At 50.3% G+C, this 61,874-nt stretch overlaps 10 protein-coding genes across 17 annotated transcripts in view; 5 read left to right on the top strand and 5 right to left on the bottom strand.

Annotated features, from left to right (window-relative positions):
* Positions 1-3,739: 3,739 nt before the first annotated feature.
* On the top strand, positions 3,740-5,435 carry LOC115249796 (apolipoprotein L6-like). The gene has a single exon (XM_029835938.1). The coding sequence runs from the start codon at positions 4,472-4,474 to the stop codon at positions 5,390-5,392; it is 921 nt and encodes a 306-aa protein (XP_029691798.1). The 5' UTR covers positions 3,740-4,471; the 3' UTR covers positions 5,393-5,435.
* Positions 5,436-8,274: 2,839 nt separating this feature from the next.
* On the top strand, positions 8,275-12,999 carry LOC115249794 (uncharacterized). Of its 2 annotated transcripts, none has more exons than XM_029835930.1 (4): positions 8,275-8,948; positions 9,837-10,436; positions 10,592-10,702; positions 10,827-12,999. In XM_029835930.1, the coding sequence occupies exons 1-4, from the start codon at positions 8,935-8,937 to the stop codon at positions 11,791-11,793; spliced, it is 1,692 nt and encodes a 563-aa protein (XP_029691790.1). In that variant the 5' UTR covers positions 8,275-8,934; the 3' UTR covers positions 11,794-12,999. The 2 variants fall into 2 exon arrangements, with proteins under 2 accessions (XP_029691790.1, XP_029691789.1); XM_029835929.1 differs by having other exon boundaries at positions 10,583-10,702; positions 10,827-12,998.
* Positions 13,000-13,635: 636 nt separating this feature from the next.
* Positions 13,636-17,611, bottom strand: LOC105419102 (eukaryotic translation initiation factor 3 subunit D-like). 2 transcript variants are annotated; one of them, XM_029835937.1, is made up of 6 exons: positions 17,376-17,611; positions 14,620-14,749; positions 14,328-14,470; positions 14,067-14,259; positions 13,893-13,989; positions 13,636-13,814 (listed from the first exon to the last, which is right to left on the bottom strand). In XM_029835937.1, exons 1-6 carry the CDS (start codon positions 17,594-17,596, stop codon positions 13,801-13,803), a joined length of 798 nt encoding a protein of 265 aa, XP_029691797.1. In that variant the 5' UTR covers positions 17,597-17,611; the 3' UTR covers positions 13,636-13,800. The 2 variants fall into 2 exon arrangements, with proteins under 2 accessions (XP_029691797.1, XP_029691796.1); XM_029835936.1 differs by lacking the exon at positions 17,376-17,611 and adding an exon at positions 14,897-15,192.
* Positions 17,612-19,165: 1,554 nt separating this feature from the next.
* Positions 19,166-22,149, top strand: LOC105419635 (uncharacterized). The gene is made up of 4 exons (XM_029835933.1): positions 19,166-19,237; positions 20,118-20,618; positions 20,767-20,886; positions 21,011-22,149. The coding sequence occupies exons 1-4, from the start codon at positions 19,224-19,226 to the stop codon at positions 21,975-21,977; spliced, it is 1,602 nt and encodes a 533-aa protein (XP_029691793.1). The 5' UTR covers positions 19,166-19,223; the 3' UTR covers positions 21,978-22,149.
* A 1,122-nt stretch (positions 22,150-23,271) lies between these two features.
* LOC101080116 (eukaryotic translation initiation factor 3 subunit D) lies at positions 23,272-27,522 on the bottom strand. The gene is made up of 16 exons (XM_011604336.2): positions 27,369-27,522; positions 26,489-26,614; positions 26,370-26,415; positions 26,131-26,267; positions 25,956-26,041; positions 25,633-25,705; positions 25,313-25,434; positions 25,107-25,239; positions 24,890-25,037; positions 24,678-24,808; positions 24,496-24,581; positions 24,285-24,414; positions 23,993-24,135; positions 23,703-23,895; positions 23,529-23,625; positions 23,272-23,450 (listed from the first exon to the last, which is right to left on the bottom strand). The coding sequence occupies exons 2-16, from the start codon at positions 26,609-26,611 to the stop codon at positions 23,437-23,439; spliced, it is 1,662 nt and encodes a 553-aa protein (XP_011602638.1). The 5' UTR covers positions 26,612-26,614; positions 27,369-27,522; the 3' UTR covers positions 23,272-23,436.
* A 2,020-nt stretch (positions 27,523-29,542) lies between these two features.
* On the bottom strand, positions 29,543-34,139 carry LOC101064468 (somatostatin receptor type 5-like). Of its 4 annotated transcripts, none has more exons than XR_003888429.1 (3): positions 34,000-34,139; positions 29,809-31,985; positions 29,543-29,726 (listed from the first exon to the last, which is right to left on the bottom strand). XR_003888429.1 is itself a non-coding variant. In XM_029835934.1 (2 exons), the coding sequence occupies exon 2, from the start codon at positions 31,919-31,921 to the stop codon at positions 30,521-30,523; it is 1,401 nt and encodes a 466-aa protein (XP_029691794.1). In that variant the 5' UTR covers positions 31,922-31,985; positions 34,000-34,139; the 3' UTR covers positions 29,543-30,520. The 4 variants fall into 4 exon arrangements, 2 of the variants coding, with proteins under 2 accessions (XP_029691794.1, XP_029691795.1); XR_003888428.1 differs by having other exon boundaries at positions 29,543-29,983; positions 30,049-31,985; XM_029835934.1 differs by having other exon boundaries at positions 29,543-31,985.
* Positions 34,140-35,979: 1,840 nt separating this feature from the next.
* LOC101064240 (cytohesin-4-like) lies at positions 35,980-40,461 on the top strand. 2 transcript variants are annotated; one of them, XM_029836253.1, is made up of 13 exons: positions 35,980-36,131; positions 36,505-36,563; positions 36,682-36,743; positions 37,123-37,189; positions 37,920-38,038; positions 38,117-38,197; positions 38,284-38,396; positions 38,465-38,613; positions 38,689-38,800; positions 38,885-38,961; positions 39,026-39,097; positions 39,226-39,346; positions 39,638-40,461. In XM_029836253.1, exons 1-12 carry the CDS (start codon positions 36,092-36,094, stop codon positions 39,298-39,300), a joined length of 1,026 nt encoding a protein of 341 aa, XP_029692113.1. In that variant the 5' UTR covers positions 35,980-36,091; the 3' UTR covers positions 39,301-39,346; positions 39,638-40,461. The 2 variants fall into 2 exon arrangements, with proteins under 2 accessions (XP_029692113.1, XP_003965052.1); XM_003965003.3 differs by having other exon boundaries at positions 35,981-36,131; positions 39,198-39,346; positions 39,638-40,332.
* On the bottom strand, positions 39,402-46,306 carry fam83fa (family with sequence similarity 83 member Fa). Its single transcript, XM_003965002.3, has 5 exons — positions 45,585-46,306; positions 42,319-42,486; positions 41,791-41,912; positions 40,809-41,599; positions 39,402-40,477 (listed from the first exon to the last, which is right to left on the bottom strand). Exons 1-5 carry the CDS (start codon positions 46,056-46,058, stop codon positions 40,428-40,430), a joined length of 1,605 nt encoding a protein of 534 aa, XP_003965051.2. The 5' UTR covers positions 46,059-46,306; the 3' UTR covers positions 39,402-40,427.
* Positions 46,307-47,940: 1,634 nt separating this feature from the next.
* On the bottom strand, positions 47,941-52,946 carry grap2a (GRB2 related adaptor protein 2a). 2 transcript variants are annotated; one of them, XM_029836254.1, is made up of 8 exons: positions 52,806-52,946; positions 51,922-52,041; positions 51,755-51,846; positions 51,226-51,345; positions 50,883-51,072; positions 50,683-50,778; positions 50,458-50,574; positions 47,941-48,385 (listed from the first exon to the last, which is right to left on the bottom strand). In XM_029836254.1, the coding sequence occupies exons 2-8, from the start codon at positions 51,997-51,999 to the stop codon at positions 48,212-48,214; spliced, it is 867 nt and encodes a 288-aa protein (XP_029692114.1). In that variant the 5' UTR covers positions 52,000-52,041; positions 52,806-52,946; the 3' UTR covers positions 47,941-48,211. The 2 variants fall into 2 exon arrangements, with proteins under 2 accessions (XP_029692114.1, XP_029692115.1); XM_029836255.1 differs by having other exon boundaries at positions 50,683-50,775.
* A 1,610-nt stretch (positions 52,947-54,556) lies between these two features.
* LOC101063573 (ras-associating and dilute domain-containing protein-like) overlaps positions 54,557-61,874 on the top strand; it is a 9,580-nt gene continuing 2,262 nt past the window's right edge. The window contains 12 exon segments of the mRNA XM_011604334.2: positions 54,557-54,909; positions 54,976-55,092; positions 55,094-55,122; positions 55,464-55,787; positions 56,098-56,333; positions 57,316-57,644; positions 58,556-59,233; positions 59,302-59,339; positions 59,406-59,575; positions 59,692-59,804; positions 60,857-61,076; positions 61,191-61,363. Of these exon segments, the coding sequence (XP_011602636.2) occupies positions 54,994-55,092; positions 55,094-55,122; positions 55,464-55,787; positions 56,098-56,333; positions 57,316-57,644; positions 58,556-59,233; positions 59,302-59,339; positions 59,406-59,575; positions 59,692-59,804; positions 60,857-61,076; positions 61,191-61,363 (2,409 nt within the window). The 5' untranslated portion in view covers positions 54,557-54,909; positions 54,976-54,993.

The raw sequence follows: 61,874 nt of genomic DNA, 5'->3' as shown, positions 1-61,874 counted from the left end.
CCAAGCCAGAGCCATCACAGCCCTCACAGCTCAACTGCAACAGCTGACCTCCACCCTTTCCTCTCCAGAGGCCACAGTCTCTGCACCAGCACCTCCACCTCCTGCTCCAGTTCCAGCTCTGCTGAGGATGATATCAGAACCCCGGCTGGGGGCCCCAGAGCGCTACAATGGGGATCCCAAGCTCTGTCGTCCCATCCTGACTTCCTGTTCTCTGCTCTTCAGTCTGCAGCCACACACATTTGCCACTGAGGGAGCTAAGGTGGCATACGTCATCAGCAACCTGACAGGAAGAGCTCTCCTCTGGGGAATTGCAGAGTGGGAGAGGCAGACTCCTGCCTGTGCTTCATTCCAGGCCTTCTCGGAGGAGCTGCGCAAGGTCTTCGGGCTGGGAGCTGCGGGTCCAGATGGCACTTCGGAGCTCCTCTCCATACGGCAGGGGAATCAGTCCGTGGCAGATTACTCCATCGACTTCCGGACCAAGGCTCGTCAGAGTGACTGGAACCTGGCTGCACTCCGGGATGCCTTTCTGCATGGTTTAGCAGATTATATCAAGGACGAACTGGTTTCTTATCCTCTACCTGCCACACTGGACGAACTCATCGAGCTCAGCACTCGACTGGATCTCCGTCTCAGGGCCCGGAGAAGAGAGAGGAGACAGAACCCCGCACTTTCCACGGCAGCTCACCGCCTGAATTTCCCCTCCGCTTCTGCCCTGCCCTCACCTGCAACACCTGTCCCTGCTGAGCCAGAACCGATGCAACTGGGTTGCACCAGACTCACACCAGAGGAGCGTCAGCGTCGCCAGATGGGGAACCTCTGTATGTACTGCGGGCAATATGGACATTTTATCTCTCTCTGTCCGCTAAAAGGCAGAGCTCCCCAGTGAAAGAGGAAGTCCTGGTGAGTCATGTGGGAGTGAAATCTTCCTCTCAGATTAAATGCCCCCTCTTTCTAGCCAAGCTTCTTCTCGCCGATGACTCTCACACCCTGGCCACCTTCATTGACTCCGGTTCCGATGGCAATATTATGGACGAGGGCTTGGCTATGCAACTCGGGCTAGAGAGGATTCCCCTCAACCCACCGATTCCTGCCAGGGCCCTGGATGGTCATCTTCTGGGAACGGTTGCCCACCAGACTGCCCCTGTTCACATGCTGATTTCTGGTAACCATCATGAGACCATCCAGTTTCATCTCCTGCCCTCATCCAACATTACTCTGATCCTGGGCTTTCCATGGCTCCGCAAACACAACCCGCATGTCGATTGGACCACAGCCACTATCCCCAGCTGGAGCGGTTTCTGCCACCAGGTCTGCCTTCGGGATGCATCAATGCCGTGCCAGACTACGCTCCCCATCCTGGACCTGACCAGAGTCCCTGCTGAGTACCACGACCTCAGGGAGGTGTTCAGTAAGGCCAAAGCTACCTCGCTGCCCCCCCACCGCCCTTACGACTGTATTGACTTGAAGCCTGGCACGTCACCTCCCAAGGGGCGCCTCTACTCTTTGTCTGGTCCAGAGCGGGAGGCCATGGAGAACTATATTAATGACTCTCTGGCTGCTGGAATCATACGCCCGTCCTCATCCCCTGCAGGGGCAGGATTCTTTTTTGTGGACAAGAAAGACAAGACCCTGCGCCCTTGCATCGATTACCGGGGTCTCAACGACATCACTATCAAGAACCGGTACCCCCTACCACTAATTTCCTCTGCCTATGAGCTACTTCAAGGGGCCAAGATCTTCAACAAGCTTGAACTCCGTAATGCCTACCACCTCATATGCATCAGGGAGGGGGACGAGTGGAAGACTGCTTTCAACACCCCCACTGGACATTATGAATATTTGGTGATGCCATTCGGTCTCACGCTGTCTTCCAAGCCTTGGTGAATGATGTCCGCCGGGACCTGATCAATAAATATGTGTTTGTCTACTTAGGCAACATTCTTATCTTCTCCACCTGCCTTGAGGATCACATTCACCATGTCAGGACGGTGTTGCAGCGCCTCCTGGAGAATTCGCTGTATGTCAAGGTTGAGAAATGCGAGTTCCACACCCAGTCGGTGGCCTTTCTTGGCTACATTGTGGCCGAGGGATGCTTGGAGATGGATCCTGCTAAGGTGGAGGCGGTAAAGTCCTGGCCAGTTCCCGTAAGACCCGTAAGCAACTGCAGCGTTTCCTGGGTTTTGCAAACTTTTATCGACGCTTCATCCGGAACTATAGCTCCATTGCTGATCCCCTCACCATGTTGACCTCCCTCAAGAGTCCCTTCCGCTGGTCCCACGCTGCAGACTCTGCTTTCCAGACCCTGAAGAACCGTTTTAGCTCAGCACCCATCCTCCAGGTCCCGGACATTGAACGACAGTTCATTGTGGAGGTGGATGCTTCCGATGTTGGAGTGGGTGCAGTTCTGTCTCAGCGAGCAGCAGGTGACCAGAAACTCCATCCATGTGCCTTCTTCTCTCGGCATCTTTCACCAGCCGAGAGAAATTATGACATTGGCAATCGGGAGCTTCTGGCTGTCAAGCTGGCCCTAGAGGAGTGGCAACACTGGCTTGAAGGGAATAAGCAGCCCTTCTTAGTTTGGACAGATCACAAGAACCTGGAGTACATCTGAACTGCTAAGAGACTCAACTCCCGACAGGCACGATGGGCCCTCTTCTTCACCAGGTTTGAGTTCTCCCTCTCCTACAGACCCGTCTCTCGCAATGTCAAACCAGACGCATTGTCACGCCAGTTTCAGAGGGAGGGGGATGAATCCATCTCTGCAGACACCATTCTACCGTCTCCTTGGGTTGTCGCATCCCTGACGTGGGAGATCGAGGAGAGGGTGAGAACCTCTACAGAGGGGGAGGCTGGTCCCAGTGCTTGCCCCCCAGATCGCCTGTATGTGCCTGCAGCCCTAAGGTCAGAAGTGCTCCAGTGGGCTCATGCCTCTAAGTTTTCCTGTCATCCGGGGATCCAGAGAACCTGTGACGTCCTCCAGCAACGCTGCTGGTGGTCCACGTTAGAGGAGGACACCCGGGAATATGTCAATGCCTGCCCTACCGGCAACCAGAACAAGTGTTCACGTCAGGCCCCGTCCGGTCTTCTACAGCCACTCCCTGTGCCGCATCGTCCCTGGTCACACATTCCTATAGACTTTGTCACTGGTCTGCCACCATCTGAGGGGAGGACGGCCATACTTACACTTGTGGATCGCTTCTCTAAGATGGCTCACTTCGTCCCCCTAACCAAGCTCCCATCAGCTAAGGAGACTGCCCAACTACTTCTCGAACATGTCTTTTGTCTCCATGGGAATCCTGTGGATGTGGTCTCAGACAGGGGACCCCAGTTCTCTTCCGTGTTCTGGCAGGAGTTCTGCAGATTGCTGGGAGCCACGCCAAGTCTGTCATCAGGGTTCCATCCTCAATCCAATGGCCAGACTGAAAGAGTGAACCAACAGATGGAAACAGCCCTTCGGTGTACTGTGTCCCAGAACCCATCTTCCTGGTCCCAGCAGCTGTTGTGGGTGGAATATGCTCACAACACTTTGACAAGCTCTGCCACAGGCCTGTCTCCTTTCCAGTGCGCCTATGGGTATCAGCCACCCCTCTTCCCAGCCCTGAAGAAGGAGGCCTCTTGCCCTTCAGTTCAGCCTTCCTCCATCGCTGTCATCAGACCTGGGCCCGAGCTAGAGCCTCCCTCCTGAAGACTGCTGGCCGCTACTCCTCTGCTGCCAACTGTCGTCGTTCCCAAGCTCCAGAATATCAGGTGGGCCAGAAGGTCTGGCTCTCCACCCGTGACCTTCCACTGCGGGTGGAGTCCAACAAGCTGGCTCCCAAGTTCATCGGACCGTTCCCCATCGAAAGAGTCATCAATCCTGTGGCAGTCAGGCTCAAGCTTCCCCGGTCCATGAGGGTTCACCCAACCTTCGATGTGTCCAAGGTCAAGCCTGTCCGAGAGAGCCCTCTGGTGCCTGCTGCTCCTCCACCGCCTCGTCCTCGCTTCATCGATGGGGGACTCACCTATGCTGTGCGCCGCATCATCCGCTCCCGTGTTTGTGGCAGAGGCCTTCAGTATCTTGTTGACTGGGACGGTTATGGCCCAGAAGAAAGATCTTGGGTTCCTGCTCGTCACATTTTGGACCGACAGCTCCTCCGTGACTTTCATCGGCAGCATCCAGACCAGCCCTCTCACAGCATGGTCAGGGGCTTTCCTCGTCGGGGGCTTTCCTCGTCGGGGGCACTCCTGCTGCTCCAGCTCAAGAGCCAGAGGAGAATTCCCGGTCGCAGACGGGAGATCTGCAGGTGACCTTGTCCTCCTCTCAGGAATTTTAACCCGCCTTCCAGTTTCCCCCTGAAACCAACTTAGAAGCACAGAAAAAGACACTGATTCAAAGTGAAAGCACAGTTCGCATTCACAGCTGTGCACGTTCACCCCGGCTGACTTTACTTTTCTCTTCGTCAGGTTGAACTAGAACTTGAGAATTGCGTTCATGTTTCAGGACGATCTGTCGTCGACCTTCCTCCAGGAGTTTGATGAGCGGAGAGACAGGATGTTGGAGTTTCTAGATAAACTGGATGAGAGCACTGGTCAGATGGATAGGATGCACAAGAGGTCGAGGATCTCCAGCATAGCAGGCAGCTCAGTGGGGGCAGTTGGTGGTGTGATGACCATTGTGGGCTTGGCTTTGAGTCCTGTAACTGCAGGAGTGTCTCTGGGTCTGACCATAGCTGGGATCAGCCTCAGAGTCACCAGTGGAGTCAACGGCCTCATCACCACCCTCACCGAGGTGGGTGTAAAGAGTAGGGAAAAAAATAAAGCCAGCAAAACGTTTGAGGACTTCATGAAGGATGCAGGAGATCTTTACGAGTGTCTGGAAAAAGTCGGCACGAAGGAAACGACTGAAGAAGAACTTTCTGTAGCGATAGCCAAGGTGGCCGTAGGGCTGGATTCACTTGAACTTGTTGATACAGTTTCTACTTTTAGAATGTTCAATTATGAAGAGTTGATCACAGGTGTTGGTCGGTTAATGCAGGGAGCTAAAGGAGCCAGTAAAATGGCCTTCGATATCCCAGATATCGGCCAGGCAGCGGCCCAAGGAGCTGCAGGATTCGCCAGGGCAGCCAGAGCCGTCTTCATTGCACTCAACGCTCTGTTCCTCGGCATCGATATCATCTTCATCGTCAAAGACGGCCTCAGTTTAGCCAAAGGCAGCAAGTCCGAGCTGGTGAAGTTCTTTACAGCGAAAGCTGCACTGTGGCGCTCACAGATGAGGTCATGGGAGAAGATCTACGACAGCCAGAAAGAAGGTCAGGAGAGGATGAAGATACACTTGGCCGCCCTGGACAACCCATTTTATCCTGGCCGCCGTTCTGAGGAGGAGTCCAGATCCCTTTTAGATCCCAACCACTGAGGAGATCCAAGAACCCAAGCAGGTTTTTAGCATCAATCATCACCATCCAGATATCTTAAATCTTTTCTCTGTTAATTTGAGGTTCTGCAAGAGGAGCTGAATAATCCTCCTCCTGCAGCAGAATTCAGATGAGCCTTTACCACATTTAGTCCCTGTTACCTGTTACCCCACACCCCAACAACAACATGTCCACACCTGACTGTTCCTTTCTGTGTTGAGACCCTTCCTGGAGCTTCTTGCACGTCCGTGAGTCCAGTCGGTTTTGCTGTTGTGAGGTGCCGTTGAACTCTTTAACTTTATCGTGATTGTGATTAATCTATATGAGAAAGGTTTTACTGTCTGTCTATCTTCCAAATAAATCGGAAATATTCCATCTTTTGTTTGATAGTTTGTCATTTAGAGACCCTTCTGTCCTAAGTACAGTCAGGGACACAATGAAGCCACCATGGAGCTGAGACCAATGTGAATAAACTGCTAGCTTACAGTCCTAAACTACCAGTTTCAACTACCACCAGAGCTGTGGAGAGTGAGAGAAGAGGGATGTAAACAGTAGAGATGGAGGGAGGAGAACAAAGAGTGACGCTCCATCAGTGGTGCGGGTGATGTGGACCCATTTTGGTTGGTTGAAGACCAGACGAACCACCACATTCTAGACCAACCAAATCAGCTTCACCACGTGTTCCTGGTAGAAGTCCCACGCAGTCGTCAGTGTGTGAGATCACCATGGTCGTAGCAGCAGCTGGGGTGCATGTGGGGTTAGGAATGGCCAGATTTGTCTGATGTTGAATGAGGCTACATGATCAGAAAAGGTCAGCTGATCATCAAGCCTGACTCCCAGATTCCAACATCCTTGGAAGGAGCAAGAGACAAGGTGTCATTCTTGATGTCAGTGTTCTGATGGATGGATCGGTTGACCAGGAAAACCAGGAGCTCACTTTTAGCAAGGTCAAAGGCTGGAGGTGGTTGAGATTTTCTCTGAGTCCGAACGGTGTTCCGGGGGTAACGACAAGTACAGCTAGGTGTCGTCTGCATAGCTGTGATATAAAAAATAAGTAAATCGTGATTTGCCCCAGCGAGTTTGCGTATTCGGCAAAGAGCAGCGGCCCCAGTACCGATCCTTGGGGGACCCCAGTAGAGAGTGTGGATGGAAAGATGCTGGTGGAGAAAAAAGAGTTGATCATGTGAGCGATCACCAGGGTGATGGAAGGTGTGAGCTATTATCTGCTACAATATAAATGATTTATAAAGATGAGTTGATTAGATACGTTATAGTAGACTGAACTTTCTGACCATCAACTACCATTACTTTAAACACTGGTGTGCCCAGTCCCAGAGACCAATACCATCTTCAAGTTTGTTGAAAACAGAGGTGGTCAGGCTGAACTCCAATATTGATGAGAAAGAATTCAGGAGAGAGGTAGACAACCTCAACAATCTCATTCTCAAGACAAAAAACAAAGGAGATTGTGGTGGACCACAGGAAGTCCAGAAGGTCAGCCCCAGCTCCTGTGAGCATCTGTGGAGAGAGTCCCTGTCTTCAAATTTCTGGTGGTAAACATCACTGAGGACTTCTCCTGTACCACACACCGTCCTTTAATTTGCAAAAGGATCCCACAAAAAATAATCTCTTTTACTAAAATGAGGCTCCGATTGAGCCGACATTGCTGACGGGAGTTGCCACAAAATTTCCACATATCTACGCCTGTTCACAATGTTACAGCTCATCCACCTCTCTGAACACCACCATCCTGGATCAAAGACGGACAAGAATCAAGCGAAGGACAGAGGAGGAATCTGCATTAAAGTGAATAAAGAAATGGACCGATTCAAGTTCTGTTGGCCAGTCAGAAGGTTCAGAGCAAATCCAACCTTTCAAATAGGAATTCAAGAAGGAATTTTTCCGGGGCTTCTAGTAGGGAATACGTTTAATTGGGAACAGCCGTGGGCCTGACGGTATTGATAAAACAACATGTGTACTTGATGTCGTTTGGGTGATGGGTGGAGAGGCGGCCTAGGATGTGGTCGATATATTGTGAAATGTAGTAGGCAGAACTTTTGCTAACCAAGATCGATCAATCAATCAATCAATCAATCAATCAATCAATCAATCAATCAATCTTTATATAGCGTCTGCTACAATCAGAATTGTCTCTAGACCCTCTCCAGAATCCCAGGGCCTGACCCCCAACAAGCAACAGTGGCAGGAAAAACTCCCCTTTAACAGGAAGAAACCTTCAGCAGGACCAAGCTCATGTAGGCGGACCCTCCTGCTGATGGGGGGTAGAGAGAGAGGAGAAGGGGGAGGACAGGTAGAGGAGAGAATAGGTAGAACATAGAAATACATTATATTAATTAAAATACTTCAGTCTGGGGAAGTAGGCGCCTGCATTAGAGACGGCCTGCTTGTTGCTTGTCTTAGGTCCTGCTCTTTGTAGTTAATCCCAAATGCAATGACGACAATCTTTGTGTTGGGATTTGGGAGGGATTACACAACAACCTTCAAAAATGACAGGCCTTGGCTCAGGGATAGCTGTCCAGCTGTATCTACTGTGTACTGGCATATGGTTGTTATTGAACTCCCTTACGACTTGTCTTCTGTCCTCGAAGAACCAATCTTGTATCTTTCAGCTGGCTCTAGTTGAATGGTAATTGGTTCTGTTGAGAGTCATGGTGGGGAGTGTTTCTCCTGGAGAGAGGGGAGAACAGTGGAGGGCAGAGGGCTATGGTTTGGGGAAAGAGGGACTGGTAAGGGGAGGAAAGGCATCTTTTGTGGTTAGGGATGAGCTGGGGGCTGGAGAGGAAAGGGCTATGGAAAGCAGGGAGGGACACTAATCTCCTGGCCCTATTATGGTGCTTCAGTAAATGTGGATGAAGGAGGGGGTGAAAATACAGTGTTAGAAGGATTTGGTGGGTCTGCTGCACCCAGGGGCCACCAGTGAAGCAGTGCAGGCCCTACAGGTGTAGTGGGAGGTTCAGAGAGGTGTTTTTCAGTCAGAGTCAGCTTTAGAAGGAGGAGTTTAAACATTACATCACAACTGAAAACAAAAACTAATGACAAATATACTATACAGTATATTATACTAAAATAAAACGTTTCTCACCACAGAGATCTTATCCTGGTGCTACAGATCCAGATGTGGCTGATTAAATCTTTCTAATGAGGGTGACTTTAGTCTCTTACCTGCAGTCACTGGAGACACGTGCTGACCGAGGGTCACCAGAGGGGGCGCTAAAGAGCAAGCTTAAAAGATCCGGTTTGGAGATCCGTCAGTGGACAAAACGTCACTGATGGAGACTAAAAAGGAAGAAAAGGAAAAGACAAACGCCCAGCAGAAGCTCTCAAAGTCACGTGATGCAATAAAAGAGGAAAACATCTAAAGGTCAATTGCGTTGAAGCTGAGGCGTCACGCGAGAGAGTGCAAGGGAAAGTAACCAGTCCCTTGTAAACAGGCTGACAGGTAAACCTGATCGGTTTAGGATCGACCACTGATCCCATCTGATCGTCAGGTCTTCAGGGGATCTTCTGCCATCAGAGGAGGAACATGGAGTCCACCAGGTGAACTCTGCTCACACAGAACTCTCTGAAAGATTCTTTAAAAACGCAACCAAACCTCGCAGAAGCTTCCGTGAATCCACCAAAGCTGACTTTCATTTGCTCCGCGTTTCTTTTTTCGAATCAAAGAACTTGAAAAAGCTTTTGCGCACGTTGGCGAGCGATTTTATTCCGATTCAATCCCATTTGTTTTAACTGCATTTATACCAGAATACCTTTAAAAGGAAGCCGTTAAAGAGGGAGCAGTAACAAGACTAAAACCAGGAAGGCACGTATAACACCTGGATTGTTGTTGCAGCTTTATTATCGCAATGACAGATTGATGAAGTGTCATTAGATGAACGAGACAACAAACTTTTATAAAAGGCGTTCAAACCAAACAAGACGCGACTGTTCAGGACAATCGCACAACTTTTATTTTAGATATTTCCTTCGTGTTTGAGACATATGTTGCTATGTTGGCCCAAACGTTAGGACCCCATTTTAAGGCTGAGGTTAGAACAGGGTTCAGGCAGAGGTCAGGGGTCAGGGGTCGCAGATTAGATGTGATGGTTATGGTTCGGGTGGGGACCTGGCTAATGATTATGTCCATGAATGTCCTCACAAAGATAGAAGTACAAGTGTGTGTTGCTGCTGGTCTGCGGGTTTGACACTGAAATTAAACGAGTCTCAAACAGGAAGTTTTCAGGATCTGGTGCTGAACCGAGTCACTCAACATAAACGTTACTGAATGATCGTGTGATTTTAAAGCAGGCTGATCAAGAATTCACGTGTAATGTTTTAAATAAATTTGGATTAGAGATGAATGCACTGAGAAGGTTTGACTGTTTGCTGTGGAGAACCGACCTCAACTGCTGGGTCGCCTTCAGAAATGCTGCTTTTGTCTTCCAGAGAAGATCTTCAGGCCGTCTTGGGTCGCTACGCCACAGATACGCTGATACACATCAACACGGTGAAAAGCTTCTCTAACAGGATCTCCAGATGGATCCTGAGGAGGGAGATGGAGATAGAAATGATGTTGGACATCAAAGAAAGAGCTGGGAAGGTCAACCCCAGCTTCAGTCATGTCAGCCAATCAGAGAACAAAGGGAGAGCTCTGAAGGAGTACACGAGCAGCATCTTCACCCTGCAGGTGAACCTGGACAAGAAGTTTGCAGCGCTGGAGGAGGAGCTGGCAGAGGTGCTGAAGGCCACTCTCAACGGTCTGCAGGAACTTGATGAATTCCTGGATGGTTTGGAGAAGCTGGCCTTCACCTCCCTTCACGTCTTCAGGGAGAACAACAACATGCTGCACCTTCCCCCCGGGATCAGCCTGGATTTGGTTCAGGACATCATCACTGCCGCTCAGCAAACCTGCCCTCTCCGGTTGATGTTCATGCTGGACACAGACGACTTCTTTCTTCCTCAACTGCAAAACTTGGAAGTGCTGCTCATCCAGCTGAACAAATACGTGATCATCAGCCAGCTGATGTGTGACAAGATGGAAAAAAGGTAAAAAAAATAAATAAATAAAAATTTCAAAGTTGAAGCACCACAGTCTGAAACAGATCTCCTAACCCAGATGGAGAGATGGATCATATGCGGTGTGTCTCAGAGCATTAGCATGATGCTAACTTCATGGTGTTTCTGCATCACAACTCTTTCAGCGATTGGCGTCCACCAAGGAGCACAGAAACCAACGTAGAGCTGCCGGTGGATTTGTCTGAAGACCACATCCAGGAGATGCTGACTCACATCAAACAGCTACATTCTATCAGGTAAAACCTCAACAGGAAATCAGCTTAGAAGCACAGAAAAAGACACCGATTCAAAGTGAAAGCACAGTTCGCATTCACAGCTGTGCACGTTCACCCTGGCTGACTTTACTTTTCTCTTCGTCAGGTTGAACCAGAACTTGAGAATTGCGTTCATGTTTCAGGACGATCTGTCGTCGACCTTCCTCCAGGAGTTTGATGAGCGGAGAGACAGGATGTTGGAGTTTCTAGATAAACTGGATGAGAGCACTGGTCAGATGGATAATATGCACAAGGGGTCCAAGATCTCCAGCATAGCAGGCAGCTCAGTGGGGGCAGTTGGTGGTGTGATGACCATTGTGGGCTTGGCTTTGACTCCTGTAACTGCAGGAGTGTCTCTGGGTCTGACCATAGCTGGGATCAGCCTCGGAGTCACCAGTGGAGTCAACAGCATTGTCACCACCCTCACCGAGGTGGTTGTAAACAAGAGGGAAAAAAATAAAGCCAGCAAAACGTTTGAGGACTTTATGAAGGATGCAGGAGATCTTCACGATTGTCTGGAAAAAGTCGGCACGAAGGGAACGACTGAAGAAGAACTTTCTGTAGCGATAGCCAAGGTGGCCTGTCAGTTGGCTTCACTTGGGAGAACTGTGGATGCACTTGTTGATGCAGTTTCTGCATTTAGAATGTTCAAGTCTGAAGAGTTGATCGCACGTGCTTCTCAGGTCGTGTTACCAGGAGCTAAAGGAGCCAGTAAAGTGGCCTCAGATATCCCAGATATCGGCCAGGCAGCGGCCCGAGGACCACTGGCATTAACCAAGGTTGCCAGAGTCGGCTTCATTGCACTCAACACTCTGTTCGTCGGCATGGATGTTTTCATCATCGTCAAAGACGGCCTCAGTTTATCCAAAGGCAGCAAGTCCGAGCTGGTGAAGTTCTTTAGAGCCAGAGCTGCACTGTGGCGCTCACAGATGACATCATGGGAGAAGATCTACAAGAGCCAGAAAGAAGGTCAGGAGAGGATGAAGATACACCTGGCCACCCTGGACACCCCATTTTATCCTGGCCGCCGTTCTGAGGAGGAGTCCAGATCCCTTTTAGATCCCAACCACTGAGGAGACCCAAGACCCCAAGCAGGTTTTTAGCATCAATCATCAATCATCACCATCCAGATATCTTAAATCTTTTCTCTGTTAATTTGAGGTTCTGCAAGAGGAGCTGAATAATCCTCCTCCTGCAGCAGAATTCAGATGAGCCTTTATCACATTTAGTCCCTGTTACCTGTTACCGATGTCCACACCTGACTGTTCCTTTCTGTGTTGAGACCCTTCCTGGAGCTTCTTGCACGTCCGTGAGTCCAGTTGTTTTACTGTTGTGAGGTGCCGTTGAGCTCTTTGTAACTTTTCTTCAGATCTATGAATTGTGATTAATCTATATGAGAAAGGTTTTACTGTCTGTCTATCTTCCAAATAAATCTGACATATTCCATCTTTTGTTTGATAGTTTGTCATTTAGAGACCCTTCTGTCCTAAGTACAGTCAGGGACACAATGAAGCCACCATGGAGCTGAGACCAACGTGAATAAACTACCAGCTTACAGTCCTAAACTACCTGTTTCAACTACCACCAGAGCTGTGGAGAGTGAGAGAAGAGGGATGTAAACAGTAGAGATGGAGGGAGCAGAACAAACATTGAAGCTCCATCAGTGGTGGGGTGATGTGGACCCGCTTTGGTTGGTTGAAGACCAGACGAACCACCACATTCTAGACCAACCAAATCAGCTTCACCACGTGTTCCTGGTAGAAGTCCCACGCAGTCGTCAGCGTTTGAGATCACCATGGTCGTAGCAGCAGCTGGGGTGCATGTGGGGTTAGGAATGGCCAGATTTGTCTGATGTTGAATGAGGCTACATGATCAGAAAAGGTCAGCTGATCATCAAGCCTGACTCCAAGATTCCAACATCCTTGGAAGGAGCAAGAGACAAGGTGTCATTGTTGATGTCAGTGTTGTAATGGATGGATCGGTTGACCAGGAAAACCAGGAGCTCACTTTTAGCAAGGTCAAAGGCTGGAGGTGGTTGAGATTTTGTCTGAGACCGAAGGGTCTTCCGGGGGTAACGACAAGTACAGCTAGGTGTCGTCTGCATAGCTGTGATATAAAAAATAAATAAATCATGATTTGCCCCAGCGAGTTTGCGTATTCGGCAAAGAGCAGCGGCCCCAGTACCGATCCTTGGGGGACCCCAGTGAGCAGGTGAGGAGCCGTCGGCTGACCTGAAACATGCAATATGAGAACCAAAGACTGAGCAGATGTTGGGGCCTTTGGAGTGTCTCTGCCAGACAATTGGGCCGTTTCCATGGAGGGGCCACCCTTGGGTCAAGGAGGTCATCTCTGGACAGGAACTGATCTGCTTCAGAACCGCCCTCTTGATGTACTTTGACAGGAACGGGAGACCCAGTTTTCCACTTGGGTCGGACTGAGGTGTCACCCGAGCCTCTTTCAACGAGGATGTAAAGATGCTGGAGGACGAGGAAGAGCTGGTGGTGCGAGTGATCGCCGGGGTGATCCGTTCTGTCGGAGGGTGGTTGGGACGGGGACCAGTGGACACCTCACTCTCCGAGGAGCCGCCTCAGGCGTCGCCCAGCTCCACGACCTCCCGTCCTCTTACCTGATGTCTCGGTTATACGATGAATAAATTAATTTCACAATCTAAACGTCCTTTTCTTTGATTTTAAAGGTTCCCAGAACAGTTGAGCATCATCGCGATCGACCAGATACGACAGGATTCTCCTGAGCTGTTCGTGCTGGAAAATATTGGAATCTTGTGAATAAAAACTCATAAAAGTCAATAGGAAAAATACTAAATATTATATTTAAAGAAAAATGAATCATTTTAATGTTTGCAGTTGATTTTTAGATAAAAAAGTTGAAGTAAAAAAGAGTTGAAACTAAAAATCTCAGGTGGCCAATTCAGGTTTTATTCAAGGTGGAAAGGAATCATCTGGAGTTTGATGATGGTTCACGTTTGCAGAATTAAAATACACCTCAGATGAGTTTGAACTCGGTTTGATGCTGCAAAATCAGGTGACGATGATGATGAAGGCTGCTGGTCACCGAGTCCTTCAATTGTCCTCGTCTGAAATGAAAAACATTCCGCTTTTGTGACGCGTTCAAAATGTCATTTTTGTCCATTTAAAATGTTCAGCGTTCTCACCTTCCTCCTCCTCCTCCTCTTCGTCTTCATCCTCCTCCTCCTCTTCTTCATCAGAACTGAAGGTCCCATCGGGCAGGCTGTACACCCGGATCACTTGCTGCAGGACGCAGAATGAAGCCGTTAGCTCCCAGTGCGCCCCCTGCTGGCAGCTTCTCAGGTCGGGCAGGGCCTCACCTTGTTGGGGTCATTCAGGATCAGGTACTTGCCCTCGTCCAGCTTGCGGCAGATGTCGATGACACAGCGGAGGATCCCCCAGGCGTTCTCCATGCTCAGGTTGATCTGGCTGGCAAACTCGTTAGGTTTGAACTGCTGCGTGCCCAAGATGACGTGGCGGGCCGAGTCCTTCACGTGGTAGCGAGACACGTACCTGCGGAAGGTTCCATCTTGAGGCCTCTGTGTGTGTGTGTGTGTGCGTGTTGTGTGTGCTCCTCTCACCCCAGCTTCAGGTACTCTGATCCAGCCAGCATGGCGCAGCAGGTCCAGCGGGCCAGCTTGTAGCTGTTGTTCTTCAGCTCGGTGGCCAGGACGGCCCCCCTCTGAGAGTCCAGCTTCTGACGCCAGTCCACGCCGTTGCAGTACTGGCCGATAAACAAGAGGGACATTACTGCACCTCCCACCAGGTACTCGGGCACATCTGAGAAATGTGTCTCTGAAAGTTTGCTTGGAATTTGTTTAGCCCGCTGCCAACACACAAGGTTTCCATGGTAACCGGTGTAGAAGCCCTCACCCTGGAGTCCCACTCGTTCAGGGTCTTGACGTTGATGAAGGACACCTCTCCCTTGGCGCCAGTCATCACGGCATCGTGCTCGCAGCAAACAATCAGGTCGATGTCCTCGCCGAGCTTCCAGTGACGGTACCTGAGCACACGAGCAGAGCTTCAGCCGCTCTGACGCCGCAGACCAGACCAACTGGGCGTGGTCCAGATGTGATCCGGTCTCTGGAACCCCAACAGTGTTGCACCACAGCAGCGGTGTCAAGCTGAACAGACCTCAGGCTGCACTCACACACGATCAATCAGCTGTAGACTGATACCGGGTAGCAGCGGCGCCGCAGCAGGATCGGGACAAACAGCAGCTCGCAGATGGACTCGCTGATCTGACCTCATTGGCAGCTGAGGCTTGAAGTGGGTCCAGGATGGTGGTTTTAGATTCAGGGAGGAGGAATTCCATCCTGCAGCTGCTGCATCAACAAGTAGCTGCTGGGCTGAAAATGGCTGCTCTGCTGCTGCGATCATGCAGCTCTGCTCTGAGATGTGGACCTCCTCCCCTGTCCCTCCTCTGGACATGTCCACAGCACCTCAGCCTGGCCTCTCTGGCCTCACCTCCAAACATCTAACCCGTGCTGATCATTGCTGATCCTCTCCATGTTCCTCCCAAAGAGAAGCTCCAGCTTCTTCATCTCTCCTCCCTGGAACTTCAGCGTCTGCCTCCTCTCCAGGGCACACCTCCACCTCTAGCTCCTCCTCCCCCTCTAGCTCCTCCTCCCCCTCTAGCTCCTCCTCCACCTCTAGCCCCTCCTCCACCTCCACCTCTAGCTCCTCCTCCACCCCTAGCTCCTCCTCCTCCACCTCTAGCTCCTCCTCCACCTCTAGCTCCTCCCCCACCTGCTCTCTCTGCACACCTCCACCTCTAGCTCCTCCTCCACATCTAGCCCCTCCCCCACCCCCACCTCTAGCTCCTCCCCCACCCCCACCTCTAGCTCCTCCCCCACCTGCTCTCTCTGCACACCTCCACCTCTAGCTCCTCCTCCACATCTAGCTCCTCCCCCACCCCCACCTCTAGCTCCTCCTCCACCTCTAGCTCCTCCTCCATCTGCTCTCTCTGCACACCTCCACCTCTAGCTCCTCCACCACCTTTAGCTCCTCCTCCACCTCCACCTCTAGCTCCTCCTCCACCTCCACCCCTAGCTCCTCCTCCACCTCTAGCTCCTCCTCCACCTGCTCTCTCTGCACACCTCCACCTCTAGCTCCTCCTCCACATCTAGCTCCTCCCCCTCCTCCTCCAGCTCCTCCTCCACCTGCTCTCTCTGCACACCTCAGGATCATCTGCAAACATCAAAGTCCATGGAGAGTCCTGCCTGACCTCATCTGTCCAGAGCAACAAGACGAGGCTCAGCTGATGGCTGGTGCAGTCCTCCCTCCACCGGTCTCCTCCCTACTGTCCTACAGCTGTCCTCCATGTCCTGGTCCACTCCAGCATATGTCTCTGTCCTCTTTCTTGGTGTGACTCCGTCCTGCTGCTCCCAAATCATCAGTCTGGCTTCTGCTGCTCTTCACCTCAGCTTCATCATGTGGATCATCCACTTTATTCCTCTGTAGGTGCCACAACTCTGCAGGTCTCTTATTCTTCAAGAGCTTCTTCTCATTGGTTCCTCAGACATCTTCACAACCTATTCAGGTTGTTGGAAGTGTCTAATTGTCACTTCCAGACCCACAGGTAGCTCATCAGGACCACTATTGCTACTTCCATCTCTACAACATTTACATCTTCTGCTCTTTGCTCTCTCTTATTTTCCTCATTCTTCAGGTCCTCAGAGTTCTCCGTCGATCTTCCCGTCATGCACATCTCCATCTCAATCGTGATCATTCTTACCTGCGGCACCTTCTCACATCTCCAACTCTCCTTCTGAGACCTGTGATTCTTTCTCATCTCCTAATTGTCCATCCTAGCAGACAAGTCATCACGCACCCTTTGTTTGACCTTTGTCACCTTGCCCTTCTCCTTATGCTGTATCTCCTGAACTCCTGTCCTCTCTCTTCTGTCCTGGCCGTCTTCCACCCCTTTTCCCCGACTACGGTCCAACTTCCTTATTCCTCCACCAGGTCCCTTTGTCTCCTCCCACACTAAGTTCTTACCTACCGGTACTTGTCTACCTGATCCCCTGAGCTGAACCTGTCCAGCCTGGAGTATCTCATGACCACCTAGGACCTGTCTCTACTCCACCCTCCTCATCCTCTTCTCCATCTTTGTCCTCTCGATCTCCATCCCTTCGGTGAAGTCTGCCATCATCAGACCTTCTGGGTTCGTCTCCTGGACATCGTCTCCTGGACATCCTGTGGAGCTTCATCTCATCGCTCTCTCTGACTCGCTTTCACCTCTAGAAAATTCTTAGAGGAGCCAAATCCATCGGTTTTGGCTCACATGCATCAAGGCTGGAAAGTCATTATGATTATGGGCGGGGTTCCAGGAGTGGTTAGGCCACGCCCAGCAACGCCCTGCAACTCATTTACCGCTCTTGTATTTTATGCTGATTGATGTTGCCAGAGACTCCGTAAATCACCCGTGTTGCACCTGTTTCACTCTTATGTCACGCAGATCTGACACCTGCCCGTACATCTGTGTCCCACCTAAGTCACACCTGTGGCAGTGGTTCACATGTCCACATGACCCCGCCTCCAATATTAGTCAGTGGGACGTCCCAGCACAGGTGCAGTCAGGTGTGTATCCTGAGCCAGAAGAAGCAGGAGTGTGTGACACCTCTTACCTTCCAGGCAGCACGTCCTCCACAGGCCAGAGTGGGTCATCACCTCCTCGTTCTTCTTGCTGGTCTCGTTCTCGCTCATGGCCTTGGTCCTGCAGACCCCGCGGGAGTACAGCCAGTAGTCCGTGCCAACCGCGATGGTCATGAGGCTGAAGGCCGCGAAGGCGCCCACCGTGGTCAGCAGCATTTGGACACCACGGTCGAACAGACCCATGTTTCCACATTCCATGAAAGGGGAACCCCCTTTCCTCTTGATGTACAGGAAGTAAATATTTGAAAATTTACGGGACCAAACCAAACCGAAAAAATGGGATAAACTCAAGCAGGAGAGGGAGGAAGGAGGCGGAGGAGGTGGTAGGAGCCTTATGGTTGCGTTTGGGTGAGGAGCAAAACAAGAGAAAAAGTGGTTTTTAAGAGAGGGGACAGTAGGAGGAGGCAGGGACGCCCCCCCTCTGGTTTCTTTAAAATCACAATCAGCTTCAAAGAGCCTCAAACTGGAGAAAGATAAACGTCGGGCTGGTTTGAAGATGCGACAGCAGAACAAACAGGAGAAGCTGATTTCTTTCAAAGGTTACAGCTGAATGAAGCTCGGACGGAGCAGAGGCTGCTGGTGGGAGCTGGCACGACGGTTCAACATGTCCAGGTTTGTTTACAGCGCTCCAGCTCATCCGCTCCTCTCAATGTCACCATGCGGGAGCCAAAGCGGGACAAGAACCAAATGAGGAATCTGCGTAAAAGAGACGAAAGAAACGGATCGATTCAAGTTCTGTCGGCCAGTTTGGAGCAAATCAAATCGTTCGAGTAGGAACGCAAGAAGAGAACGAAAATCCAAATGAAACGCACGGGTTCTCCTTCTTCCTAAAATTCTGGTCCCCAGTTTCCATAAGGAGCCCTATAGCTCTGGGGGGCTTCTCTCCGAAAACAGGGGTCTGCGCACAGAGGAGGTCGGTCCGTCGGTGATCCGGGGAGAGCGGACAGCATCCGGCAAAACACGCCGACCATCACTCGACATGGAGCCGGCAGGAAGAGGGCGAAGAGCGCGTGCGTGTGCGTGTGCTGCCGCGGCCGGAGATGCTGCTGCTGCTGCTGCTGCCGTGGATGGACAGACGCGCCGGGGCCGAATCACACCCTGGCCGGACCCGCGCCTTCAGCCCGGGCGCCATGAAAGAGGAAGAAAAAGGGAATAAATTCTGATGAATGTTCTCCTCCTCCTCCTCCTCTTCCTCCTCCTCCTCTTCTCTCTGCTCAGATGCGGGCGCACGCAGGAAGCAGAATTAAATAAAGAGAGAAGAGGGATATTACACAACAACCAGGAGAGTCAGAGATCCGGAGCCGCTGCTGCGGTCACGATGTCAGCAGACAGGCCGGCCTCCATCTGTGTCCGCCCGCGGAGAAGAGCAGGAATGTCAGTCTGGAGAGGCTCCGCTCCTCTTCCTCTGGTGACGTTTTAAAAAGACGCACGCGTGTGTGTGCGTTAGTGCGTGTGTGTGAAAGCGCCATCCAGCCTGTCTGTGGAGTTTGTCGCCCCCTGCTGTTTAAACATCACATCACAACTGAAAACAAAAACTAATGACAAATATGAAAGTTTAACCTGGATTATTAAACTAAAATAAAACTTTTCTCACCACAGAGATCTTATCCTGGTGCTACAGATCCAGGTGTGGCTGATTAAATCTTTCTAATGGGGGTGACTTTAGTCTCTTACCTGCAGTCACTGGAGACACGTGCTGACCGAGGGTCGCCAGAGGGGGCGCTAAAGAGCAAGTTTAAAAGATCCGGTTTGGAGATCCGTCCAGTGATCCCATCTGATCGTCAGGTCTTCAGGGGATCTTCTGCCATCAGAGGAGGAACATGGAGTCCACCAGGTGAACTCTGCTCACACAGAACTCTCTGAAAGATTCTTTAAAAACGCAACCAAACCTCGCAGAAGCTTCCGTGAATCCACCAAAGCTGACTTTCATTTGCTCCGCGTTTCTTTTTTCGAATCAAAGAACTTGAAAAAGCTTTTGCGCACGTTGGGGAGCGATTTTATTCCGATTCAATCCCATTTGTTTTAACTGCATTTATACCAGAATACCTTTAAAAGGAAGCCGTTAAAGAGGGAGCAGTAACAAGACTAAAACCAGGAAGGCACGTATAACACCCGAATTGTTGTTGCAGCTTTATTATCGCAATGACAGATTGATGAAGTGTCATTAGATGAACGAGACAACAAACTTTTATAAAAGGCGTTCAAACCAAACAAGACGCGACTGTTCAGGACAATCGCACAACTTTTATTTAAGATATTTCCTTCGTGTTTGAGACATATGTTGCTACGTTGGCCCAAACGTTAGGACCCCATTTTAAGGCTGAGGTTAGAACAGGGTTCAGGTAGAGGTCAGGGGTCGCAGATTAGATGTGATGGTTATGGTTTGGGTGGGGACCTGGCTAATGATTATGTCCATGAATGTCCTCACAAAGATAGAAGTACAAGTGTGTGTTGCTGCTGGTCTGCGGGTTTGACACTGAAATTAAACGAGTCTCAAACAGGAAGTTTTCAGGATCTGGTGCTGAACGAGTCAGTCAACATAAACGTTACTGAATGATCGTGTGATTTTAAAGCAGGCTGATCAAGAATTCACCTGTAATGTTTTAAATAAATTTGGAGTAGAGATGAATGCACTGAGAAGGTTTGACTGTTTGCTGTGGAGAACCGACCTCAACTGCTGGGTCGCCTTCAGAAATGCTGCTTTTGTCTTCCAGAGAAGATCTTCAGGCCGTCTTGGGTCGCTACGCCACAAATACGCTGATACACATCAACACGGTGAAAAGCTTCTCTAACAGGATCTCCAGATGGATCCTGGGGAGGGGGGAGGAGATAGAAAAGATGCTGGACATCAAAGAAAGAGCCAAGAAGGAGAAGTTTGCAGCGCTGGAGGAGGAGCTGGCAAAGGTGCTGAAGGCCACTCTCAACGGCCTGATGGAACTTGATGATTTCCTGGATGGTTTGGAGAAGCTGGCCTTCACCTCCCTTCACGTCTTCAGGGAGAACAACAACATGCTGCACCTTCCCCCTGGGATCAGCCTGGATTTGGTTCAGGACATCATCACTGCCGCTCAGCAAACCTGCCCTCTCCGGTTGGTGTTCATGCTGGACACAGACGACTTCTTTGTTCCTCAACTGCAAAACTTGGAAGTGCTGCTCATCCAGCTGAACAAATACGTGGTCATCAGCCAGCTGATGTGTGACAAGATGGAAAAAAGGTAAAAAAAATAAATAAATAAAAATTTCAAAGTTGAAGCACCACAGAGTCTGAAACAGATCTCCTAACCGAGATGGAGAGATAGATCATATGCGGTGTGTCTCAGAGCATTAGCATGATGCTAACTTCATGGTGTTTCTGCGTCGCAGCTCTTTCAGTGATTGGCGTCCACCAAGCAGCACAGAAACCAACGTAGAGCTGCCGGTGGATTTGTCTGAAGACCACATCCAGGAGATGCTGACTCACATCAAACAGCTACATTCTATCAGGTAAAACCTCAACAGGAAATCAGCTTAGAAGCACAGAAAAAGACACCGATTCAAAGTGAAAGTACAGTTCGCATTCACAGCTGTGCACGTTCACCCTGGCTGACTTTACTTTTCTCTTCGTCAGGTTGAACCAGAACTTGAGAATTGCGTTCATGTTTCAGGACGATCTGTCGTCGACCTTCCTCCAGGAGTTTGATGAGCGGAGAGACAGGATGTTGGAGTTTCTAGATAAACTGGATGAGAGCACTGGTCAGATGGATAATATGCACAAGGGGTCCAGGATCTCCAGCATAGCAGGCAGCTCAGTGGGGGCAGCTGGTGGTGTGATGAGCATTGTGGGCTTGGCTTTGAGTCCTGTAACTGCAGGATTGTCTCTGGGTCTGACCATAGCTGGGATCAGCCTCGGAGTCACCAGTGGAGTCAACAGCCTCGTCACCACCCTCACCGAGGTGGGTGTAAACTGGAGGGAAAAAAATAAAGCCAGCAAAATGTTTGAGGACTTCATGAAGGATGTAGGAGTTCTTTACGATTGTCTGGACAAAGTCGGCACGAAGGGAACGACTCTAATAGAACTTTTTGTAACGATAGCCAAGGTGGCCTGTCAGTTGGCTTCACTTGTGAAAAGTGTGGATGCACTTGTTGATGCAGTTTCTGCATTTAGAATGTTCAAGTCTGAAGAGTTGATCGCAAGTGCTTCTCAGGTCGTGTTACCAGGAGCTAAAGGAGCCAGTAAAGTGGCCTCAGATATCCCAGATATCGGCCAGGCAGCGGCCCGAGGACCACTGGCATTAACCAAGGCTGCCAGAGTCGGCTTCATTGCACTCAACACTCTGTTCGTCGGCATGGATGTTTTCTTCATTGTCAAAGACGGCCTCAGTTTATCCAAAGGCAGCAAGTCCGAGCTGGTGAAGTTCTTTACAGCCAGAGCTGCACTGTGGCGCTCACAGATGACATCATGGGAGAAGATCTACAAGAGCCAGAAAGAAGGTCAGGAGAGGATGAAGATACACCTGGCCGCCCTGGACACCCCATTTTATCCTGGCCGCCGTTCTGAGGAGGAGTCCAGATCCCTTTTAGATCCCAACCACTGAGGAGACCCAAGACCCCAAGCAGGTTTTTAGCATCAATCATCAATCATCACCATCCAGATATCTTAAATCTTTTCTCTGTTAATTTGAGGTTCTGCAAGAGGAGCTGAATAATCCTCCTCCTGCAGCAGAATTCAGATGAGCCTTTATCAAAATTAGCCCCTGTTACCGATGTCCACACCTGACTGTTCCTTTCTGTGTTGAGACCCTTCCTGGAGCTTCTTGCACGTCCGTGAGTCCAGTCGTTTTGCTGTTGTGAGGAGCCGTTGAGCTCTTTGTAACTTTTCTTCAGATCTATGAATTGTGATTAATCTATATGAGAAAGGTTTTACTGTCTGTCTATCTTCCAAATAAATCTGAAATATTCCATCTTTTGTTTGATAGTTTGTCATTTAGAGACCCTTCTGTCCTCAGTACAGTCAGGGACACAATGAAGCCACCATGGAGCTGAGACCAACGTGAATAAACTACCAGCTTACAGTCCTAAACTACCTGTTTCAACTACCACCAGAGCTGTGGAGAGTGAGAGAAGAGGGATGTAAACAATAGAGATGGAGGGAGCAGAACAAACATTGAAGCCCCATCAGTGGTGGGGTGATGTGGACCCGCTTTGGTTGCTTGAAGACCAGACGAACCACCACATTCTAGACCAACCAAATCAGCTTCACCACGTGTTCCTGGTAGAAGTCCCACGCAGTCGTCAGCGTGTGAGATCACCAAGGAGGTCATCTCTGGACAGGAACTGATCTGCTTCAGAACCGCCCTCTTGATGTACTTTGACAGGAACGGGAGACCCAGTTTTCCACTTGGGTCGGACTGAGGTGTCACCCGAGCCCCTTTCAACGAGGATGTAAAGATGCTGGAGGACGAGGAAGAGCTGGTGGTGCGAGTGATCGCCGGGGTGATCCGTTCTGTCGGAGGGTGGTTGGGACGGGGACCAGTGGACACCTCACTCTCCGAGGAGCCGCCTCAGGCGTCGCCCAGCTCCACGACCTCCCGTCCTCTTACCTGATGTCTCGGTTATACGATGAATAAATTAATTTCACAATCTAAACGTCCTTTTCTTTGATTTTAAAGGTTCCCAGAACAGTTGAGCATCATCGCGATCGACCAGATACGACAGGATTCTCCTGAGCTGTTCGTGCTGGAAAATATAGGAATCTTGTGAATAAAAACTCATAAAAGTCAATAGGAAAAATACTAAATATTATATTTAAAGAAAAATGAATCATTTTAATGTTTGCAGTTGATTTTTAGATAAAAAAGTTGAAGTAAAAAAGAGTTGAAACTAAAAATCTCAGGTGGCCAATTCAGGTTTTATTCAAGGTGGAAAGGAATCATCTGGAGTTTGATGATGGTTCACGTTTGCAGAATTAAAATACACCTCAGATGAGTTTGAACTCGGTTTGATGCTGCAAAATCCGGTGACGATGATGATGAAGGCTGCTGGTCACCGAGTCCTTCAATTGTCCTCGTCTGAAATGAAAAACATTCCGCTTTTGTGACGCGTTCAAAATGTCATTTTTGTCCATTTAAAATGTTCAGCGTTCTCACCTTCCTCCTCCTCCTCCTCTTCGTCTTCATCCTCCTCCTCCTCTTCTTCATCAGAACTGAAGGTCCCATCGGGCAGGCTGTACACCCGGATCACTTGCTGCAGGACGCAGAATGAAGCCGTTAGCTCCCAGTGCGCCCCCTGCTGGCAGCTTCTCAGGTCGGGCAGGGCCTCACCTTGTTGGGGTCCTTCAGGATCAGGTACTTGCCCTCGTCCAGCTTGCGGCAGATGTCGATGACACAGCGGAGGATCCCCCAGGCGTTCTCCATGCTCAGGTTGATCTGGCTGGCAAACTCGTTAGGTTTGAACTGCTGCGTGCCCAAGATGACGTGGCGGGCCGAGTCCTTCACGTGGTAGCGAGACACGTACCTGCGGAAGGTTCCATCTTGAGGCCTCTGTGTATGTGTGTGTGTGTGTGCGCGTGTTGTGTGTGTGTGTGTGTGCGTGTTGTGTGTGTGCCTCTCACCCCAGCTTCAGGTACTCTGATCCAGCCAGCATGGCGCAGCAGGTCCAGCGGGCCAGCTTGTAGCTGTTGTTCTTCAGCTCGGTGGCCAGGACGGCCCCCCTCTGAGAGTCCAGCTTCTGACGCCAGTCCACGCCGTTGCAGTACTGGCCGATAAACAAGAGGGACATTACTGCACCTCCCACCAGGTACTCGGGCACATCTGAGAAATGTGTCTCTGAAAGTTTGCTTGTAATTTGTTTGGCCCGCTGCCAACACACAAGGTTTCCATGGTAACCGGTGTATAAGCCCTCACCCTGGAGTCCCACTCGTTCAGGGTCTTGACGTTGATGAAGGACACCTCTCCCTTGGCGCCAGTCATCACGGCATCGTGCTCGCAGCGAACAATCAGGTCGATGTCCTCGCCGAGCTTCCAGTGACGGTACCTGAGCACACGAGCAGAGCTTCAGCCGTTCTGACGCCGCCATCATCCCCCCCCCCCCCCCCCCCCGAGACCAGCGCCTCACCTGTAGGCGACAGACGCCACCTCGCTCTGGTCCATGTCCTCCTCTACAAAAGGGTTTGAGTTTGGAAACTTGTAGCGCTCTGAACCCTGAAAGACAAGATCGCCCGTCCAGGAGACAAACGTCAGTGTCTCCAATCCGGGTCAGGAATGTCCTCAGCAGCTAAATTCTGGCCGTGTTCTCACAATGCGCAGACACTGCTGGCTGAAGTTGTGGTTGATGTAGGTGGCCTCCATGGCCAGGTTTCGTGGAGAGTTGAAGGAGTTGCCCTCATCCTGCGGCGGCTCGTTGGCGGTCTCACTCACAGTCAGCAGGTCTGAGAGCAACAGTGGAAACGCCACGTGTGAAGGTGGAACCGGACTCATTTACACGGGAAGCTTCCAGAGTCTGGACTCACCAAAGTCAGAGTTGTCTCTCTTATCAAAGAACAACTTGTTGCCGACTCGTTGCACGATGATGTCCCAGGAGTTGACCGAGCGTGTGCAGCACATCAGCGTGGCCAGGATGGCGTCGGTGGCGAACACATTGCCCTGAGTCTTCGCCAGCTGAGGAGACGGAGAGTGTTGCCGTCACCATGGAGACAACCAGCTAACCGAGGAGAGCGCCCGACTAACCTTGCGGATGACGGGGTCGTCGGTGGTGGTGACGGTGTGGAAGATCCTTTTGATGCTCTTCAGCTGCTTCTCGTTGCGTGTGGTGATCCGGTCAAAAGCCTTGTCATAGTGCTCAAGAGCTCCGCAGCACTCACTGCAGGAAACAGGAAGTCAGTTCGTCACATCCTGTGAGACCCGTCAAAGCAGCGGCGGGTGGTTCGGCTTACATGTCCACGGGGTCGGCCACCTCCATATATCGCATCTTCATCAGCCTGGGGAAGTCCATCTCCTCCTTCACCTCCCACTCACTCCTCACCTCCACCGAGGAGTCTCTGGGCTTCAGCTGAGCCTGCAAGGAAAAGGGGCGGGGCCAGGTCACATGGTGCAACAGCAACAACCCCCTACAGGTCCAGCTCAGCAGTGCTGGTCAAACTGGGGTTTCAGATCCTTTCCCCAGAGCAGTCAGATGGACGTCTGAATTACCCAGCTGAGCTGTGATCAGACCTGGACAAACAGTTAATAAGCAGCTGGAGTCCAGAAAAACTACCTGCGATTTCTGGTCCCATTTCTGACGGACACCAAACTGCTTTTGGAACTTCTTCTGGAGACGCATCCTCTCCCTGAAACACACACACACACACAATTGAACAAGTTTTCCTCCCCAGTAACAGCACGACTCCATCGTGAAGCGTCGTGCCAGAGGGAGTGTGGGTGCCGCCAGACCACGGCAGGAAACTAAAGTTCTGTTACAAGAACTTCAGGGCTGCTGCATCTTGTCTGGACACATCTAATATTCACACAAAGCTGCAGTTTAATAACATGGATGGCTAAAGTCCAGAGCTTTGTCTCTGGGCTGGGAGAGAAGCTCACCTCTCCTTCTGCTTGGCACTCTTTGGAAGTGTCTGCATGTTGAACTGGGTCAGGTTCCGGCGGTCCTTGTCCCTCCGCAGGTTCCGCTGTTGGACCAAAATCCAGATGACAAATGTTACGAGAGCTTGGAAAGATTCGAGCTCAGAGACCTCAGCATTCTTGCAGATGGCCGTACCTGAGCAAAGCGCATGCGGTTCCTCTGGTAGGCCGTCTTCTGCGTCTTGGCCGTGTCCACTAGCTGGAAGCTCGTCTCATCCTCCTCATGGAAGTAGGCGTATTGACTGCCACCACCGAACTGAGATGAATATTTATCTAGAGACCAAATACAGTGAGTGACCGGTGTGATGGGGTACGAGCTTCACTTCTTACATGAGGAATTTAATGACAATAATCTGTTGTTCAAAGTTCTCTTACTTGTGTATCTCTTGTCCTGATAAGTTGCTCCAGTCCAATCAGCAACCTGGCAAAAACGTGACATTAAAAATGGCAACCAAGCGTCTTTCATTGTGAAACGCTGCCTCCAGCAGACTAACCTTCCCCAGACGGTCTCCTTTGCTGAAGGGCTGATACGGCATATCCTTGAACTTCTCTGGGACTGCACATGGACCCCATCCAGACGGGTTGTCCTGGATCACCGGGGCGTTGAACTTGGCCATGGCCTGAGTAGATATGAAAAGTGGTTCCTTAAAGGGCCCTCGGGTGGCAACAGTGTTTAAGGTGTTCCATTTAATTTGTTGTGCACATGTAAAGGGTCTCAGCCAAAGAACAGCACTTTTTCTCCAGCAGTGTTCTCAAACACACTGATCAGCTTGCGCAGTGGGCTAAACATCATTGACCCACCATGTCAGTCACCCACCAACAGCATCCAGAAATGTGCAGCGGTCCGAATAACTGCTGCAGAGCCTGAATATGGCTAATTAATGATCAATTACATCAACTAGTAACGAAAACACGCTCGTCACTTCTGCATTCAAAAACAGATTAGAAAATATCAAATAATTTAGGGGAAATACATATCAGGAAAATTCGTTTTGTCGGGGATTTTTCCATAGAAATTGTCCGACATCTGTGACGGCTGCGCTGACCGAAGCAACAGAAACGACAATTACAAACGACCGAAAGATCAATTCGCAAAGACGATTACACAGCAATTAGGGAAAAGCTGATTTAAAGAAAAGAAACAAAAAAGCGACAACGAGAAATGTATACGGTACTTATATCCTCAAGTGTACGTGCTCCAATTAGCTAACACTGGCTAATGCTAGTGCTACTCATTTTGCCAGGTGGTCGACTTAGCGGAGCTAGGCTAACAGGGTGGAAATACTCAAACGGTCACATCTAGTTGTTTATGATCAAGCTTCAAATAAAACCGAGAGGGTACAACTTTGATCTGAACGTGCGCATTTTTCATACCTGAGCGAAAGTGGTGTGACACTATATCGACTTAAATCCAGCCAGTGCTCAAACGCCGCAAACCTCCGACAGAGAGCCGGTGAGAAAGGAAGTTTTGAGTTGCTGTAAAGTAGAGTGTACTTCCTGCCGTATGATGAGCAAAGTTGTCGTAAATTAAAATAGACGTTCAGCATTTGACGACGTAACGTGTCATCGGAAATTATAACGTTCATAAATTAATAATTAATGTGCATTTGAATGTTTCAAAAAACGAAATAAACCATACGAGATTTATTTGGTCAACGTTTACCAAGACTATCAATGCTTTACTAACATTTGAGTTCCACCAAGTGTTGAAGTCTTCATTGCATTTAACATTACTTTATTACCTAGAATATTTAATGTTATGTTTTATATTAGCTGAAATTAGCGAATGTGACTAAACTCACTGACAGTTGACCAAGGAAACTTATGAAGCTGCTGAATAAGAGGTTTCTGAATCTTTGTGGAAAGGTCAGCAAGGAGAAGAACAGAATGTGAATAACTGGATAACCGTTGATAGCTGTGAACTGTGAATAACCGTTGATAGCAACACCTTGTGATGAACAATGTATTCTGTGAGATAAGGAGTTAAGACGAGGCTCCCGGCCCCCCAGAGAGAATAATCATAGCACTCACACACTGTTGGGGGGTTTGTTCTGATCTGCAGGCCACAGGACACAATCTGACTGTGGTCAGTGAAAGGCCTGCAGCCCAAAGCTCTGGAAAGGCTATATTTGAGTGGACAGATAAACCTATTTTTCTTATCATAGCTGTCAAAAACTTTTCTCCCGCTGACCCAAACGAACACGCAGCTTTGAAAGGCTCAATCCAACAGAAAAAAGATAATGTCTTGGCCAGCATTTAGCAAAATAACTCAGAAAATAATTGAAATTTTCTGGAAATGTTGATCATGGGGAAGGAACTGATGATTCCAAGGAGCCCTTGAGCAGGATACTGAACCCCCAAATGCTCAAGGTGCCTGTCAGGGGCAGCTTCCTGTGTGTGTTCCTTTGTTTGTCAAAAGCTTCAGGTGTTGTAATAAAAGTGTGTAAAAACTGAATTTCCCCTCGGGGGAACAAAAAAGAATATTGTATGTAATAAGTTTATTCACCTTCTTCTTCTATGTTCCAGTATATATATGCTGAGTCTCCTCTGTCTTGTCCCAGTATAACCAGTCAGCATGTTCTGCTGCAGCCTTTATGGATTCATTTTGAAGTGTATGAACAATGAATCAGTTCATGAAGTTAGTCAACCTTCGAGAATTCAAATATGATTTTATTCATCACTGAAACTTCTTAGGATGGCAATGACAGAAACAACAAAAGCAACTGACCTAATGAGATGTTGACCCATGAGATGTTGGCCCAATAAGATGTTGGCCCAATAAGATGTTGGCCCAATAAGATTTCGACCCAATAAGATGTTGACCCAATAAGATGTTGACCCAATGAGATGTTGACCTAATGAGATGTTGACCCAATGAGATGTTGACCCCATGAGATGTTGACCCAATGAGATGTTGACCTAATGAGATGTTGACCTAATGAGATGTTGACCTAATGAGATGTTGACCTAAGGAGATGTTGACCCAGTGAGATGTTGACCCAATGAGATGTTGACCTAATGAGATGTTGACCCAATGAGATGTTGACCTAATGAGATGTTGACCCATGAGATGTTGGCCCAATGAGATGTTGACCTAATGAGATGTCGACCTAATGAGATGTCGACCCAATGAGATGTTGACCTAATGAGATGTTGACCCATGAGATGTTGGCCCAATGAGATGTTGACCTAATGAGATGTCGACCTAATGAGATGTCGACCTAATGAGATGTTGACCCAATGAGATGTTGACCCAATGAGATGTTGACCCAATGAGATGGTGACCCAATGAGATGGTGACCTAATGAGATGGTGACCCATGAGATGTTGACCTAATGAGATGTTGGCTCAGTGGCTCTAAGCTGAGGATCCAAACACATTTTAGAGGTTTAATGAGTGTTCTTACAGACAGAGAGAGAGAGAGAGAGTGTGTGTGTGTTAGTGTGAGAGTGTGTGCTAGTGTGTGTGTGTATGTTTGTGTGCTAGTGTGTGTGCTGAGAGGGATGTAGGTAAGTACACAGACACACAATCACACACACACACAGGAATCCAAGTAAATCCCTTTTTAATGTGGTTTTAATGATGGTCTGTTGTTTGCAGGAGGTGGAGTGTGGGTGTGTGGATGAAGACGTCCACAGTAATAATGAGCGGAACATCACAACGCTGTCAGCGCATCAGCCCACATGAACCCGGCCCGTCCCTGCACCACTGGATCTCAGACACAGACACCAGCTAAAGCCGTCCAGCAACAAAGGTGGAATTTTAGTCTTTCTTTAGACTTTTTACCTCATCACATTCTTCTTTGCTGAATTACATTGTAACCAGATTTTGGTATGATGTCACAAACGGGTCAAATGGTGCCAGTTGTGCTTCAGGGTCTTGATCTGGGTCCACCCGCAGAGAGCTGACAGAGCAGGGTAGAGGCGATGTAGGAGACGTTGAGCATTGATCCATGACTGTGTACACGAGACGCTGTCAACACTGAAGCACTGCAACACAATCAAAATCAGGACCAACTGGTTTCAGAACTTTCACTGGAAAAGTGTTCAGTCACCTTTGTTGTGTTCTGCTCCATGGTGGAGCGTTGGTGAAGAACTTGAGTAAATGATCTCTGATGGTCAGAGATGTCCATTTGGTAAAGGTCAGGTGTTTGTGATGCTAAACAGGAAGTTGACGGAGGTCCATAGGACTGGCCTGAGGGTTCTCAGTCTTGCCAGGACACGTTTGAGCATGGTACCCCCCCCCCCCCCCACACACACACACACAGACACACACACCCCACCCCACCAAACGCTCACATAGGCCCTGCCACAAGCTGGTGACTCAAAGACATTTGTGACCCTGAAAGCAATATAACAACAAGAAAGGAGAGACAAACAGGAAGTGACTTTTTGCTGAATCTGCAGTAAACACGGTGAGCACACTGTTGCGGGGTCATGCAGAGTTCACAGAAGAGACGATCATGAACATCTGAAGTCTTCTGAAGGTTCCCTGCCCTCCAGGGTTAGTGAGAAGGCTGAGATCAGCTATAAGGAGCTGATCTCCAGGGAGGTGCTCTGCTCCGTGTTTTCCTCAGGCAGAGATTTCCTGTTTGCATTCTTGATCCCGTTGACCAGCAGTGGGACGGTCGGCGTGGACCTACTGACAGCGGCCCTGACTTTGTCCTTCCTCTCTGGGGACGGAGCCTGTGTTGCCCCTGGTGTTGCTCCTCTCTCTGAAAGCAATGGCTGCGCGCTCTGCAGGTGCAGGTTGCTGTTGCCATTTTGGGTGATCCTGTAGATCTCAGTCATTTCTGAGAGGTCTTCCTCGTCATCCTCCTCCTCCTCCTCATCCCTGATGGCTCCTCTCAGGCTCTCCCGCGGCATGAGTGCAGTTTTACTCTCTTCTTGAGGCTGCTGGCACTCGACAGGTTCATGGTTCTCCACTTTCCTCGAGGACCGGCACAGAGCTTTCCGGAAACCCCTCTTGAAGTTGTCAGATAGGAAGCAATACACAATGGGGTTGGCGCAGCTGTTGGCGTAGCCAAGTACGACAACGAAAGAGTACAGGCCCTGGTACTCTGAGGGTAACAACACCAGCAGGTTGACGATGTTGAGGGCGTAGAACGGCAGCCAGCAGAAGACAAACATGGCCACAATAATAATAACCATGTGCGTTACTTTTCTTTCTGACTTCCTGCGCTTTGTTGACGTGGCGTGGACTTTTTTGCCTGAGCTGCGGATCTTGAAGACGATAAGTATGTAGCAGAGGCAGATAATCAGGAGGGGGCAGAAGAATCCGACTGTCGAGGTGTAAATAATGAAGGCTGCCTGCCAGATGTTAGCTGGCTGGGGCCAAGTGATGTTACAGGTTCCTCCGGCCTTTGGGATGGTAGCAAAGACGACCACTGGCAAAACCACAAGAAAGGACAACGCCCAGATGGTGCAATTCACCATTTTGGCCACCTGAGGGCGACGCCACTTTGAAGAGTGAATGGGGTGGACGACAGCGAGGTAACGGTCGATGCTCATCACGGTCAGGCAGAAGATACTGGTGAACTGGTTGATGGAGTCCACAGTCATGACCAGCCGGCACATGAAGGATCCAAACGGCCATGAATGAAAAGTGTTCTGGACCGCCAGGAAGGGAAGCCCAAACATGAAGAGCTCGTCTGCGATGGCCAGGTTGAGGATGTAGATGTTGGTGACTGACTCGATCTTTGAGTAGCGCAGCACGATGTGAATGACCAGAGTGTTTCCTCCCAAGCCCACAATGCAAACGATGATGTATGTGAGAGGGATGAGGATCTCTGCCAGGCTGGGGCCCGGCGAGGCGTCCGGGACGGTGGCGTTGGAGAAGCTGAGCGTCTCGTTCAGATCGCTGCTGTTGAAGATGAGCGCAGGCGCGACGCTGGAAGAGCTGCTGTTCTCCCACATCACATCCATCATCTCCTGCCTGCCAAGTCAGACCACAGCCACGATGCTTCTGCCACCTCAGCACTCCACAAACCTGCTGTCAGAGGAGCAAAATGCAAGTCAGCAACATCACAGAGCCGGTTCTTAACTCTTAACCTCCTTATTTCTATTTCCGGCTTCATTTCCACTCTCGTTGATCCAAATCGACAAGGTCCTGCTCACGTTTTGAGCTCCAGAGATCAGGTTTTAATGCACTCTGTGATGGTTTTACCTGATTTTCAACAAGACTTTCTGTCCTGAATCCATCCAATAAGGAACAGTCTTGGGGTCCGTTTAGTTTTGCTGTTATTAGTCTCTCAACGCTCGTTCAGTGAACAAATCTAGAACTTGAGATTTTGTTTATTTTGCAGTAGAAAAGATACAAACTTGCACATGAGATATAAAATGGGTGTGTGTCAGGGCTGAGGGCACCGTGGAAACGGTCCTTGCCACTTTTAGATGACAGATAGTCGTGGAAATATTCTGTTTCTGTGCCTGGAGGATCATCTAGAAACGGACCCAAAACAGCTTCACCACCAACACCAGAGCAGCTTCTCCCACTTCAACACGGTCACATTCATCATTTTTTAATATCTTCCAATTTGTGCCGTTACAGACGCTTCACGTTCACTTTAGCAATTTGGATCACCATGGCAACTGGAGGGGGATAAAACCCAAAGCTTGGTGTCGTAAATCAAACGGAACCCAATAAAAAGACACTGATGGCAGGGGAGGAAGAACCTGCTCGTGGCCTCGACAGGCTGCAGAGTCCTGTCTTTGGACAGTGTGAAGAAGACCCAGAAGCATCAGTGCTGTCCACCAGCTGTGATGAGGAGACAGCTGGTCTGGATCAGAGCCCTCGTCTCCTGCAGGATGCGTTGCCATGGCGTCCCAGTCTGATATATGGCTGTTTGGTGGCTCAGACGTGTGTTTTGTCCGAGTGATTATGATCGGCCTCGTTAATCGATAGTGACGATCACAGACCGGAAACGGCTGAACGTGTCCTGAGTGGACCAGAGAAGCTTCTGTACTGAGGACACCTCTTCTCCCCCCCCCCCCCCCACCGAGACCTCTGTCCATCATCCGGGCTTTGCTGTTTCCTTCTCTTTGATCTCATCTGTTCCTCTCACAGGCTGGTGGCTGCTTGGAGACTTCTCAGGATTCATCCTGTTTCTGGCAGAAAATTAATTCTTTCATGTTTTCATGTTTTATGTTCTGAGCAGCGTCGGGAGCAGGAACGTGTTCTCCTGCCGAAGTCTCCTCTTAAAAGGTAATTTAGGCGGAGACGATGCTGAGACTCGCACAGATTACATTAAACCTGTGTGTGTGTGTGAGTGTGTGTGTGTGTGTGTGAGTGTGTGAGTGTGTGTGTGTGTGTGTGTGTGTGAGTGTGTGTGTGTGTGTGTCTGTGAGTGTGAGTGTGTGTGTGTGTGTGCGTGTGTGTGTGTGAGTGTGTGATCGTGTGTGAGTGTGTGTGAGTGTGTGTGTCTGTGAGTGTGAGTGTGTGTCTGATTGTGTGAGTGTGTATGTGTGTGTGTGTGTGTGAGTGTGTGTGTGTGTGTCTGTGTGTGTGTGAGCGGGGTACCGAACCCACACACACACGGGGCCCTGATGAGCCTCCACAGGGATAAAAAGGTGCAAAGATGATCAACAAGAGTTTCACACACGTTCATGAGATTATTGATGAAATCAAAGTCACCAAATAATAATACTACTAATACTACTAATACTACTACTACTACTACTACTACTACTACTACTAATAATAATAATAATAATAATAATAATAATAATACTAATAATACTACTACTACTACTAATAATAATAATAATACTAATAATACTACTACTACTACTACTAATAATAATAATAATACTAATAATACTAATAATAATAAATACTAATAATACTACTACTACTAATAATAATAATACTGCAAAAAATCGCAGTAAGTTGTTAAATCGTTTCATCTCCAACAGATTATGTTGCATTAAATCAATAATCAGCATAAAGTTCACGTTTGTTTAAATCAGCGCACATTTAACAAATGTCTCTGTTCTCATTCACTCACCAGGAGAGGGACCGCTCCGATCCAGGTCCGGCTCAGATCAGGAGGTTCTGGACCCGCTCCGATCCTGGTCCGGCTCAGATCAGGAGGTTCTGGACTCGCTCCAGACCAGCCCGGTTCTCATCATCCTGGTCTCTGCTCTCTGACTGTATCTGCTGCGGTTCTCTGGTCCTGCACGGATCCACGCACAAGCTGCGCCTCACGCCGACTCTCGCTTGTAACTAGGTAACAGATAAGGCTGCAGCACGAGGGCAACGAGGAGGGGTGTGTGTGTGTGTGTGTGTGTGTGCGCGCGTGTGCATGTGTGTGTGCGTGCGTGCGTGTGTGTGTGTGTGAGAGAGAGCTGCAGAGCTAAAGGAAATCTATACCTGGGCAGCGTCAGTGATCTGTCCTGCTGGTGGACTTGTGAACTTCTGGGCTTCATGAACTTCATGAGAACGCAGGTTCAGTCAGACACTTGGGGATGTTACACACCTGCTCTGTGGGGGGTCCAGAACCCCTCAGATGGTTCTGTGACGGTCTTTCAGAAAGAGCTGTGCTGGTTCTGTGTGGCTGCTGAGGGACACTCCCTGGAAGGGTTCTGATGCATCGCATCAGAACCAGAGAAGCTTTCAGACCCACCAGAGTGATGGGGGGGTCTGGAGGAGGGAGGTCCTCCAAGACTCTGAGCTGTGGACGCAGGAGGACAGCTGTCCTCTCAGCTGAGGGACAAACCTCTCAAACTGTTCAGTCCAGATGTATCGATCGCACCGACCGTCAATAACTTATCTCCTGTTTTTAGCTCCTCTGGGAATCACAGAGTTCCTCTGAGGAGCTGTAAACACCCTGGTTACCGTGGCAACCGTCCATCTGCTGCTGCGTAACACACTGGTTATACTGGGACAGAAACTGTTGGTGCCACCCCCCCCCCCCCCCCCCCCCTCATGATGCCATATGCACCTTCTGTGGGACCTGACCTGATCCTCAGGGACAACTAAAGTTCCTTCAATTGAACAGAAACAAATACAATTATTTGAAATAATTTACAGTTGCCATGGCAACACACATGCTAAAGGTCTCTGCTTCTCCTTCTGGAATGCTCTAGCTTGTCATTGAAGGTCTCTCTTTTCTCTCTTTTACAGGTTCTCTTACGTCCAAACACATGAAAACATAATGAAAACCACATGAAGGAAGTTAATCAAAGTTCCTGTTCCTGTGTGTGTGTGTGTGTAGAGGTGATCGAGGGGTTCAGAGATAAAAAGGTTGATGAGTTGACACACTTAAGGGTCCTTATGTCTCATTTCTCTAGAGTGAAAACGTGTGTGTGTGGGGTGTGTGTGTGTGTGTGTGTGTGTGTGTGCTCCTGATTCTTTGACTCTATCTGAACTCACGTCGACTCTCAAAAGGGTAACAGTAATTGTTTGATGAACACCAGCTCTCTTTCAAGGAGGCCTTGACTGTGAGATCACTACACGGTTACCAAGGAAACAGATTCGCTGATAAGATGAGTTTAGAGCAACATTTTAGCAGCATCCCAGAGTTTGAGGTGCAGGAACCACGCTGGTTCTTGGGTGGGTGGGTGGGGGGGTTACAGTTGTAAAATCTCACAGGTTCACAGTGACCCTTCATGGACAGGAAGTCATCGTCCAGCATCTTCTCTTTGTTCAGTCTTTGATCACATGATGAAAGCACCTCTGTCGGTTGTGAGGAGGAGCCATTTGCCTCACGGGTGTCAGGTCACCATGACAGCTGAGAAGCTAAAGCTAAAGCTATCAACAGCTCACTGCCAAGTCCACCACCCTGCTAGCAGCAGCGCCCCCTGCTGGCCTGGAGCACCTCCAGTTCACAACTGCAAGGGTGACACTTGTTATTTGGACTTCCTCTTCTAATCTTGGAGCTTTGAAGCATCTCAGGCTTGAAGCTCCGCCCCCTAGAAGAGAATGATGTCAAATGTGTCCTGAGCTGAATGAAATCTTTATTTCTTCATGAATGGGCTGGATGTCAACACCGAACATCCTCAGACTGATGCAAAAGGCTCCTCGGGCTCAAAGCTCCGCCCCCTTTCTGCCTTCTTGAGCTGGTTTGTTTCCTGTATCGGCGTCACACCAGCAACAATATGGCCATAAGCAGGAAAGACAGCTTCCTCTGGGGAAAAGGTACGTCCTGATTCTCTTCTCTCTCGTTAATCTGGGTCCTTCAAGCTTCACTCACGTCCAATCGTCTTCTCAGAGTTTAACGTCCTTCTTTATCGAACACAACGTCGGGTCGTACACTGTTAAAACAACGTCTAGAATCAGCTGTTCTGCTCGACAGTGTAAGTTCACGAACACTGTTGTGGAACACAAAAGTTCTGTGAGTGGATCCTGGACCTGAACTACAGTTCCATGTTCTAGTCCCTGCTCTATCACAATAAAAGCACTGTTCTATCACAATAAAAGCACCGTTCTCTGGTAAACTGAAGTCAGAAGGGTCATCAGATGTCTTGGGATTAGAGTCCAGATTTAACAAAACTCGCTTGTTGCCCCACAGCTCCACAGAAACTGCCCCCCAGGCAGAAAGCCCAGTCTGAGCTGCCAGATGACATTCAGGTAAATTGGATCCTTCGCTGTCTTTCATTCGGGGTTATTTTGAACGTGTGAGGGCTGAAGCGAATCGTCGAGTGTCTGTGACGTAACCGACCTGGTTCTTCTTTGTGGTCTCCATCAGAAGCTCAGGCTGGAGATCCATCCCATCGCCTCAGAACTCCACCCTGATATCAGCCAGCAGACGTAAGTCACATGACCCTGGTTCACCTGGCCCTTTCTGAACGAGCTTGTGGCCTTCAGCTGCTGCCCAAGCTGAGCTGTTTCTATAGCAACGCAGATATGATCAAGTGTAGCATCTCACAGTTGTTTTGTCTGCTGATCGTTGAAATGATCCGAGTTCTGAGGTTCTGAACAAACGACAAAGAGATTAAAAGGGACTAGTGTGGTTTTAGCATTGATTTGTGAGGTTGTTTCAGTGAACTTTCCTGTTGCTGGTCGTCCATTAATCCTCCTGATGGATCAGTTCATGCCGAACACAACTGATTTCAGATCAAACACGAGCAGAAACTGTGTGAAGGATGTTGAAAAGAACAAACCATAAAGAATTTTGTGCTTGTCGCAGGAAAAATGTGGCCAGGAACAGAAAATTTTTACGTGGGAAAAAGAAATTCAACATGAGCCCCAAAAAGGTGAGTTTACATGTAAAACAGGCTGGTTTTAGGCTGTTTATGGGGACCTGTCTTTTATTTAGACGCTTCCTCGTGTCAAGAAAGCAAATGTTGACACACAGCAGACGGCAGTCGCCGTGGCGACTTGAGAAAGTAGAACTAAAAAGGTTGCAGAGGCAGCGGCAAAACCACTTCCTGTTCCCCGAAGAGCAGCAGAGGCGGTTCTTCACCACAGGAACCTTCCGGCCTCCTCGCACACTCGTTTCTGTGCCCACCAGCCTTCACAAGCGCGCCGCCCTGATGCTGAATTCATGCACGTTGGAGATGGTGCAGATTAAAGACCTAAAGGGTGCTGCTGTCCCTCTGAAGAACGTTGATGCTCCCAGATTCACGGATGATGGAACAGCCTCCACATACTGGAAAGTTCTGATCAAACGATTTGAGTCCAGTCACAGAATCGTTTCAATGCTCGATCGTCGAAGACAGGGTCCCAAAAACAGGCTTTTACGGTTTAACCTTAGCGTGCTAACCTGAGGATGAGCTGTGAAATATTCCTGTGAACATTGAAGCGGGTCCTCCTCCATGATCCCTCAGGAGCCCAGAACAGAACAACACTAGGGAGAGAAAACAACTGGACAAAAATCATTTTTCCCTGACGGCCACTGTAGATGCTAAGCTAGCCGTGAAAAGGGCGTTGATAGCATCACATGAACAGTCACACACACTAACTAAACCTCCTGTTCTGGTCCAGGGGCTCCAGTACCTGGTGGACAACGGACTTCTGGATCACGGAGCTGAGCCCGTGGCCGAGTTTCTTTACAAAGAGGAGGGCCTGAACAAGACCGCCATCGGCAGTTTCCTGGGAGAGAAGTACACAGACCTGCTGAAGATCCTCTCTCCTGATTGGTTGCTGTTGTGTTGCTGATGTTTCTGTCCATTCTGATGCAGAGAGGAGTTGAACCTGGAGACCCTGAAGGTCTTTGTGGGCCTGCATGAGTTCTCGGACCTGAATCTGGTACAGGCCCTCAGGTCTGAGTCTTTATGAGACTTTACATTCTGGGAACTCCTTCATTTGAAACCTGTTTCTCTTTAGCTGTCCTGTTTGTGTCTCACAGACAGTTTCTGTGGAGTTTCCGTCTCCCCGGAGAAGCTCAGAAGATTGACAGGATGATGGAGGCCTTTGCAACCCGTTACTGTGAATGTAACCACAGCGTCTTCCAGTCCACCGGTAGGTGAAGCCTCTCAGCTATTCCAGACGGTCCTCAAGTCCTGGTCTGACCCAGTTTTCTGGAACAGACACGTGCTACATCCTGTCCTTCGCCATCATCATGCTCAACACCACCCTCCACAACCCCAACGTGAAGGACAAGCCCAACCTGCAGCGCTTCGTCTCCATGAACCGAGGGATCAACAACGGAGAAGACCTTCCCACAGAGATGCTAACGGTCTGTTAGCATCCCGCCCCGTCTCATCATCCCGCTGTGGCTCCTCCCAGTCATTTGTTGACCTCTGTCCTCCAGAAACTCTACGCCAGCATCCGCAACGAGCCTTTAACGTTCCCAGAGGACGACGGGAATGACCTCACGCTGACGTTCTTCAACCCCGACAGGGAAGGGTGGCTCCTGAAAATGGGTGAGAGTCAAGTGTCCACTCAAGATCAATGCCGACGGTTGTGTGTGGACATCAGAGCGGTTGAACGTTGTGGTCCTGTTGAAGGAGGTCGAGTTAAAACCTGGAAGAGGAGGTGGTTCATTCTGACGGACAGCTGTCTCTACTACTTTGAATACACCACCGTGAGTAAACCAGAACAAATCAGAGGGTTGTGGAGCTGCAGCTGCTGATCCGTTTCACCTGCAGGATCAAGACCCGATCGGGATCATTCCTCTGGAGAACCTGTGTGTCAGGAAGCTCCAGGACTCCAGCAAACAGGTACACAATCACGTCCCTAAGCCTGAGGCTGAACGAAGCTGTTCCAGACCAAACGCAAGGTCATCTGAGCGTGCACGTGTGTGTGTGTGTGTGTGAACAGTATTGTCTGGAGTTGTATAATCCAACAGGACAAAAGATCAAGGCCTGTAAGATGGAGGGCCGGGGGGGAGTGGTGCAGGGCAAACACCAGTCATACACGCTGAGCGCCGCCAGCGAGGACGAGCGCGACAGCTGGATCCACGCCATCAGGTCAGAACACGTGCACGTGAGCCCACGCTCCCGCTCCCAACACTGTCAGACGGAGTTTGGCTTCATGTTCACCTTTATTACAAATAAAAGTTTCTCAGAAAACATTTGGAAAACATTTCTAGAACCAGCTGCTGAGAGGTTAGCATCGGTTAGCATGTTGAAGCTAGCCACATGCACGTTCGACAGATTCTGTCACGTGACCAACAGCGATCGACCGCACCTTTATCTGTCGCCATGGAGACATCAATCAGAGGCCGTGATGTCATGCTGAGGTCATCTGCTCTGTTCCAGTGCGAGCGTCACCAAAAACCCTCTGTACGACCTGGTGTGTGTGAGGAGGAGGAAGGTGGTCGGCTCCACGTCCTCAAACGACTGAACCCTTCTGGACCGCGAGCAAGCAGCGCTGCGGGGGCGGGGCCACGGGGTGGCTGACCCCTCCCACCGCGGAGCTAAAGTCAGAGACTCTTTACGCCTCTTTTGTCTTTTTAACTTATGGACACTTTCGATTTTATGTGCAGGATATTTAATGAACACTTTAACTGTAATTTAATGACCTTCTGTAATTAAATATTGGGGTGTTTCTCCACCAGGTGGCGCCGTTTGCTCACTTTTAGCCAGTTGGTTCCTGTAATTCACCTGTAATTAACAGGTTAATTACATTTCTGTGTTGTTTGCTACAGCTGGTTGAGCTGCTGGGAGCCGTCAGAAGCTTCCAGAACCTTTGCAGTTCTCTCCTGTGATGTTCCTCCGGCTTCATTGTTCCCTTTTCAGGGTCTCAAGGATTCATTTTCGTACAAGGACGACCAGCCGCTCCGTTTCTGAGCAGCCTGGATGCCGACACTCAGGGACAACTGGTCACTTGTCCCGTCGCCACGGCAACCATGTCACCTCTGCAGGTGTGATGTAATCCGCCCACGACGCCCAGGTCCCAGCGTGTGAGGACATAAAACATTTAAATGCCAACAGCCTAAAAACAAACATAAAGCCTGGTGGCGGAGCCTCGGCGGCGCTCGCAGGGACTTTCACCTGTGAGCGCAGCGCTCAGGTGACTCATCAGCTGACACTCCTGATCACCGACACCTCACGACTGGATGCAGTTCTTCTTCTGATGTCGCCGTCGGATTTTTGACCCTGTTGAAGAAAAAAAAAAAGGTTGTTTTCTTGAGCAGTGGGACCACGTCTGATTGGATCAGCTGTTCTGGGTGAGTCACCCCAACCAAACGTGGCCCAAAACTAACCCTAACCCAAAACTAGTGTGGGCTACTTCCTGTCGGGTCCTGGACCCACACTGGGTTTGTGTAGATCTACTGCCTGCCACATTTGATCCTGCAGGCCTGAGTCTCCTAAACGTTAAAGTTAAAGTATCTTTTGGCCACTTGGGGGCAGCAGAAACCAGTTAAGACGCGTCAGAACCGGAAGCAGCCGACCGCCAACAACATGAAAGTCACGGTCTCTCACCCACCTTCCTCCTCCGCCATGCTCAGCGTCTGCAGAGACAAACTTCTCTGAATCATCTTTGAAGGCTTCTTGGTTCTGGATTTCAGTGGACTCGGTTTCTCCAGCGTCTCAAACGTGTCGTCCAGCTCACTTCCTGCGACGCCATTGGTCTCCGGTGCTTTACAGGGTGGGGCGGGGCTCTGGGGGGTGACCACGCCTTCCTCTATCGTCTCTGTGATGTGATTGGTTGCTCTTCCTTTCAGGAAGTGCTTGATAGAGGTGAGTTTCTTTGTTCGGAGGGAAGAGTTCTTCTTCCAGCCTGCTTTCCCCTCCTCCTCCTCCTCTGCTGGTGAGCCCTGGCTCTCAGGGGAGACGTGGTCTTCTTTAGAAGGATGAAGGATGCTGCTCTGCAGAATATTCCTCTGGGCCACTTCACCAACCAGCGAGTCCTTCGTGGTGGAAAGGTCCTGCAGGGAACCCGTGAGGCCGCGGCTGTTCCCAAAAACTAACGAGTATTTTGGATTGTGGTATTTATGTGCAGGAATCTTCAGGTCAGCCTGTCGGGAGTCGTTGACAGATATCTGGAAACGTGACGCGGAGACAGGCTGAGGCCGGACCGGCTCCACCTTCGGTTTGTCGATGGGGACTGGGACGGGGACGGGGACAGGGGGTTTGGTGATGTTGAACTCCCTGTACAGGTCCACGTGTTCAGACACGGCGTACAGCTCTCTGAAGTCCGTGTCAAAGACGTCCACCGTCTGTCCAGACATGACGGTGACGGTGTTCCGGTCCATCCGAGTGGAACTCCAGGTGAAGCTGGAGGAGGACAGAGATCTTTAAACCAGTTGAAAAGATGAGGTCTTAGTTTTGTGGTTCTGAGCGAGGTGGACACCTCCCTCGGGACACCTGCTTGCACCCCCACCAGGACTGTGAAAGCCTGCTGAGATGGAGCGTCCCAGCAGCTCCAGGACCAGGACGGTTCCTCCAGGATCTGGGCTGACACGTACCTGTATGATCCGAAGGCGACCTTCTCTCCGTCCACCAGCATGTATTTGGAGCACAGCGACCCCGGCAGCTTCCCAAAGGACAGCGCCAGTCCGGTGCCGCCAACCGTCCTCACGCGGAGGTTCTGCAAACAAACACCCACCTCAGCACACACGGTCACACACCTGCCGAGCTGAACAAACACCGGCGCCACCGCGGCAAAGGCCGACGCCAGCGTCACACTTTCCAACATGAAGCCAAAGCTGCGCCGTGTTGACTTAGAGGGAAGAGACGTCGAGTCTGAGTGGACACACGGGAGCTTTTGTTTTGATAGGACGGCTCAGCAGAGCCACTTCCTGTATGATCTCAGCATCAGAGGTTCAGGTTCCAGCCCCTGGATGACCCTCTGAAAAGGCTCGATTATTCACAGCTGGGTCGGTACTGCCGATTCTGGTCCGCCATCAGAGAACATTCCACAAGTTCTCGGGTCAAATGTTTGACCTTCGACCCCGTTAAACGCCAACATCGTTAAACGCTGAGCGTCACCTCACCCGCAGGTGCGAAGCGTTGATCTGCAGACGGCTGCACATGTCCAGGAAGTGGGGCAACCCTCTGACCTCCAGCACGGCGTAGACCGCCACCCCTCGCCGTGACGACGCATCCAACAGGTCCTGAATGATCTGCAGGTCCGTCAGGACATCCATGACGATGGCAACCACCTGGAAACGGGGGTGGGAGGGGCTTCATTTAACCACATGGTTAAACTTGATGACTTCAATGCTAAATTGAATGCTACCTGGCAGTTTAACAATTATTTGTTCAACCTTTTTGGACGATTCAGTTGTTTAAATGACTTTTATATCGGCCAGTAAATTCTTCTGTGTTCACACTGATTAATTTAGGCTTATTCCGGTTTATTCCGGTTTATTTTTGGAGCGACAGTTTTCTCACGTTGACGAAAAACAAACAGAACAACTTACCTATCGAGTCGTTACACCAGTTACGAGCTAAACTAGCAGGTCGTTAGAGATTACTGACGTATTTTCATGAATGCTGAAAAGTCCGTTTGGATCTTTGAGCTTTATCTGAGCTCATTTCCCTTCACGCAAAGGTGCCACTGTCATAAAGAGCGACCACGTGTTTTTAAACGTATTGACACTGTGACCAAGCAGCTACATTAGCTTTCGCTGCTAATTGTTCTACAGACGCAGCTCGTGTTTTTATCAATACTGGTTTAATTTGTTCCTGTTAATGCTAATAAGCAGCAGCTCGTTAAACAGGTGTGTTTTTGTTTGCAGTATTTTCGTATCCGCGAGTTTACACTGATCACGTGACCATTTTCTCGCATTCTGTCACTGTAGCTTTTATTTTTAGCAGCACAGAGACGTTTAAATTAGCTACTTCCTGGAGGACCTGAGCTCATCGGGATGACGATGAGGATGTTTCCAACGCTGGTGCACAGCCAAAGCAAATATATATTAGAATATTTCAGATTTTTAGGCTAATTTAGCAGTAAATGATTGACATTAGCAGCAAAGCACCTCAGCATGTGATGGTGTCATTAAGCTGTTAAAACTCTGCTTCAGCTCCTGTAAACTGATAAAAACGTTACAATAATGTTCCGGCCGAAGGTCGACGGGTTTCAGCTGAAGAGCTCTGCACTTTTTAAACAGCCGGAGACACAAACGGAGACCCCAGAGGACAGGAGAGGACGAGAGGACAGGAGAGGACGAGAGGATAGGAGGACAGGAGAGGATGAGAGGACAGGAGAGGACAGGAGAGGATGAGAGGACAGGAGAGGACAGGAGAGGATGAGAGGACAGGAGAGGACGAGAGGACAGGAGAGGATGAGAGGACAGGAGAGGATGAGAGGACAGGAGAGGACAGGAGAGGATGAGAGGATGAGAGGACAGGAGAGGACAGGAGGACAGGAGAGGACGAGAGGATAGGAGGACAGGAGAGGACAGGAGAGGACAGGAGAGGATCAGAGGACAGGAGAGGACAGGAGAGGACAGGAGAGGATGAGAGGACAGGAGAGGACAGAAGAGGACAGGAGAGGACAGGAGAGGACGAGAGGACAGGAGGACAGGTGAGGACAGGAGAGGACGAGAGGACAGGAGAGGATGAGAGGACAGGAGAGGACAGGAGAGGACGAGAGGACAGGAGGACAGGAGAGGACGAGAGGACAGGAGAGGATGAGAGGACGGAGAGGATGAGAGGACAGGAGAGGATGCGAGGACAGAAGAGGACAGGAGAGGGACAGGAGAGGATGATGAGGGACAGGAGAGGGATGAGAGGACAGGAGAGGATGAGAGGACAGAAGAGGACAGGAGAGGACAGGAGAGGATGAGAGGACAGGAGATGAGAGAACAGGAGAGGACGAGAGGACAGGAGAGGATGAGAGGACAGGAGAGGATGAGAGGACAGGAGAGGACAAAAGAGGATGAGAGGAGAGGATGAGAGGACAGGAGAGGACAAGAGAAGATTTAGTCTCATATTTTTCTGAAATGTTTGAAACATTAAAGTCTGTTTTTCCTCAACATGTTCACTGTTTCCTTATAATTCTTCTTTCACGGCAAAATTCAGGATTTGATAAAAGAACTCAACAGAACTGTCCAGAACTTTCCAGGTTCAGCTAGCTGCGCTGCGCTGCTCGTGTCGCTGTTCCTTTAGCATCGAAGCTACAGCACAACCATCATTTACTGAAGTTTCTGAAAACTCACAATCATAAAGATTTAAGCCAGCGAGGAAACAGGATCTGGTCACAGCTAGCATCAGCAGCGCTTTGGATAGAAGTTAGCATTTCAGGGAGAGCTAATCCTGCTAACGTTACCCACCTGCTAACGTCGGCCTGGTTTCGCTAATGTAGCGTGCTAATATTAACTAGAACCAGACGGAAGACACAGTAAGATTGTGGCGTTGGCGCTGGGGGGCGTGGCCTTTTCTTCGCGGCTAACACAAAAATAACCGAAGACGACTTTTATCATTTCAGTCTGAAAAAGAAAACACGCCAACAACTAAACTCGGGTGAAAAAGAGAGAAAAAAACAATCACTAATTAGGTTTTTGTTCTCCCACAAGATGGAAACTTAAATCAATTAAAAGCTTAAACTGATTCTTTTAAAACAGAAATGAAGTTTCCCATCACCGCCACAGCCGAACATGTCCTGATCTGATCTACATGGACCGAGTGGCGGCGGCGTTGGCGGCGGCGTTGGCGGCGTCTCAAACACGTGTGAATCGACCTGTTGGAACCTGCTGAGTCTCCATTGTGGTTTCCAGTTGAGGGTTTGGTTCTGGTCTCTAGACCTTACTGGAAATACGGGAATGTTTTTTAACTAATTATGTGGATGAAGAGATGAGGAAGTTGATATTCATCATCATCATCTTCATCATCATCGTCTGAAACTATAAAATGTAAAATGTTTTTGTGCTTTGATGAAACACCTTAAAAAGAGCACCTTAAAAAGAGCGCCGTTTCTGATTGTTCGTGCTCTAACAGGTTATTTCCTGCTCTCAGCCTGAGGCTCTGGGTCACATGACCACCACCAGCCAATCACACGCCTGCGCCGATGACCAGGAGAGGCTTCTTTGTCAGCAGCATCAAATAAACTTTTTTTTTTTTCCCAATAAAATCACGTTAAATTTAAATGTTCAGACAGAAAATCTTTAACAGAAATCTGGTTTTCTGTTCAGTTTAGCTGTAAAATCCCACAGAAGTTTCACAAAAACTTTACAAAGACGTTCCCTTTAACCACTGAAGTCAATAATAATGACACTGATGATTGAACGCGAGTTGTGTTTGTTTATTTGTTTACCTTCTGGGCCTCCTGGATCAGCCTCCTCACCACCTGTTTGATGTGGGGTTTGGACTCTTTGGGGGGGTGGGTGTACACGGACACCCGGGTCACCCCCTTGTAGACGCCGCTGCTGCCCGCCCAGCCGATGTCCAGGGCGGGGACCTCGGTGTCGGACATCTGGGGCCAGTAGGTGGAGTGGACCCCCGAGTCGGCGCTGGAGGAGCCCTTGGACTGGTCGTTGTCTCCGGCCTCGGAGTCGCTGTCGGTGCTGTATTCGTGGAAGGTTTTCCGGATGAGTCGGACCTCCCGCGCCGATAGGAAGTCCTTGATGTTGTCCTCCTTCAGTCGCATCTTGAAGGCTCCGTCCCCGTTCCGGAGCAGCTGCTCCAGGGCCGCCCGCTGCTCCTCGCTGTAGTAGAACTCGGGCCGGGACTCCGGGATCTTCTCGTTGACGTGCTCATCGTCCATGCAGCGCAGCTGAGACTCCGCCATGGCGACACTTCGACCCCCTCACGGCGGCTGCGGATCCGCTTCTACCGCCACGGCAACGCATCCAGGTAGACCAGGTGCTCAGGTGAGGGGGCGGGGAGTGCGGACAGGGGGGCGTGGCCCAACTCCGATGTCTTAAAGGTAAAGACGTTAGTTAAAATGTTCCGTTACTGACCTTTCAGAATAAAATCACAACGACTCGACATTATTTCAAAGTCCTGAAAATGCATCCTCTGATAGTGGATGGATGGATGGATGGATGGGTGGAGAGAGGGATGATGGATGATGGATGGATGGATGGATGGGTGGATGATGGATGGATGGGTGATGGATGGATGATGGATGGATGGATGGATGGATGGATGGGTGATGGATGGGTGATGGATGGATGGGTGGATGATGGATGGATGGGTGATGGATGGATGATGGATGGATGGATGGATGGGTGATGGATGGGTGGAGAGAGGGATGATGGATGATGGATGGATGGATGGATGGGTGGATGATGGATGGATGGGTGATGGATGGATGATGGATGGATGGATGGATGGATGGGTGATGGATGGGTGATGGATGGATGGGTGGATGATGGATGGATGGGTGATGGATGGATGATGGATGGATGGATGGATGGATGGATGGATGGGTGATGGATGGGTGATGGATGGATGGATGGATGGGTGGATGATGGATGGGTGATGGATGGATGATGGATGGGTGGATGGATGATGGATGGATGGGTGGATGGATGATGGATGGATGGATGGATGGATGGATGGATGGGTGATGGATGGGTGATGGATGGATGATGGATGGGTGGATGGATGATGGATGGATGGGTGGATGGATGATGAATGGATGGGTGGATGGATGATGGATGGATGGATGGATGGGTGGATGGATGGATGGATGGGTGGATGGATGGGTGGATGGATGATGAATGGATGGGTGGATGGATGGATGGATGGGTGATGGATGGGTGGATGGATGATGGATGGATGGGTGGATGGATGGATGATGGATGGATGGATGGATGGGTGGATGGATGGATGGGTGGATGGATGGATGGATGGATGGATGGGTGGATGGATGGATGATGGATGGGTGGAGAGAGTGATGGATGGATGATGGATGGATGGATGGGTGGATGGGTGGATGGGTGGATGATGGATGGATGGGTGGGTGGATGATGGATGGATGGGTGGGGTGGATGATGGATGGATGGGTGGATGATGGATGGATGGATGGATGGGTGGATGGATGGGTGGATGGATGGATGGATGGATGGATGATGGATGGATGGATGGGTGGATGATGGATGGATGGATGGGTGGAGAGAGTGATGGATGGATGGATGGATGGATGGATGATGGATGGATGGATGGATGGATGGATGGATGGATGATGGATGGATGGATGGGTGGATGATCCAAGGTAGTTTTCTCTGTCAACTGGACTGTTTCTTCTCTTGAAGACGTTCCTCCTTCTATCCAGGAGGCTTCTTCAGTTCTGAACTCGCTGGGGAGAGAGCTTGAAAATATAGAGCCCCTGTGGACCATTAGCATGCTAATGATCTGGGTGGTCACCTGAGAGTCGTTAGCAGGGTCGTTGGTCGGGTCGTTCACCTAGTTTCTGTTGAGGTGTCTCCCCTTTGTCTGCTTGAAACTCTCAGTTTAACAGTTTATCAATCGTCAGCATGTTCGAGGAGGAGCTTTTATTTTGAAGTTCAACTTCCCTTTCCTCTGGTTGTCATTTTTCAATCAGAGCAACAAAACTGTTGCAGCTTTTAAGAAATATTACAGGGAACAAATATTTTAGTTTAGCTCGGATGATTCACCTGTAAAAACCTCATTTATGTCTGTAAAAACAGTAAAAGAAACTTTTGTGGTTTGATGAATATTGAATATTTATATTTTTTGTTTTATGAGAGGAGAGGATGAAAAACAATCACAAAAAAGATTTTAAAATGTTAAAAATCCAAGTGTTTCATGACTGTAATCCTCGTCCGCTGGGCGGTGGCGGCGGTGGCGGCGGTGGCGCCGTCATCTTCATCTTTTCTGAACTTCCTGTGGCTCAGTCATCACAGGAAGCGTCAGCACAGAGATGACGATTCTTCTGAAAAGCCGTTAGCGGTCGTTCCGTCGTGGTCGGCGTTCTCACAGCTGTGCTGTGTAGTTAGCAGGAAACAGGCCGCAGTTCCCCCGCAGGCTCCCCTTCCACCACGCCGCATGAGAGCGGTCCAGCACGTCGATGACGTCCCCGGCGAAGAAGCTCAGCTCGTCGTCCTCCTCCGCAGTGAAGTTGTAGAGCGCCTTCACCAAGTCTGCCCTCTGCAGGACAGCAGGGGAACAGCAGCCGGACACTGAAGGTCACCAGAAAAACTCATCTCCCCCCATCTACCCCATCCACCCCCCATCTCCCCCCATCTACCCCATCCACCCCCCATCTACCTCCATCTACCCCATCCACCCCCCATCTCCCCCCATCCACCCCCCCATCTCCCCCATCCACCCCCCCATCTACCCCATCCACTCCCCATCTACCCCCATCTACCCCCATCCACCCTCATCTCCCCCATCTACCTCCATCTACCCCATCCACTCCCCATCTACCCCCATCTACCCCTCATCTACCCCCTCATCTACCCCATCTACCTCCATCTACCCCCCATCTACCTCCATCTACCCCCATCTACCCCCATCCACTCCATCTACCCCCATCTACCTCCATCTACCCCCATTGACTCCATCTACCCCCATCTACCTCCATCTACCCCCCATCTACCTCCATCTACCCCCATCTACCCCCATCCACTCCATCTACCCCTCATCTACCCCCTCATCTACCCCCTCATCTACCCCATCTACCTCCATCTACCCCCCATCTACCTCCATCTACCCCCATCTACCCCCATCTACCCCCATCCACTCCATCTACCCCCATCTACCTCCATCTACCCCCCATCTACCTCCATCTACCCCATCTACCCCCATCTACCTCCATCTACCCCCCATCCACTCCATCTACCCCCATCTACCTCCATCTACCCCCATCCACTCCATCTACCCCCATCTACCCCCATCCACTCCATCTACCCCCATCTACCTCCATCTACCCCCATCCACTCCATCTACCCCCATCTACCTCCATCTACCCCCCATCCACTCCATCTACCCCCATCTACCTCCATCTACCCCCATCCACTCCATCTACCCCCATCTACCCCCATCCACTCCATCTACCCCCATCTACCTCCATCTACCCCCCATCCACTCCATCTACCCCCATCTACCCCCATCTACCCCCATCCACTCCATCTACCCCCATCTACCTCCATCTACCCCCATCTACCTCCATCTACCCCATCCACTCCATCTACCCCCATCTACCTCCATCTACCCCCATCCACTCCATCTACCCCCATCTACCTCCATCTACCCCCCATCCACTCCATCTACCCCCATCTACCTCCATGTTATTTGCACTATTTACATCTGTTATTTACATCTGTTATTTGCACTATTTACATCTGTTATTTACATCTGTTATTTGCACTGTTTACATCTGTTATTTGCACTATTTACATCTGTTATTTGCACTGTTTACATCTGTTATTTGCACTGTTTACATCTGTTATTTGCACTATTTACATCTGTTATTTGCACTGTTTACATCTGTTATTTGCACTGTTTACATTTGTTATTTGCACTGTTTACATCTGTTATTTGCACTGTTTACATCTGTTATTTGCACTACCCACATCCGGTTACTTGCACTGCTTTCCATACTTTGCACATCAGCACCATAGTTACAGCCTGTTTATATATTTATCTTGGTTGCAAAGACTTTTATATATCCTTTACATATCTGTGAACTCTGTAAATACAAACATATAGATTGATATCATAAACATATATCATTGTGTGTATATATTGTTTATACCCATCACAGTTTTATTCGCTACTTAAGCACTTCTGGTTAGATGCTAACTGCATTTCGTTGCCTTGTACTTGTGACATGTGTAATGACAATAAAGTTGAATCTAATCTAATCTAATCTAATCTAATCTAATCTAATCTAATGTACCCCCCATCTACCTCCATCTACCCCCATTTACCCCCATCCACTTCCCATCTAACTCCATCTACCCCCATTTATCCCCATCCACCCCCCATCTACCCCATCTACCCCCATCTACCTCCATCTACCCCCATCCACCCCCCCATCTACCCCCCATTTACCCCCCATCTACCTCCATCTACCCCCATCCACCCCCCCATCTACCTCCATCTACCCCCATCCACCCCCCCATCTACCCCATCTACCCCCCATCCACCCCCCCATCTACCCCCCATTTACCCCCATACCAGGCTAACGTGTGACGAGCAGCTGCAGTTCTGACCTGAGGGGGGGGCAAAGATTCACATGTGCGGCGGGGGGGCTGAGCCCCGCCCACCGGGCTGCTCCTCCCCATGTGGCCGATGGTGTGAGCGCGCTCCTCCAGACCTGCTCGCTTCGCCTGGGCGACCAGAGAGGCAGCGAAATCACAACCGTCATGGCGGACGCTGACATCACAGGACGTCCTCAGTCTTCAACTATAAAAGGTCACCGAAGGTCGAATATTTACCAGCTGGTTGGGAGGCTGGTCCGAAGCTCTTCGCGATGAAGCCGTGATCGGCGCCGCGGCGTTCCGCTGCTCAGGTAAACTTCCTCTCTTCACCTGCTGGAAGCAGGTGAAGAGAGGAAGCCAAAGAATCAGCTGATGGTTGAAGGATGGTAAAAGATGAGATGTTCTTTAAAGGTTTACGGAGGATTTGTGAGTCCTACCGACTGGACCAGGGGCGGCGCTCTGCTGTCGGGGCCGCCGTCGTTCAGGTAGATCTCCCTGGTCTTGGAGATGGACGCAGTCTTGTAGAAATCCACCAGCTTGTTGAGGGACGTGAACTTCTTGGACCACAGGAAGTACTGACCTCGGCTGTCCCTCATCACTTTGAAGTGCTGGACGTCGCTCTCGTGTCTGAGGGGAGAACTTTGGTTCAAAGCCTCATTTTCGTCTCCGGGTTTTTAATAACGATCAGCAGGCCCCTGGAGGGGGACTCCAGCTCCTCTGCTGGCTGCAGAGGAGCTGGATCCAGGATCCAGGACCCAGGATCTGGGCTGGTTCCCCCACCTGACAGAGATGGAGAACTCCCCGGGGGAGCTCTGGCAGCCTCGGATCACGAACTGCCCCACGTCTTTGAGCCTCAGGAGTTCCTCTGCAGCGCTGCGACTGGCGTTCTCCTGAAACCACCTGCACACAGGGGAGCATTGTTGTGTGGTTGAGAGCTCACGTGCACGCCCACGGGCGCACTCACACAGCCAGAGTCCTGAAGCATCCACAGTTCCAGCAGAGCCGCGAACGGCAACATTCACTTCATTCCTTTTTTCCAACTTTTAAGGTCTTTTTAAACTTCTGCTCACTTGGTCTGACTGTGGAGGAAAGTTCAAACGGTCCAGATCAGGTGGGTCAGAAATCTCCTGAGACCAGAACTTTCCCCACACTCCCACCTTCACGCCCAGACCAGGAGCGCTGGAAGCAGGGGGCCAAATGATGCCAAGAGCACCTGGAGCCACCTGGAGGCTCTGAATCCTGAACATCAACCATCACAACTTCCCACAGAGGAACTTTCTGCTTCTCGAGGACCATCAGAACTTCTCACCGGGGAGTCTGAATCTCGATGTAGTTCTGAGGAACCAGGCCTTCCTGTCCGTTCATCTCAGCCTTGAACCAGTCGTCCTGGGGGCTCAGAATCTAAACCAGAACGAAGAAATACAGGGTCAACACGAAGGTCAGAGGTCGGGAGGTCGTCCAGGGTGGCGTGCTGACCTTCAGGACGTCGCCCTTGCAGAAGCTGAGCTCGTTGTCAGCCGTGGCCATAAAATCATACTTTGCCAGAGCTTCCATCAGGAGGATCCAGAACCGGACCGAGACCTTCGGGTGACGTTTCTGCCGACGACGAATTAAAATTAAACCTCAAAAATATGAAAATCGGGTTTGGACGAAAGTGAAATGACTTCAGTTCTGATTGAAGTTCAAAAGAGGCAAAGAAAAAAGACGGGCTGGAAATGAACTCCTGACTTTTGTTCCTCAAAATCTCCCGACGTGAACAAATAAATCAGGTGTATTTTTAGAGGAGGGAGGTGGGAGGAGCCTGTTCCTCCGTTCACCTGCTGAAACAGGTGCTTCAGCAGGAATCATCAGGAAACTGGGCGCTGGAACGGACCCTAACGGGACCTGATGCAGGGTTCTTCTGGAGGCTTCAGGCTGCAGCTGACCAGAAACCCCCAAACCAGAAACCCCCAAACCAGAAACCCCAAATGAACCATTTCAGCAGGTGTGAACACCTGGATGGTCAGGTGGGCTTCAAGAAACAACCTTAATCCAGAAGAGAATCTCTGATCATGAATCTGTCCGGGACAGAAGTGTCACAAGCTCCGAACAGGAAAAGCAGAAACGCAAAAGTCAAATCAGCTCATTCCTGAAGGCAAAATATCACACTTGTATTCAAAGAAAGTCTGACCTACTTTAATATCACAGCTGCAATCACGCAGAATAATGATGACGTTTGTGGAACTGCTGGTAACGTCTAATACAACATTGTTTTATTACACTAAATTAAACTATTTTTCTGATGACTCTAAGAAAGAGGAAGAGAACTAAAACGTGTTTTTAGGAAGTCCCCAATTTTAAAATTCAGACATTTAACTCACGTTTTCTCCTCTCTGGACGTTATTTTGTGTCTGCGTCTCTTCTGCAGGAACCCGGCGGCATATTTAGAACAACCAGCCAGAGAATCGGTGCCCACGCACGGCTGAAGGTGCCGGTTCGAGTCCTGCCGCTGTTGCTCCGAGGACCGGCTGAGCCTGAGTGTCGAGGCCGAAGATCAGCGCCGACTGTCGGCCTCAGATCCTCCGCCGCTCCGCTGCTGGTGACGATACCACCGAAGCACCGGTCAGTGATTACCTATATCCTTCCGCCATGCAAAATAGACCTCCCCCAACACACACACACACACACACACACACACACACACACACATACACTCACACACAAAATTAAGCACTAATTTGTTTATATTTTACTATGTGTTTATTTTTACAAACCAAAAGTTGTAACAGGAAGTCAGCTTCATATTTAAATTAGTTTATTTCACCAACACTGTTTTCTGTCTCTCAGGGTCTCATTAATTAACCCTGCATCATTTAGACACACGAGATAGAAATTTGGTCTTTAAACTGCTTATTTGATCTTTTTTTGTATTGTGAAAATTTTAATTCATAAGTAACCCCAGTTTACTTTAAACTCTCTAAACTTTATTAATTGACTTTATTGATTAAAGATAATTTAGCTTGGCTTAGCTTAGCATGGTGACAGATGTCTGAGCATCTACAAACACTCACATTAACTTATTTTTAAATGATTCATTTTGTTCATAGAGATTATCAGTTAAAGGTAAACTTTGCTCTTAGAGATGTTAGATAATAAAATTCAGACAGAGTCTAAGTGTAGATCTTTGTCGCTTTTCCGTAAGTGAGTCTTTATCAGAGGAAGCTTTAATCAGATGGATTCATCACTGTTCATGTAGCGCTGCTGAGCGCTAACGCCTGATAAATATTAGAATAATGAAGACTTCACATGCTCAAACTCACAGGAAAATGTTGAATCTGAAGCCTTTTAATAGTTATGACCACATATTTGTTTAGAGAAACATAAAGATTCACACAGTTGGAGACTTGTGTACCTCTTCCTGGGTATTGAGGTGAAGGTTGTGTTTTGTGGTGCAGCTGAAGCTCCTGCGTCTCCTCAGAAACTCAACCGTGTGACCTGATTCTGCTGCTGCAGCTGCAGGTGACGCTCCACATCCGCCTCCGACATGCTCGCTGCAGCCTGCACGACCTGCCTGAAACACCCTCTGCAGCAACACAAGAATGAAGCAACCTGCAACGACATTCTCTAGTGACAATGACAGCTTCATATGTAGAACAAAGAGTTTAAATAAAAAGTATTTAAAGAGACTTTTGTCATCAAATTAGATGCATACATTTAAACCTGTGAGTTTTGTCAAAGTTAACTGTTTAAAAACATCGTTTAAAGTTTTTGGGGACTCAACAGTCTGAATAAATGACAGAATATATGGCGAGAACCAGAAAGGTCACTCATGACTTCACAAGATTTGTTGCAGCTCGTCATTGTGATCAGTAGGGGGCGCAATGCGCGTAGATATGGATAATAAACGGGCCACAGGCGGGGGCCACAGTCCACAGGCGGGGGCCACTGGCAGGGGCCACAGGCGGGGGCCACAGGCGGGGGCCACTGGCGGGTCCGTTAAACGTTTCGCTGCTATACTCCGCTCATCCGCCAGGGGGCGGGCAGAAACCGGTCACTGCGTTGCCACGCCCCTCCGCTCTGACGTCAGCAGCAGGTTGCTCCCCGCCTCGCGCTCTCGGGCGGTCCAAAGTGATCGAGCCTCCCGGCGGACTCCGGGTCATCATGGACCGGTTCGGCTCCCGCTCTCCCCGTCACTGCCGGACCAACCGTGCGAGGAGCATTTTCTGTCTTTCCCGCTTCACCTTGGATTTTCTCTGCCTGAAAAGTGATTTTATTTGGAACTTTTTAGTTCTTCCCCTCGTTTTATTTCAATTTGCGATGGAATGTAATTAAAGTCCAGCTGTTATTGGATGTGACCGCGTCCCTTCGTCCCGTGGAGCCAGTTTGTCCCGTGGAGCCAGGTTGTCCCGTGGAGCCAGGTTGTCCCGTGGATCCAGGTTGTCCCGTGGATCCAGAGGTCTGAGTGGAGCAGCAGCTCAGCTGACTGTAAGAGTCCCGTTATGTTCCAGCTCCTGTTAGCTACGATGCTAATTATGGCTGTGTTGCGTTCAGGTGATCGAAAAATCCAGGATGATCTCAGAGGATCGAAGCGGCCAGAGTCAGAAACAAAGCCTCAACTTCCCTGCGGGTTTTATCATCCGCTCACCCAAGAAGAGACTGGGAAAACTAGGGCCGGAAGCCCAGCAATGGCTCTCTCCAGTAAGTCTAAATGGTTTTTCCACCACAATCTGACATTTGTTTTTAAATGGGCCACGTGGTCGCGTCATGTTTGGGAGCAGATCGATCAGTCATCAATAGGCTCCCACTGTTTGATCAAACTGTTCCTCTTCTCTCAATGAAACATTTAATTGCGTCTCTATGGCTTAAGTGGTGATTGATTGATGAGGTTTTTCTAACAACCTCCTTTATTCTACTGTTAAACAAAATCGGTCTGCTGAGCCCTTCCTGGTGTTTATGGCGACCCGTGATGGTTGATCCATCAGTGGCGGTTCTGATGGGTCGTGTGTTCCGGTCACCTGAACCCGTCTCTGTCTTCTCAGGTCGACCCACTCCGACAGCACCGTCCGCTCCTCAGACGGCGTTTGTGTCCGGCAGCCGGCCAAGAGCAAAATCCGCCGCCACAATAACAGATTTTCCAGTGTTTTCAACCAAAGCCCCAACCTGCGGGACAGTGGGGGGCGGGGCCGGGCCATGTCAGGTGACCTGCGGACCACAGACGACCCTGCCGAGCTGTCCAGTCAGATGTCGGTACCGGGCGTCCTGAAGATCTTCGGCAGTGACATCTGTGAGGGAACGAACTACAAGAGCGTGCTCGCCACCACGCAGTCCAGCGCCAAAGAGCTGGTGCGGGAGGCCCTGGAGAGGTGAGCGGCGTCCACGTGACAGCGTCTGATGGGTGTCACTGAAACACAGCAACACTTCCCGTCTCATTTCCAAATTAAAAGCATTCTGGTGTTGGTCTGCCACATCTCAACACGCCCATATTTGCTCGAAAAGCTAATTTCTCTTGTTTGAACGCAACACTGCCCCCGTGTTCACCTGCGGTACTGCAGGTAGAGGCTGTAAACTGTAGGAACATGGTTTTATTGCCCCTGGCAGCATCAGGCCTCAGGGGCAGCTGGCCGTTGTGCGTCTGGGTGTCCTCTTGTGATAACGGCGTCTTCGGCTGTTCAGATACTGCCTGGAGAAAGAAGACGCCAGCGACTACGCTCTCTGCGATGTCATCGGCCAGACGGGCGTGGACAACCTGTGGAGGAGGGAGTGCTTCCGTGTGGTGGCCGACCACGAGAAGCCCCTGGTGCTGCAGTCCCTGTGGAAGCCCAAAGACGGCTTTTCCCGCCGCTTTGAAATCCAGCTGCGAGCCAGCATAGAGGAGCAGAGTTTACGGGAGCAAGACACGGTCACAGCAGGTGCGTTCCCGCCGCCACGCCCCCTTCCTGCCTGGGTCGTCAATCACAGGGCCCCAGGGCGGAGCCATGGCCGGTCATTATCCTCCGGTGATTGGCAGCTTATTGTGCAGCTTATCGGCGGCTGAGGCAGCGAGACGGCAGCGTGTGAGAGGTCAGGAGCCAACAAAAGCTTCAGCCAGGGGCACAGGAGGTCATCGCAGCCACACTCTTATCTCTGCTTTGTTGTGGGGGCCCATTAAAGGCCCCGAGAACCACGGAGGTTCCCCGTGGCTCCTCCCTCGCCGCTGCGCTGCTCGTCCTGCTGCCCGTTGACTTTGGCTTCTGGCTGTTGTTTCTGTACTAAAAAAACCTCTAAAAATATCCCTGAACATCATTTGGTTGGTTGTTTACTTTTTTATTCTATCCCTGGTATATTGTAATTGTGTGTCATCAGAATAATGACCATAGTAACCATGGTAACGGTAGTGATCTGAGCTAGTGAGAGTGTAGCGTAGCTGTAAACAAAAGGGGCCCTAGAATGGAACCCTGGGGGACTCCACATGTCATTACCATCTGCTGTGATGTGTAATTACTGAGTGATGCAACATCTTCAAAGAAGGGTTTAAAGTAGATTACCACTGTGTGTGTGTGTGTGTGTGTGTGTGTGTGTGTGTGTGTGTGTGTTTAGGCGTGTGCGCATCAGATTAAGCTAATTCTGAGACTTAATCTCTGTTGCTCTGACTGAACCCTCCAGGACGTTGTTGCCACGTGAAGCATCCTAAACGGGCCTCCGGCCTGGAACAGAGGTGGTTCCGTCTCAGAACCCCGGTGCTCAACGTAGCCTCGTCTGTCGGGCTGCAGCCTGTCTGGCTCTGGGGAAGGGGGGGGGGGGGGGGGGGGGGGTTGAGGGTTCCACAACCCAAAATGTTAATGTTAAATCACCTGAGCTTCATCAGCAGAGGTCCGTGTCCGTGGTAACGAGCGCCGCCGTCTGCTCCGCCAGGCATCAACGCTCAGGCGCGAAAGCTGCAGAAGAGCCGCTCCAGAGTGGCCTCGCTGTTTGTGGAGGCCAGCAGCGATGCCGAGGAGGCCCTGAGCATCTGGAGGAGCCTGAGCGAGATGGATCTGATGACCATGGCCAAGGAGGCGGGTCGGACCCAGCACGGCGCCCTGAGGGAGGACCCCGAGGCCGAGGCCGACAAAGAGGCGCTGCAGCTCGGCGCGGAGAAGGAGGAGACGGAGAGCAGCGACGACAACACCACCCAGTTCTCCATCCACCCTCCCTTCGACTTCCCCTACTTCCTGCTCCTGCAGGGCTACAACCACCGCCAGGTGAGGGGGAAGTGGGAGGAGCCACACTAATGACCGCAGCTGATACAGGATGCAATGTTCAACAACTGAATTGGTACTCTGGAATATTCACAGGAAGGAAGTTTCATTTACCATAAAAATACCTGGTTGAAACTTAAAATTTCAGTCATTTTGTAGAAAACCTGAAATCCCAGAATTCCTTTCTTAACCCCAGAAGCGATGAAAGCCAGAATTCTACAGCTGGTGAAGGTGACCTCCATTGGTGGGATGGAGGAAGATCCTTAAGATCATCCAGAGGATCCCTGCAGGTTCCTCAGAGCAGCACCCAGGTGGTTGGTTCTGATCCAGACAGAAGGGGCAGTGAGTGTAACCCAGTGAGGAGGGTAACTGTGCTGTGCCCTCCCAGCATTAGCAGCCGGTCCTGAACTCCACCTGCTGCCGGTTCTGTCAGATAGCAGGGATTAGCCCGGCCCAGTGTTTGTCCACGCTGCAGGAGAGGTGCTGACCCGGCAGAACGCTTTATGTTCTCCGTCCGTTCTCCCGCCGACCTCCACCAGCTTTACTCACAACACTATCAGCAGAACTCTAGATCCGGTTTATCTCCGTCTCCTCGTGTTGGTGTTTATCAGATGGGTTCAACAAAGCTGCGAGGTTCTGGACAGACCCGCTCCGCTCGGGCCGGTGTCCTGATCCTTTCCATTCCTGTCGGTCCCGTCTGATCCGATGAGGCTGCAGATAATCTACTAAAAGCATTAATGGGAGTGGGCAGTTGGACGGTTCTGGTTCAGGTTTAAAACAGGTGGCAGCAGTTAGCATGCTAACCAGCTAGCCTCCCCACTCCTCGTTAACGTCACCTTTCATTACTTTACTCACCAAACATTTGGAACATTTTCCACGAGGTGAAGTGGTTCACGTCCCTGGGGTCTTTCCAGGATTTCGTCATCTACCTGATGAGCGGGACGTCCACCATCTTTGGCCGCTGCAGAGAACACTGTCACGGGGAGGACGAGGACAGGCTGAAGGTGGACATCCTTCTGTACGCCCCCGATGTTCTGCCGCAGCACTGCTGCATCAGACGCTTGGACAACGTCCAGTCCCCCTCAGGGGACCACAGAAAGACCGTGACCATGTTGAAGCCCCTTCATGGCGCTCCCGTCACCAGAAATGGGTTTAACCTCCAGGAGGAGGTGGAACTGAACCCCGGGGACCTGGTAGGTTTGGGGAACCACTACCTGTTCATGTTCAAGGATCCGACCAGCTCCTCAGGGTGGCTCCAGACTCCCCCCTGGATGACCAGACTCTGTCCAAACACCAAAGCGTGTTTAGCGTGCGGCTCCACCGTGGCGGAGAAAAGGTTGTGGCGAAAGCCTTTCGTGCCACCCTGGAGGGACGTTAAAGGCGCCGAGGTGCTGCTGAGCTACGAGCTGGAGCAGGAGGACAGGGTCCTGCAGGAGATTCTGACATCTTTGGACCCCAGTGGAGATGAGCCAAAGTTGACGCCGGCTTTCCTGCTGATTCTGTGCATCCAGCACTCGGCCGCCACCTTCCAGCTGACCCAGTTCAGGCAGCTGCTGCTCCGGATTGCCAGCCAGATCCAGCTGATCACATGGGTAAGAATGCCCCCCCCTCCAGTGTCTGGTTGGTCCCAGTGTAATAATCTGTGTTCTCCCTCCTTCAGGAGAAGACCAAAGAACTGGCAGCGATCCAGCCAGAAATGTAAGCCCGTCAGCACAAATGTCACCAGAACATTGGAGGTGTTCTCATTCCTCTGTTGCCTCTCAGGACTTCTGGGCCGGAGCAGCCCGGCCTCCTTCAGGTGCTCACCATGAACCAGCTGCTCCCGGGTCTGAAGCCTCTGTTCATGTGGATGGCCAACTCCATCGAGCTGCTGCACTTCATCCAGCACGACGTCCCTCAGCTGCTGCCCTACAGGGGGCACCAGGAGGGCCAAGGTGGGCCGAAGGTCCTCGCAGCCGCCACACCTGCAGCGGGCTGTTATAACGTGTGTGTGTGTGTGTGTGTGTGTGTGTGTGTGTGTGTGTGTGTGTGTGTGTGTGTGTGTTCTCAGGCCTGCTGGGCTCGGAGATGTTGTCCACGCAGACAGCCTGTGAGGAAGCCATGACGGTCCTGGAGGAAGTCATCATGTTCACCTTCCAGCAGTCTGTCTACTACCTGACAAAGGTCGGCAGCTCAAACCCAAACCCACATTTCAGAACCTTCTGAGCCGAGCTGGCTCACACGAGAAACAGGAAGTTCAGCCTGTGGAAACACCAGGCTGTGTTTAGATTGAGCCGGTTCCAGGCAGAACACACAATAACTGCTGGAAAGGGCGACTCAGCCAGGAAGAGCCTGTGAGATAGTCAGATCAGCAGGAAAAACAACTGCTGTGATGGGGGACTCCTACACACCACGTAGAGGTCTAGAGAAGTCCGGCTGCAGCCCCCCTGGTGGCAGGTCAGACCTTCTGGCTCCTACTGAATCATCCCAGTCAGAAGTGTAGAAAGATACTGGCTGCAGTCATCTGGGTGGAGCTCCGAACAGAACCACCCTGAAGCAGAACCCGCTGAAGCAGAACCCCCTGAAACAGAACCCCCTGAAGCAGAACCACCCTGAAGCAGAACCTCCTGAAGCAGAACCACCCTGAAGCAGAACCCCCTGAAGCAGAACCACCCTGAAGCAGAACCTCCTGAAGCAGAACCACCCTGAAGCAGAACCTCCTGAAGCAGAACCACCCTGAACACTCATGTCAAAGGAAGAGAGGGAAGGAAGCAGGACCACGTGTTTCCGCCTCTCCCTTTCCTCTCAACCCTGCTGACACCTCATGTTGGAGTGTTTGCTCTGGGGGGGGGTTCTTCATTGTGGGGGGGGGTCCCAGGTTGGCTGACATCAGCTTCTGGCCCGATTCCAAAACCATGAAGAGTTTTGGTTTGTCTGGCGGAGGTTCAGCTGTGACCTGCGTCCTGGAGAAACACCCTCAGCACAGGAAGTCAGGCCTGAATGCCCTGTTCATTTCCTGTTCCAGTCCCGTCTCCATGGAAACACACTGGTGCCTTAAATAAACGTCTGACCTGCCGTCATGAGTCAGCTTGAGGGCGGCGCCGTCGCCATGGCGTTGGCAGTAACACCCCTGTGGACGTGTTGTAGGACACGAGCCTTAACGTAGCTTTTACAGCAGAGTGGAGAGATGAAAGGGTTCATCTCCAACCTTTGACCTTTGACCTCTGTCTCCTCAGAGCATGTACCCGGCGCTGCCTGGGCTGCTGGAGGGGAACCCCTTCTCAGAGGGGGGGCAGCTGCGGCTGCCCGATGGGCTCGGCAGCATCCTGGAGGTGCTGAAGGAGACCTTGAAACTCTCCAAGGCCTTCCAGGTGCACCCGGACATCTCGCTGCAGCTCTGTGCGTATCTGTTCTTCTTCATCAACGCGTCCATGTTCAACGCCCTCATGGAGAGAGGTGATTAATGTCTCCCGAGTCGTTAACGTTGCCATTTGTTCGCCGGTGCTGTTAATAGTAGCATGCTAACATTAGCATCCTTACCTTTCCTTTCCACTCGGACACCTTCTGCAGGTTCTGTGGGGGGGTTCTACCAGTGGTCGCGGGGGGTCCAGATCCGGGCTAACCTGGACCTGATGATGGACTGGTTCCAGAGCATCGGTCTGGGCGAGCTGGCCACCCAATTCTTCCAGAAGCTGTCTGCTGCCGTTAATCTGCTGGCCACGCCCAAAGAAACCCTCCTGCAGGTCAGAGGTCGTCTCTCACTCCGACACCCACAGCTGAGGGTCGATTCACCTGGAAACATGTTCAGGAAGTGATGTCATCATGTGCAACATTGAGGGCGGGGGCTTGTTTATGCCCAGCCTGAGGTCAGAGGTCAGCTGTTGAGGCGTCAACGCCACAGGAAACATCCGAGCCGACTGATTGGCCCAGTCGTGTCATGGTGGTTTGGTGCCCTGTGTCCGGACCTCTGAGGTCACACTGGTCGTTATTTATGGATGTTTACAGACGTGGAAAGGTTGCGAAGGACGGTTGTGGGATGTGGTTCTGGAACCAAACCCAGACACAACAAACCCGTCCAGTTAAAGCTGGGTCAGAAGAACAACAGAATCACCTTTTATGGAATTGCAGCCGTGATATTTACATCACTATCTATGGAAGCTCATTAGGGACAATCTTGGTAATCGCTCAAATGTGTCCTGGACGTGGACGCAGCGCTGGTCCCATTAGTCAGGCGGAGCTGAGCATGATGGGAAC

The sequence above is a fragment of the Takifugu rubripes genome, chromosome 5 (assembly GCF_901000725.2).
Source record: "Takifugu rubripes chromosome 5, fTakRub1.2, whole genome shotgun sequence".
Classification (NCBI taxonomy): Eukaryota; Metazoa; Chordata; class Actinopteri; order Tetraodontiformes; family Tetraodontidae; genus Takifugu; species Takifugu rubripes.
Note: the sequence above shows the minus strand (reverse complement) of the source record. Positions and strands in the feature narration are given on the sequence as shown.

Excerpts from the sequence above, each read along its gene's own strand:
- fam83fa (XM_003965002.3), bottom strand. The coding sequence starts at position 46,058 with ATGGCGGAGTCTCAGCTGCGCTGCATGGACGATGAGCACGTCAACGAG. Across the intron at positions 42,487-45,584 it reads TGATCCAGGAGGCCCAGAAG|GTGGTTGCCATCGTCATGGA; the intron begins GTAAACAAATAA and ends CCCCGTTTCCAG. Across the intron at positions 40,478-40,808 it reads GAGCATGGCGGAGGAGGAAG|GGTCAAAAATCCGACGGCGA; the intron begins GTGGGTGAGAGA and ends TTTCTTCAACAG.
- LOC101080116 (XM_011604336.2), bottom strand. The coding sequence starts at position 26,611 with ATGGCCAAGTTCAACGCCCCGGTGATCCAGGACAACCCGTCTGGATGG. Across the intron at positions 26,268-26,369 it reads TCAGGACAAGAGATACACAA|ATAAATATTCATCTCAGTTC; the intron begins GTAAGAGAACTT and ends TTTGGTCTCTAG. Across the intron at positions 25,038-25,106 it reads ACGACCCCGTCATCCGCAAG|CTGGCGAAGACTCAGGGCAA; the intron begins GTTAGTCGGGCG and ends CCGTCTCCTCAG.
- LOC115249796 (XM_029835938.1), top strand. The coding sequence starts at position 4,472 with ATGTTTCAGGACGATCTGTCGTCGACCTTCCTCCAGGAGTTTGATGAG.
- LOC105419102 (XM_029835936.1), bottom strand. The coding sequence starts at position 15,177 with ATGTCCAGAGGAGGGACAGGGGAGGAGGTCCACATCTCAGAGCAGAGC. Across the intron at positions 14,260-14,327 it reads TCAGAGTACCTGAAGCTGGG|GTACGTGTCTCGCTACCACG; the intron begins GTGAGAGGAGCA and ends AACCTTCCGCAG. Across the intron at positions 13,990-14,066 it reads TCCTGAATGACCCCAACAAG|CAAGTGATCCGGGTGTACAG; the intron begins GTGAGGCCCTGC and ends TGCGTCCTGCAG.
- grap2a (XM_029836254.1), bottom strand. The coding sequence starts at position 51,999 with ATGGAAGCTCTGGCAAAGTATGATTTTATGGCCACGGCTGACAACGAG. Across the intron at positions 51,346-51,754 it reads ATCGAGATTCAGACTCCCCG|GTGGTTTCAGGAGAACGCCA; the intron begins GTGAGAAGTTCT and ends CCCTGTGTGCAG. Across the intron at positions 50,575-50,682 it reads ACCAGCCTCCCAACCAGCTG|GCGAAGCGAGCAGGTCTGGA; the intron begins GTAAATATTCGA and ends CTGGTCGCCCAG.
- LOC101064468 (XM_029835934.1), bottom strand. The coding sequence starts at position 31,921 with ATGATGGATGTGATGTGGGAGAACAGCAGCTCTTCCAGCGTCGCGCCT.
- LOC101064240 (XM_003965003.3), top strand. The coding sequence starts at position 36,092 with ATGGCCATAAGCAGGAAAGACAGCTTCCTCTGGGGAAAAG. Across the intron at positions 37,190-37,919 it reads TCAACATGAGCCCCAAAAAG|GGGCTCCAGTACCTGGTGGA; the intron begins GTGAGTTTACAT and ends GTTCTGGTCCAG. Across the intron at positions 38,614-38,688 it reads TTCCCACAGAGATGCTAACG|AAACTCTACGCCAGCATCCG; the intron begins GTCTGTTAGCAT and ends TCTGTCCTCCAG.
- LOC115249794 (XM_029835929.1), top strand. Across the intron at positions 10,437-10,582 it reads TGTGACAAGATGGAAAAAAG|CTCTTTCAGCGATTGGCGTC; the intron begins GTAAAAAAAATA and ends TCTGCATCACAA. Across the intron at positions 10,703-10,826 it reads AAACAGCTACATTCTATCAG|GTTGAACCAGAACTTGAGAA; the intron begins GTAAAACCTCAA and ends TCTCTTCGTCAG.
- LOC105419635 (XM_029835933.1), top strand. Across the intron at positions 20,619-20,766 it reads TGTGACAAGATGGAAAAAAG|CTCTTTCAGTGATTGGCGTC; the intron begins GTAAAAAAAATA and ends TCTGCGTCGCAG. Across the intron at positions 20,887-21,010 it reads AAACAGCTACATTCTATCAG|GTTGAACCAGAACTTGAGAA; the intron begins GTAAAACCTCAA and ends TCTCTTCGTCAG.